Source organism: Rhinatrema bivittatum, chromosome 2 (genome assembly GCF_901001135.1).
Source record: "Rhinatrema bivittatum chromosome 2, aRhiBiv1.1, whole genome shotgun sequence".
Taxonomy (NCBI): Eukaryota; Metazoa; Chordata; class Amphibia; order Gymnophiona; family Rhinatrematidae; genus Rhinatrema; species Rhinatrema bivittatum.
The window spans coordinates 584,620,659-584,692,747 of record NC_042616.1 but is presented as its reverse complement, the minus strand read 5'-3'; the positions used below and the strand labels follow the sequence as shown (position 1 = coordinate 584,692,747).

The window sequence follows — 72,089 nt, the reverse complement described above, 5'->3', positions numbered from 1 at the left end:
GGGGGCAGGATAACCTGCATGGCTAGCACCAAGCCGAGATCACTCCAGCCAAACAAACCACTCTCCAGACTCAAGTTGTGCCCCAAAAAATAGTTTACTAAAGAATCTTCAGAGACAAACATGACAGCTCAAGTAGATGCAGAAATTAAATAGAATCACAGTTCCAGAAGATCTCTAACTCTTCTCTTTATAACCTATTTTCCTTAAGTAACGGTTCCTTCTTACAGCAACACAGGGTCTCTGGTTTCTTTTCTTTCTTCAGTCTTTTAAACAAGCCTAGCCTGGTCCTCTCTTTATTTTCCTCAGTTAGCCAAAAGTTTACTTACAAGAATGTCCTGTTCGGCTCAAGGAAAATTTCTTCTGGTGCAGCATCAGGATCCTCCGAGCCCAGAGCAAGTTCCCTCTGGCACGGTTTGGCTTCCTGGTCCAGATCAGTTCCTGCCCCAGTTTCGAGTTAGTGCGCACATTTTAAAGTTAGTGCGCACACTAATGGGAGTTAGTGCGCACTAACCCGAAAAACAAATTTTTCCGAAATTTCTGAAACATTGCGTTCGTTTTTCAGGTCCTCCGAACCAGGACGAATTAGACAATTTCATTGAAATTGTCTAATTCGTCCAAAACGAATGCACATCCCTACTAAACATCCTGTGCACTTCCAGCAGTTGTTACACAACTGTTTGAGGCTCTGCAGATCTCCATTAAGGGGGAAACCTCCATTTTATCATAAAATCTGTTAGCCCTGTTACCTTCTATACAGTCTTGTGGCATAGGGGCCATGGTTAAAAGAACTACAGGGTTATAAATATAAAGTAAACTGCAGTGCTGTCGTGTAGACCCACAAAACCTTTACAGAGGCTTCTTTCTGAGTTAGACTCCTTTGAGAGGCAAGAGAGAACATATTCTTTAACACATGGGTTACCCCTTACCTTCCCCAAACTAATTCATTTCGGTTTCTAACTTTGCTGGCCTAGCAGCTTTGCGCTGGCTGCTGCAGGCAAAGACTGAAAAACAGGCCCCTCCTCTCTGTGCCCAGGATACCTTTTCCCACTCTTCCTGGCTGGCTACACATGGCTCCGCAGATGGGGAAAGGAGCTGCCTCTGACCCTGCAAAGAGGAAACAGAGCCGGCCTCTGAAAAAAGAATAAGATGAAGAGGAGTAATGGACAGAGATAAAGGGTGGGTGCAATGGCATGGGGGGGGGGGGGTGTCAGATGGGATGAACAAGCAGGGGACATGCTAGAAGGAAATCCCAAGGGTTTTTAGGAACCCCTTGCTAAATTTTATCTAGTATTATCCTTTTTACTGAACAGTCATCAATAGTTTTAAAATCATCTAGGTTTTGATTCGATCTTAATTAATTACTTTTAGATTTTAGGTACTATTTTATGAAGGACTATTAGGATTATTTAAGATGTGTTTTAGTTTACTATGATGTATTTTAGGTGTAAGAATGTATTTTAAATGTATTTTAGGTTTATTAATGTTGTATGATGTATTTTAGATGTATGTTTTATTTCTGTTGTGAACCGTTACGATGGGTCCTTAGTGACGGTATATAAAAATTAATAAATCTAAATCATGTTACCAAAGCAAAGACGGTTTCACCAAACGAAACAAAGCTCACAGGAGCTCCTAGGAAAGCATGTGGTAGTGGAAGCTGGTAGAACCTTAACTGCAGATGAAGAAACAGACCCAAATGAGCGAGCAAGAGAGAAAAACAAGAGCAAGTCAGAGGGAGGAAAGCACTGCACATAGGAGCCTTGGCACTGAATGCCAATATTCTTATGTAAGGACGCTTCAGATGCTAAAGCACCAAAGCGTTTATTCTAATGAGAGAATTAAAATAAAACGTCCATTTAAGCTAGCGAGATGGATTGCTTCTTTGTTTTGTGGAGACTCGTGGAAGAGTGGCAGAGACGGTTTTAGTATTCCTCAGAAACCATAATGTTTTTACTTTTTCTGATCACGTGCACCTTGGCATAAAAGCCCCACTTAAGAAGGGTTGCCACTGCAATTCTCTATGCCTCATTTTCTTTACTACTGAGTCGTTATGTGCCAGGCTAAGTACCTTGTTAAACAGCACAATTATCAAAGGCAAGAGCTAAGAAAAACAGAAGGATCTACATACATGAAGGAACGTGAAATACAACATACCCCCTGAACTTGATTTCTCTACACAGCAACAAGAAGGCTAATATAACAAGCACAGTAAAATCACAAGTATCTGGGAAAGGACAACTCTTAACAATCAAGTTGTTTATTTTACCTGTAAGCACACACCTGACTGGGAGCACATTTTTGTAAGTATTTCAAGGTGCTTATTCAGCTCTGATATAGTTAGCCAGATAAATGTATCCAGCTAACTAGCACTGTACAGTCAGCAGCACAACTGCTTTTTGGCAGCTTTGTGGCCCAAACAGACGGAGTCGGATAAGTCAGTCAGCTAACTCTGAATACTGGAGTTAGATAGTTAACTTAGCTGGCTAACTCAACTCCTCCTAGTTATGCCTCTGGAACGCTCTTAACTTATCCAGCTAAATTCTAGCCACCTAACATTAGCCGGCTAGAATTTAGCTGGCTATCGTGCCCAAATATTCATTTAGCCAGCTAACTTCTCAGTTGGCCAACTAAATACTTCTGAATAGGGCCTTCTTAATTGTCTTGAACTATCATACTTACAATCTTCAATAAATAGCCATAGATTGCCCTATTACTGAATATGACAAACAGGATAGTCTTTAGGGGTCATCCTTCTCCTAGTCCCTATTTTAATGGAAGTGTGCCAAAGCCACTGGTCTTCTGTGTGAGGTGCCCAACGCAGCTATGGACTGAATTATTATAAGCAGAGCTATATGTGTGTATCAAAAATTCTTTATATAATCTGCTAGGGCACACTCATACATCTGGAGAAAATATACGTTACGCTAGGAAGCAGTTTAATTACAAAAGTTGCATTTCAAAATTCATTCATTTCATGACCCTGGATTCCTAATTCAGCTCTAGCTAAAACTCCCAAGTGACATGACCGCACAGCTCTCTGTGAGTCTGAGCCACGTGGCTGTCTCTGCTCTCTTGCCGATCTCGCGTGACTGAGACTATTAAACTTAGCACCAGAATACAGAAAGCGCAAACTCTCAGAAAACACAAAGCACTGGCCTCAGGTACTCCAGGGACAGAATAAGAAAGCCAGCAAGGAAGGGGCTGGGAGGGAGACAGGCAGACTTGTGGGAGGAATGGAGGCCAGCAGGTTAGCTGGTCTGCTGTTATGGTTATTGATGTTTGGGTGGATCCTTGGACACTGTGGCAGCTGACCACGCCCACAGGGGGCAGTCCCGTGAGGGACCAGAGTGTCAGGCTAGACTCTGGACACACAAACACAGATTTGAATCTTTTATTAAACAGTTTTGGAAACCACCAGAGGTGGCAGTAGTGAGTAGTGGATGTTGACCCCTGCTGGACAGGTCTCCCACAGAACGCTGGAACAGCGAGTCCTCTGCTAGGCCAAGCTGTAGTGGAAAGAGACTGAGAGTTATGAGTACACAATAAGAAGCATTCAGTCCCAGGTAGAATTAGGAGAAGCTCCGAGACAGGGAGAGCAGGTCCTCAAGGAGCGAGTACCTGATCCCTTAGAGCAGAGAGACTCAGTTGTATTGTACTTATGTAGCAGCAACAGAGATTCCACTAGATGAGAGGTCTGGCACCAGAACAGAGGGCAGGCCCTCGAGGAGCGAGTACCTGGTTCCAGTGAAGCAGTACTGTGGAATAGATGGTAGTTGTACTCACAGATGGAAACTGTTAGTGAAGTCTTCCAAGTAGAAAGGTTTGAAGATGCAGGCAGCAACTCAGGGAACATGGGCCCTCGAGGAGAGAGTACCGGTTTCCTGATAGCACCTGAAAGAAGAGAAGAGGCCCCCGAGGAGCAGATACCCCGTTAGCAACCACAAAGGGTGTAAGAGTTCCAGATAGCGCTGGAGTGGCAGAGCAGCTTCGGTACGAATCCCATCCGTAGAGTTACCGTTGCTAACTCGATGAGCTAGCAAATACTGTAGGCTTAAATATCCAGGCAGCGTGACGTCATATCAGGGGGACGCCCCTGAGGATCGCGCCAACGTGGAAATAAAGATGAGGGCAGCGTGCGCGCACGTGCCCTAAAGTACCTTGGAGGAGAATGGCGGGAGGCAGCACCGAAGCCGGTCCTTGGACGCTGGAGAGGACGGCAAACAGATGCTACTGCAGCCAGTAGTCCGAGGTGAGCGGGAGTAGCCGCAAGTAGTGAGAGGTAGGCGGGGCGAAGCCGTCGAAGACCGACGGTTGCAACACCTGCTGGGGGAGGCTCTGGCTGGGGGGGGGGGGGGACACAAGCTGGCTGGGGTGGAGGGAATGGCTGATTGAGCACCAGCTGTCTGGCTGGGCGGGAGGGGGGGGGAAGCAAAGGCTAGTTATGGCAGGAATAGGAGAAGGCTTTGAGAGAAGGCATTCAAAGTTGGTGGACAAGAGAGAAAGAGGTTAGAGGAGGGCGCAGCATGAGAGTGAGCAGGAGTTGGAACTCCTCCCTCCCTTTCCCACTCCAGATTTACCCTTGGTCCCACACGCTGCCCCCCCCCCCCCCAGATCTTGGGACTCCTTTTCCTCCTCTTCCCCATTCCCAGGTTCCTATGTCCTTCCCACTTCCCATCCAACCTCTTTCCTCTCCTTCTCCCCAATTCTCTCCCCCTCTCCTCTTGCAATCCATGCTCCTCTTACTTCTCTCCTCATCCCCTCATTATTCCCAGTCTTCTCACTCTCTCTTTCTCTCTCCCATTCCTGATCCTTGGATGGGGGGTGGGGAGAGAAAGGGAGCAGAGTAGCACAGGATGTGTTATGTTAGAGCCGCAGAGCCCCTGTCATTGCCTGATAGTGTGTGTAGGAATCTGTATCAGTCTTGTCTGTTGTACTTTCCCAATAGAAAGTGTATTAGAGCTGCCTTTTCAAAGGTAGAGCCGTTGCTGTTTGGTTCCTGGGAGGCAGTGCTGGTACTGGTATAGCAACTCGCTCCATATGTGCCGAGCTGTTGGTTTTTTTGGGGGTTTTTTTGTTGCAGGCTTTTGTATTATTTCACAATGTGGCTGGTAGCAAAAGGAGTCCATGGTTGTGGTACTGAGATAATACCAGAACTGAATATTTTCCCTGGCAGTAGGGTGAGTTGTATGGGGAAATGTCCTAGCTCTGCTCTGCACCCGTTGCTGGAGGCAGGTTCTGGGGATGCAGAGGATGTATTTGCAATGTTCTGCTGCAGGTTTCAGGACACTTCTGTTTAGTCCGCTTTCTTTGGATAATGAGTGGTTGAACTCAGTTTGATCCTTTTCTTTCTATATTTTTTTCCTAGGCTCTTCATTATTATCTAATTAGGTTATTTTAATTCTTACAATGGAGACCAGATTAGCCCAGATGCCAGTACAGTGCAGCATTTTGATCTCACCAGGTAGCCTGCTGATCAATTGTGGAATGCCTGCACTTCAAATAAAACTCCAAGCTATTGGGCTGGGATAGGAAAACACTTAAAAAGGAGAGCTTGTTTATGTCCTGAATAAATGAGTACCATATAGAATTAGTCACTCTAAATATTAAAGGTCCTCATGCTCCACAAACAAAATAAGTTTCCTCTATAAGGAGGTATTACATTTGAATTCAGACATCTTGTTCTCCAAGAAATATACTTAATGAAAAAGGATGAGTGGCAACTAAGACACAGGACATTTCAGGCACCATTGTTGGCTTCTAACATGGTGGCCCATATAAAGTGTGGTGTGGGCATTTTGTTTATTAAAATCTTGGATATAGCAGTTAACGATGGTTCAGAGAGACAAGGAGGGCAGGTACATATTTCTCAATGCTACCCTTAGCAGGAGCCCTATTACGCTTGCTGATACTATATATATATATGCTCCCAACGACGAGTGGGGTCCATTCTTTGAAGAAATTCTAATTAGCCTGTCCTTATTTGCCAAAGCTCCCATTATTTTAAGGAGAAACTTCAATACTGCTATGAAATCAGGTCTACATTCTTCAAGTTGCAGAGCTGACTGTCAAGATAAACATATGAGGATATTAAAATCCAAGAATTCACTACTTGTGAATAGATAACAGATTGATGTTTGGAGTTTTGCAATCAAACTAGGAAAGCAAAACATGGTCTAATTATGCTCTTCTGTGGGTGGACCTGGCAGGGTTTTCACAGGAAGATAAAGATGTAACGCACTTGGTAACGATAGACACTTAGCGCTGAGGCACGGTTGGTACAGCCTAGCAGGTGAACCCGGTAATCCCACACCAACAACTGCCAGATGTGCCCTGCAGTGGGACAGGCTGGAGCTTCACTTATACCAGCCACCTGCCCCGCAGCTTGAGCCCTTGGGTTCTGGTGGCCAGCAGGATTTAGGTGGGTCCCTAGGGTTAACCAGAGAATATGAGTCCAAGGCCAGGCAGCAGATAGTGGATACCAGATGACAAGTCAGAGGTCAGGGCATGCAGCAAACAAGGCAACGTCAAGTCCAAGGCAGAAGGTTAGATCCAGGTGGCAATTGAAGAGTGGTCAAGGTCCAGGGAAAGGTCAGATCCAGATGGAAATCACAGAGTGGTCAAGGTCCAGTCAAAGGTCAGAACCCAGAGAAGCAAGCCAAGGAAAGAGAAGACAAAGACCAAGATAATAACAAGACAAGACAATAACTAAGGCGAGGCAGGGCGAAGCGGGCAAGGATGGGGCTCAGAAACAAGACAGGAATACGGGAATACAGAAATAAAGGAGCAGAAGAATGGAGAAACAAAGGCAACACCCAATGTAAAGGGGCAAACGGGTACCAGCAGTGGCAGGATTCTCTAAGGCACCAGAGGAGCAAAGTTGCAGCAAGAGAGTGTCAAGAGCACAACAAGGCTTCAAAGAGGGCACCAATAATAGTGCATGAACTCCCCAAATCAGCACAAGAGGGGCAAAGTGGCACCAAGAGTGGCATGAACATCCTAAGGCACTCATGAGTCTGGTTATGGCAGCAAGGCTGAGTGGCAGAAAGACCCCTAGTGTGTAGCATGAGGGGTATAGCATCAAAGCAGAGTGGTCACAAGACCCCAAGTGGTAGTCTAGGGAATGGCAGCAAGCCCACCAACTGGTAAAGTCTGGGATATGGCAGCAAGGCTGAGTGGCAGAAAGACCCCCAGGTTTTAGCATCAGGGGCATGTCAGCAAGGCAGAGTAGCAGCAAGACCCCCAAGAGGTATATCAGGAGCAAGGTAGCTAAGCAAAGTAGCAACAAAACCCCAAGGTACTACATCGAGGGCATGGCAGTTTGACATAGTGGCAAGAAGATCCCCCAGGGTGGTACATCTGGGGCAAGGCAGAGTGGCAGCAAGACTCCAAGATGTAGAGTTCAGGGAACAACAAACAGCACAAAAGTATCAAAACATCCAAGGTGTACAGTGTGGGGAATCACAAACTGCACAAAGGCATCAAAACCCCCAAGGCGTACAGTGTAAGGAATTGAAAATGGTTCAAAGGTGTCTATACCCCCAAGGCTTACAGTGCAGGGAATTGTAAACCGCAAAGAGGTGTCAAAACAACCAAGGCGTAGAAAGCAGTAAATTGCAAACAGCATTACATGACTAAACCACCAATGCATGGAATGTGTTTCATCTCAAACAGCACAAAAGTGTCTAAACCACTAAAGTATAGAGTACGGTCCAACACAAATATCACAGAGGTTTCTAAACACTAAAAGCATAGAGTGCAGTCCATCGCAAACAGCACAGAAGTGTCTTCACCACTAAGGTATACAGTACAAGGAACCGCAAATTGCATATATGCCTAGAAAGGCCCTAACAGCAAATATGGTAAATCATAAAAGAGGTGGGGTACGAGGAACTTGTATTTTTTTCTCTTTTTTTCATAGTTTTTTTTTCTGGGAACAAAACACCTCAGTATAACCAAAAAACAAACAAGATAGGAAGAATTATGTTGGGATTGTAAAGGGGAGAACAAAATGAAGAACCATAAAAGAGATGGAAAGGCAGGAGAAACTTGTATTTTTTTTTCTTTTTTCACATTTTTTCTGGGGAAATAATACCCCAGTATTACAAACAAACAGGTGAGAGAACTAGGCAGATAACCAAACAGCAAACAACAAGGACATAGCAAAATTCCCATGCTGGTACATAATAGGCATATTAACAGCAGGAATCCATAAGGTGGAATATATCTGGGGCATGGCAGGTAGGCATAGCAGTTGCAGAAAGACCCCTAAGGTGGTATATCTGGGGTATAGCAGGTAGGTATGTGGCAGCACGACCCCTCATATGGTACATCAAAGCCATGGCAGGCAGGCACAATAGCAGCAAGACCTTTAAGGTCTGACTGGTAGGCAGAGTAGCAGCATAACCCCTAAGGTGGTATATCAGGTGCATTATAGAGAGGCAAATTGGTTGCAGCAAGACCCCTAAGGTGGTACATATGAGGCATGGCAGGAAACAACAGTGGCAACAAGACCTTCAAGGTTTTTTCAGTCATCTTGCCACTAGTTTGGAAATTCTGGAAATCCAAGCAAAGGCAGATTGATTTTCAAAAACCAACTTCTGCATCAACTCTGGTGCTATCCTTGAAAGCTCAGGACTCACTATGTTCCCTGCCATTGAGAAGACACATTCACTGGCACGCTGGGGGGTAGGTAGGAAAGATATTAATAAGCACCTTGTCTAAGTCTGTCTAGACTGCGGAATTGAGTGTTCAATATGCCAGCACATCTGTGTCATGTTCTCAATGGACTCTGCGGTCTCCTTTGCTGGGCTGAGAGTCTTCCTTGCCACCTCTTTTGCTATGGCCTGTTTCGGTACAGTGCAGTCCATCGCAAACAGCACAGAAGTGTCTGTATAGATGGTTGTTTGCGAGCAATGTGGGTTTGACCTATTGAGTTGAGGGAGAAGTGATAGCTGACAGGATGCTGCTCCTGCTTGCACTATTCTCTGAGGTGGCCACTCCTTCCTGTGCTACATGCCCACTGTGCCTCTGCTTCTCCTGTTCACACATCCTAGCTACCAGCATCTCCTTCATAAATGTGAGATGCTGGAACCGGAGGGTAAGAATCCTTTTCACTCATGGATCACAAAGTGTAGCAAGCGTATATGTATTGTTTTGCGTGAGAGGTTTCAAGGAGTCCAGAAAATGCAACATCTCTGCTTTCATTTCCTTTTGTTCAGAAAAGCCCTTTAACTTTTCCTCCAGAATATTTACTATAGGGCTGACCCCACTCAGGATGGTACTTCTAGAACTCAGATCTTTTGTGACATCCTTGAAGGGCTTCAGGATTTGTATTACTTGCCTCACCACTACCCAGAGGGTAATGCACACCTATCTCTGTTTTCAAAGACAGATCATGAAATGGTATCTGCTGCTCCACTATCCTCGCCAACATCATATAGGTGGAATTCCAGCAGGTGCTAACATCTTCAATCAGTTTCTAGTGGATAAGCCATGCTACTTTTCTTTGCAAAGTTTGACCCAAATGGACAATAAAATTGCTATTCCACATTCACAAGCAACGAGCTGACAAATAATGGCACCATTATGACTTGATATTTTTCAGTTATTCTGCCTGTACTACAGCACCCCAACTTCCACCCAACCCTATGCCTTTTACTTTTTTCTTATCAATTTTCCTCATTTTATAAGTCTCCCCTTTTGAAAGTTAAATATTAGAGCAGTAGATTTACATAATGTCCTTCTTCCAGTTATTAACTCAAATTTGATCGCATTATGATTTTGGTTGCCGAGTGGTCCCACTACCATTACCTCTTGCACCAAACCTGCATTCCACTAAGAAATAGATCTAAAATGGCACCCTTCTTGTTGTTTCCCAGTCCAGCTGCTCCATGAAGTAGTCATTTATTTCATCTAGAAACTTTATCTCCCTCACATGTTCTGATGTGACATTTTCTCCGACTTTTGTCAGTAGCATGCAGAAATTTCAAGATACATTTTTTATTTGTATATACAACTTTCTCAGCTGTTGACAAGGCGTGTACATACTATCTTGGAAGCCCAGACTAGATATATTCCATACATTAGAAAAGGTGGAAGGAAGGCCAAACAACTGCTGGCATGGTTAAAAGGTGAGGTAGAGAGGCTATTTTAGCCAAAATAAATTATTTCAAAAATTGGATAAAGAATCCAACTGAAGAAAATAGGTAAGAGCATAAGCATTGCTAAGTTAGATGTAAAACACTGATAAGGCAGGCAAAAAGAAAATTTGAAAAAAAGTTGGTTGTAGAGACAGAAACTCATAATAAAACGTTTTTAAAATATATCTGAAGCAGGAAGCATGTGAGTTAATTGGACTGTTAGATGATCGAGGGGGTTAAAGAGGCACTTAGGCTAAGACAAGGCCATAGTGGAAAGATTAAATTAGGTCTCTGCTTGGGTGTTTACTGAAGAGGATGTTGGGGAAATAAAGGTGCTGGAAACAGTATTTAATAGTGATAATTTGGAAATACTGAAATAAATCACAGTGAATCTGGATGATGTAATAGGGCAGACTGACAAACAACAGTAGCAAATTGCATAGACCAGTAGGGGTGTGCATCCGTTTTCCACGTATTTGTAATCCGCAACTTATTTTGTCTTATCTGTTAAATACTTGGGGAGGCGAAACGCATCGCGACTCCGCACGTATTTAACAGATTTCTGTTTTATTCAGCCTCCTAAATAAAAATTTAAACCCCCCACCCTCCTGACCCCCCCAAGACTTACCAAAACTCCCTGGTGGTCCAGCGGGGAGTCCAGAAGCCATCCCTGCACTCGTTTGCAGGTTTCATCAAGGCGCCGATATCCTGTGTGACAGGGGCTACCGGTGCCATTGTTCAGCCCCTGTCACATGGTCACCGGCACCATCTTGTGCTCCTACCATGTGACAGGGGCTGACCAATGGCACCAGTAGCCCCTGTGACATAGTATGGGCAAAGACTATCGGCGCCATTTTGAGTCCTGGCATCGGCCGGCCAGCGTGCAGGAGGTCACTCCGGGACCCCCGTTGGACCCACAGGGACTTTTGGCCAGCTTGGGGCCTCCTGACCCCCACAAGACTTGCCAAAAGTCCAGCGGGGGTCTGGGAGCGACCTCCTGCACGCCGGCCGTCCGATGCCAATACTCAAAATGGCGCCGATCGCCTTTGCCCTCACTATGTGTGACCCTGTCACATGGTAGGAGCACAAGATGGCGCCGGTGACCATGTGACAGGGGCTGACCAATGGCACCGGTAGCCCCTGTGACACAGGCTATCGGCGCCATGATGAAACCAGCAAACGAGTGCAGGGATGGCTTCTGGACTCCCCACTGGACCACCAGGGAGTTTTGGTAAGTCTTGGGGGGGTCAGGAGGGTGGGGGGTTGTAGTTAATTTTAATTTTAGCTGGGACACGAATTTGACTAGCCGTATTAATGCATCGGGGCGCCATACAGCCAAATGTAATGCATTTGCGTCCCGACGAATCCGAATCATGAATGCAACGAAAACTTTTTGGCTGCACATCCCTATAGACCAGATGGTTTACACCCGAGTTCTGAAAGAACTAAAAAAATGAAATTGCAGATCTATTACTAGTAATTTGAAACATATCATTAAAATCATCCCTTGTACCTGAAGAATGAATGGTGCCAATGTGATGCTGATCTTTAAAAAGGGCTCTTGGGATGATCCTGGAAACTACAGACCGGTGAGCCTGACGTCAGTACCACAAAAATTCATAGGAACTATTTGAAAGTATAAAATCACAAATCATATAGAAAGGCACGGTTTAATGGGACACAGAGAGCATGGATTTACATAGGGGAAGTCTTGCCTCACTAATCTGCTACATTTTTTTGAAGGAGTTAATAAATGTGGATAATGGTGATCCAGTGGATATAGCATATTTAGATTTTCAGAAGGTGTTTGACAAAGTCCTCCATGGGAGACTCCTGAGAAAAATAAAAATAATGGAATAGAAGGCAACGTCCTATTGTGGATTGCAAACTGGTAAAAAGATAGGAAACAGACAGTAGGATTAAGTGGTCAATTTTCTCAGGGGAGAAAGGTAAACAGTGGAGTGCCTCAGGGATCTGTAGTGGGGTCAGTGCTTTTTAATATATTTATAAATGATTTGGAAAAGGGAATGATGAGTGAGGTGATCAAATTTGCAGACAACACAAAAATATTTTGAGTACTAAAATCACAAGTGGATTGTGAGAAATTGCAGGAAGACCTTGCAAGGCCTGGAGATTGGGCAACCAAATGGCAGATGAAATTTACTGTGGACAAGTGCAAAGTGATGTACATAGGTGTTAGGATCCATACTAGGAATTACCACCCAGGAAAAGGATCTAGGCATCACAGTGGACAATACTTTGAAATTCTCAACTCAGAGTGCGGCAGCAGTAAAAATAAGCAAATAGAATGTTAGGAATTATTAGGAAAGGCGTGAAGAATAAAACAGAGAATGTCATTATACCTGTGTATCACTCCATGGTGAGACCACACCTAGAGTATCTGTGCATTTCTAGTCACCACATCTCAAGATATATAGAACTGATCTGGAAAAGGTACAGAGAAAGGTGTTCAAAATGATAAAGGATGTGGAACAGCTCCCCTATGAGGAAAGGCTAAAGAGGTTAGAGCTGTTCAGCTTGAAGAGACGGCTGAGGGGGGATATGATAGACCTCTATCATGTCCCTTCATGCCTTCTGTTAAGCTGCTGCTCCATGCAGATTACCCCCATGCAACTTTTTCTTCATTTTCAACATGTTACCAATGTGGATCTCTAGAGGCTAGATGGTGGAAAGGAAGAGAGGAATGCATGGAGGAAACCTTCACAGAGCAGCAGTTACTACCCTTAACAGAAGGCAAGGTGGTAACCTACACAGAACAACAGTTACTACCATGAGCAACTTGTTGGGCAGAGTGAATGGACCGTTTGATCTTTATTTCCCAGCATTTCTATGTTATGTATGTTACTATGATTAGAACGGGTAAATGTGAATAGGTTATTTACTCTTTCAAAATATACAAAAACTGAGGGACATTCCATAAAGTTAGTAAGCAGCTCATTTAAAACAAATAAGAGAAAACTCTTTTTCACTCAACACACAGTTAAGCTCTGGAATTGTTTGCCAGAGGATGTGGTAACGGTGGCTAGGATAGATGGGTTTAAAGATGGTTTGAATAAGTTCTTGGAAAAATCCATAAACTGTTAGTAACCAGATAGACTTGGGAAAAGCCACTACTTGTCCCTGGACATTAGCAGCGTGGGATGTAACTATTGTTTGGAATCCTGCCAGGTACTTGTAACCTGGATTAGCCACTGTTAGAAAATGGATACTGGGTTTGCTGGACTCTCAGCCTGAGCCAAATTGACAATTCTTATGTTTTCATGTTCTAACGTAATAATTTTTTTCATTAGCCATCATGTGTTAATAATAATTACTACTACTATTATTACTTGTCATTTCTATAGTGCTGCTCAAAGTACACAGTGTTCCACAAAAACATATAAGAAACAATCCCTTCTCATCAGAGCTTACAATCTAACCAAGACAAACATAAAGGGCAAAAGAGGCTTGGGGAAATTCTTTTATTAAGAAAATCGTTAAAAATTAATTAGGCTGTAAGTGGATAATAAGGGCTAAAATGTAAAAGCAGCCTCAAAGAGGTGAGCTGCTAGACTGGATTTAAATAAGGCAAGAAAGGGCGCATGAAGAACCAAATCAGGAGGCCTATGCCACACATACGGTGCAGCCCGGCGTGACACACAGAGTCAGGCATTGGCGGTAGAGACGGGCATAGATAGGAGTGACTTACCCAATGAGCAGAGTACATGAGGAGGGATAATAGGGAGCAAGAGGAGAGGCACAGCGAAGGCTCTTGTAGGTAAGAGGAGCTTGAACTGCATGCGGACACGGCTAGGAAGCCACTGTAGTCAACTAAGAAGAGGGATTGTAAGGGAGTAGTGACTTTGGCGAAAGATAAGTCGCGCAGCTGAATTTTGGACAGATTGAAGTGGAAAGAGATGGTTCACTAGGAGAACTGTGAGAGGCAAGTTACGTAGTCTAAGTGGGAGGTGATGACAGCGAGGATAAGGGTTCTGGTATAGTGTATTTAGAAAGGAAGGGACGGATTTGGGTGACGTTATAGAGAAAGAAATTACAAATTTTAGCAGCATTTTGGATGTGTGTAGAGAAGAAGAGATAGGAGTCAAAGATGAGGTTATGGGCTGAAGGGACTGGGAGGATCACAGTGCTGTCCACACAAATAGAGAAAAGAAGAAGAAGAGGGGAAGTGGGCTTGGGGGTCCATGTTGAGGTTAAGGAGATAGTGGTACATCCAGGCAGCAATGTCAGACAAGCAGGCTGAGATTTCTGAGATCTAAGACTGGATTCCTGTCGAAATTTCTGGTGTAGAGAGGTGAATCTGGGCATCAACAGCATAAAGATAGTATTGAAAGCCAGCAGAGGAGCTCAGAGCACCAAAAGAATTAGGACAGAAGAGAGGCTAGAAGAGAGCCCAGAACAGAACCCTCAGGCACTCCAATTGATACTGGGATGACAGAAAAGGAGGATGGGAAAGGTAAGAAGAGAACCAAGGCAGGATAAAATCCCAAAATCTAAGTGAGGACAAACTATCAAGTAGATGGCTATCAAAAGTGTCAGATAAATCAAGGAGGATAAGGAGTGAATAAAGCCGTATATTTCAGTCAGTACCAGATCACTAGAGACTTTGGCAAAGGCCGTTCCTGTGGAATGTAAAGGACAAAAACCAGACTGGAGTGAATCAAAATGGCTTGAAATGAAAGAAAGTCACAACAGCGGTGGTGAACAGCATGTTCAAGTAGTCTGGAAGCAAAGGGGAGGATAGAGATGGGACGATAGTTGGCAGGACAGGTAGGGTCCAGGGAGGGTTTTTTGAGGAGTGGTGTGATCACAGCACGTTTAAAGGCAGTAGGAACAATGAATTATATTGTAAGTGATATATGCAAAGAATATATGTAAAAATGTAAAGGAAGAAACTGGTGGTGGAAGCCTGGGTGACGAAGGTTGATTTATCTGTTTAGCACCCCCAATCCAAAAAGGCGTTCTGCTGCAAGAGGTGCAGCCACTCAGGATGCAAGAAGAGAGAGGAAAACAGGACTGGAGATCAGAGTGTGAGGCTAGAGGGGAAGAAAAGCAGGGATCAAGGTGCTAAAATGCCTAGTTATGATTCAGCCATTTCTAGAAATGTTTTAACAATTGTTGCCTTTGGGAAAGTAGCCGAAAAATATGTATACACTCCAAAAACCTGCAGAGTAGCCAATACTTTCAGATGTGTGAGCAGAGTGAAAATTCACATCAGCAAGAATATAATTAGGATAGGCTAGGTACCTGCATCAGTTTAAGGAAAACTCGAACCTTCCAACTGAGTTCATTTACACTACAGAAGACTGGCGGGTGACTTGGTCATAGTACTCACAGAGGAAAAATACAAGGATGGTGATTGGTTGTTCCCCATCTCCACTGGGAATAACACAAAAATTAATGACCTTAAATAGCAGTGGTTTAGCCTAGACATTAGTAAGAATTTTCCATCTGTTAGGGTATTAAAAGGCTAGAATCTCTGTCACTTATGATTTCTAAAAGGAGAAGAGAGAAGAGGAAATATCTACATTGGTGGATTCTTCCTGTAGACAAAGGTGATGGATTGCATGTCCTTGTGAGGAATCTCTAAGCACTAGGATTCAGCCTCTGGGCATTCAACCGTTAATGTCAAAGCTGTACAAATTTAATCCACTTCTGAGTAAAATATTTAAAGTCCAGCAGATTGTCACATTCAAGTTTTTCTGGCCAGTTTCAAAGACCATTTTCTTCTATCTAGTTATACAATATAATTTTGAAATGCGATGCAAAAAGTTTAAAAAAAAAATATGATTATGCGAATCCACATCAAGAACTGCAAACAACGGCTTAAACCAAATTCAGTACAAGTGCATATTTAGCCCATATTTTAAAAAATGTTTGCAAGTAGGAAACACTCATGAATCCTCAAATGACTTCTACTCTACTGGAATAAATTGTATTGAACACAGTCAAAAAATCTGGTTTTCCTCTGAACCAAAGTGTATTGACATGAAGTAGCGTGAGCCCGAACCATGACTCGAGGCTGCCCTGCAATGTAATGAATCTGGGTTTGGATCCCCTGCCAGGGATGGAGAGGCCTAAGGGTGCCATAGAGGAGATGTGCTCAGGCCTGGCGAGGAAGGGAAGTCTGCAGTTACTACTAGGGCAGCCCCTCCAACCCTTAGGCCATCCAAGCATGCCCATCAGTATGGCAGTGCAGGGACAAGACAGCTGAGGAAGTTGGAAAATGAAAAAATATAAGTGAACAATCACTTGGCCTCTAGTGGCAGATGTATCGTATAGACTTACATTAAATAAAGTGGAGATTCATATTCTGCCATTGAGTGGCTAGATAATTGAGCCAGATACACCTATCGTGCTAACTTAACCGGGACATTCAGTGGCGCCGTAGCTCAGCTGAATATACCTGGCTTTCTTAAAAGTTAGCATGATAGGTAGATCCAGCTAACTTTAGACCTGCCTGCAGCATGGCCAGAATTAGCCAGTTAAGTTTGCCAGCTAACTGCGCTCCTACCCAGAATGCATACTGCCTGCCCCAGGATTGCCCCCGACATATCCAGCTAAACTCTAGCCAGATAAGTCTAAGTCGCCAAATATCAAGGCTAAGCCATTTAAAAGGATAACTTTTCAGTTATCCGTCTAAATAGCTTTTGAATATCTACCCCAGTGGTATGCAATTTGTTCCCTGATTTTGATTGAATTTTACAAAGTTTATTGGTCTTCCTTTAAGAATGATCGGACAAAAGGGAAACAAAGTACAGAACAATAAAAACAAATGTGATAAATGCTTTGGAAAAAAATAAATAAAAGCTGCTTCCTGTGCATGTGAAGTACTTATGGAAGATGCAATATCTGGTGAACCTTGTATAAAACATCCACTGTTAAGTTTTAAAAATCAAAAGATACGGTACAGGACCAACTGAGTGGCAGAACTCAGTTGCCATGCAGAGGGCCTGGGGTGGATTTCCTTCTCAGCTCTACCACCCCCTGGGTTGGCCAGGGCTGGGGATGCTGAGTTCACAGCTTCAGGGAGGAAGTCTCAGCCACTGTTTAATGCTGACATCTAGTGACCAGATTTAAGGCCCACGACTACAGGTTTCCAGAGGGAGCCCTGGTGCATGCCCCACCCAGGCCTGAGGGCTATCACAACAAAGACTGGGCTAAATGAGTTGGGTGAAGGGTTTAAAACAAGGTGGAAATCTCTTGGGTGTTATGAATGAAGGGCTCATGGCTCTGCAGAACAATACAGAGGCCGGTTTTGATGAAGAGGGAAATCCAAAATGCACAGGAGAAAAACTGCCAGGCCAAAAAGAAAATAGCTACAATACAGCGGGAAGGGTCTAGAAAAAGTCCCGTTACCGCAGAATGAGGGATATTAATTAGATCATCAACACTGAGGGCCTGGCTCTCCACAGTTTATTGTCACATGCACAACAAGAGAAAACCCACAAGTACCCTAAAATCCAAACTGCTGAATATAAGTGATAATTTATATAAAAGTTCATTCATGAGCTATTTCTTCATGTTGCCTCCTAAAATACTTCTATGCTACAAAAGCTACAACATTTTTGTGAAAATTTACACATCAAAAAGCGATATCATTACAGATGCAATCTCTGCAAATTATTTACAAATGCATTCACTTATCACCTTCAATTTTAGATCTTCTAAATCAGTGGACCTTCCAACCAGTGGACCTTCAGATCTGTGGACCTTCAGACCTGACCAGGTGTGCCAGGGAAAAGTCATCACTGCCTGATGCTCAGATTCAGACCAGCACCTGGGCTCTGCTCTCAGCGCTTCACAGCAACAAGAGGCACCGGTGGTGACCCTTAAATATCCAACAGCTCCTTTCCAAGGACAAGTGCACTCAAGCACGCTTCTTCTTCCCAGCTACAGCATGAGCCTCAGGATTTGGTAATAATTAATGGGCAGCATGCAAGACACAGACAACTGGGCCCCGCATTATGCAGAACACAGCCCCTCCTTGTTCCTGAGCCTCGGTCCTTTGAGACCTTCCAAACTCTGTCCTGTCCCCCAGGCTAAATGAGATGGGAAAAGCAGACGGTGCCTGGCCGAAAAAGGGGGCCGCCCACGCTGGAGCTCTCCTTTTCAGCAGGCACCGCCCCCAGCTCTCCCCTAGGACTGCCCACCTTGCCTTCCACGCCCCATTGTGTCCTGCTCCCTAAAGGGGAGTCGCGGGCTCTTAATCCTGCACACAGAGGGAGCTGGGCCCATTTGTGTCTCTGCCTCACACCCCCCCTCCCCCCATATCTCCCACTTTTTTTGAAAATTTGGAAGAGAGACTGTGGGGCTTTCAGTCCTTCGCTAGCTCTTCTTTTGATCATATCAGTCCTCTCCATGTCCGCACTGCCTGCCCCACACAACATTTCTGTAAACGCAGGTGTACCTTGGACATAAAATCAGTGACCTGCTGGTGTTTTTCAGGAAACCTTTTTTTTTTTTTTTAGAAGAGGCATCGTTGGCTTTGTGGAAATGTGTCACTTTTTGCTGTTTTGCAATTGAAAACTAAAAAAGAAATTAATGGGATTTTGTTTGTGCAAAACGTGATGCTTGACTTGTGGAAAAATTATTAGCCAAAGATAATGATTTTTTTTCTGATATTATTCACAAAGGGAAAAAAAAAAGGACTTTTTATACATTTCTGGTCAACGTCTTGGCAGCAGGAACTCAAAAAAATAATATTTGCATAACAGTTTCTTTGGTTACTGAATTCTTATGGAATTCATCTGACAAATTAACCAATCTTATTAACATTCCCCCTTTTGGTTTCAGATTTCTATGTAAATCTTGAAAAGGTATTAATGTTAATGCACCTCTTAGTCACTCCCAATCGTTATGCACCTCACAGAATCAGGGAGCTGCTGTGCTGACCATCATCAGAACCTCACGCAGACTTTAAATGGATACATGCAAAGTACAAAAAGAGGACGAAGCGTGAGCTCCAGAAAGAAAAACTGTAAAATTTAGAGATCGTGGGTGTAATCGAAAGAAAGGTCCCTACCTCTTATACCAAAGCTATATAAAAATCTAATAAAAGCAGATTATATTTCAGTAAAAATGCAACTCAGGAATAAGACCAAGCAAGGAAGCAAGAGATCTAAGAAACAGTTTAAAACTAGCTGGTACTGTTGCTTTAAGGGGCATGCAGCACGAGATTCAACTTAGCATCAGCCTGACAAGAACAGGACACACTCAGCCCACACTAGCTGCTGCATTAGGATTCAGAGAAAAAGAAGTCCTTCCCTGCAATTACGGTGCAAAAGAGGTTTATTGGAGTCCAAAAGGGCTAACCACTTTCCAGTCAAATTCCCTTTCTCAAACATAGGGCTAGATCTACTAAATGTTTTTTTCCCCCATAAGCACAAAATGGGAAAAATCTGTTAGTACATCTGGCCCTTACCTGAAGGCCATAAAAAGGCCCCGCCCATTCACACACCCGGAAAACACAGACTAAAAGTTCAACTGTTGTTCCTGCTCCTTTTTGTGCTTATTCTTCTCACGGTAACAGATGACAGCAGATAAAGACCAAGCTGAGCCATCCAGCCTGCACAGTTCAGATTCAATCTCCACCCAGTACGGCCTCTCTTTATGCAGCTTTTAAGCTGTCTGGCAGGGTCTCCAGCTTTCTCTCTTTCCTTTCTCATTTCCATCCCACTGTCAGGGATCTCCAGGTGACTGAAAGAGGAGAAAGCAGCTTTCCCCAAGTAAAAGCTGCCCAAAGAGGTAATAGTGGCCTTCCACTAGGTGTCACTGTAAAAAGAGCAGCTAGCTCTCTTTTCCCAGGACTGTGTGCCACAACATCAATCACTCAGTCTGAAGAGTAGAAACTTGGAAGAGAATTCAAGTAGGCTTGAGCCTACTTGAGTGGGTCACATGCTTCTTAGGGGTTTTTTTTTAATTATTATTATTATTATTTCTTAAGCCTTGTCAGCAATTTCCAGAAACAGAGTCCATTCATTTTTGCAAAAAGCTAACAAAAGAGTATTTCCACACAACGTCACAGCACATGTATAGCAGATAACATGAAAAATGAACTGCTTTACACCCAAGAGTCACTTCTGATGAATAGACAGCTTTGATCCCGGTGATTTATAGCAGCAATTGAACCAGAACAGATAAATGAATATATAACCACGGTGGAATATCACCGTCAGATTCTACGGAACAGTTTAACTAATTTTTTAGCCACATTTAGGGTTTAAAATATGAATTATAAAACATTACAGCAATCAGATTGGTGGAGTAGCATAAGTGTATGGTATGCCTATATACGACGGTTTGCAATTATTCAAAATACAGAAAAGCTTGTCTAAGTTGTACAGAGAATTTACTAAATATCCACATGACTGGGCCTAGAAAAACCTTCAACCCTTTAGGACCTAGTCCCATTTCTAAACTTCCACAGAACTGTATCCAAAAATCTGAGCTGGGTAAACCAGTTCTCAGGCAATCTGGACTTGGTAAGTACTGTATTTTTCCTATTTAAAAAAAAAAAAAAGAAAAGATGCAGCTATTTCAAGAGTAAAATGCTCCATTTTAACATGCATACCGGAATCACCCCAGCATTATTTCCTTCACCTTTGGGGAAAGATCTCTAGCAGGCAGCACAAATCCCCCTGCTCACCATGAATGGAAAATGACCTCAAAGCAGCTTAGTACTCACCGATTTCAGCAGTGTCCCCAGACCAAAAGGAGTAGGTGATGTTTCCAAAGATGGATGGAGGCCATGGTTATAAGAATCAGCAGACCCAAATAAAAACCAAGAGGGGGGGAAAAAAAAAGTTAGAATTCATGTAATAGTTTGAGGTTATAAAGGAAATGTATATGCAACTGCAAATTTTGTAATGCTATCCATTCTGGGCTTGCTTTTATCTCGTCAATCAATTGACTGCTGGAAAACTCTCTGTACAGACTGGCCACCAGCCACAGAATCTGAATAGAATATGAAGGTGCATTACTGGAAAGAAATCTGAGATCAGATTTGTCTTTTTTTTTTTCTTTGCTTTTAATCTGTGACAATAAAAGGTTAATTAGAAAAAGAGCAAGGAGCCAGAAGAGAATTACTTCATATATAGAAATATATGTATGTATAATTAGTCAAGCAGTTATAATGTGCGTCTTTACCATAGGTAAATAAAGTGCACTAATTTATCTGTGCAGAGTGTAGTATTTCCAAGCAAATTTATGACGCTGTAAGGCTGTATACTTTGTACCTATGTCTCATATTCAGTATGGGCTCGCCATAGAATTTTAACAAGATAAAACAATATGGGGGAAACAATTTAAACAATGCGGTACAAACACCATAAGCTGAAGTTTGAGGGTTATGTACACTTCAGGTGGGGATTCTGAACGAGCGAGTTGGTACATTTTAGCCCATCAAGAGGGGAGTCTGTCGCACTCTTGAGACCCTGGAGTCCGCCGAGCGGGTTTAGCGGGGACTCCGCACTTTATCCCCCCAAACACAACGAGCCCTCCAGCCACGATCCTGCCCCTGCCCGCACTGCCGGTAAACTTTGAAACTGCCTCCCGTCTGCACAGGCTGCAGAGCCGTCAAGGGCAGGAGATCATAAAGCAGGAAACTGAATTACAGAGCCCAGCCTGTCAAATTCCTTTTACTGACAACACAAAAGAAAACAACGAAATCCCGTTCACAATTTCTACTTATTCCATCAGGGCACTAGTGTAAGTCAGCGTGGAAACCTCCAGTACAGGGAGCTCGGGGGCTGCTGCAGGCAAAACCGGCCTCGATTCTGCTGATCCAGTCTTTAACTTTGTACTCTGATCTCTCTATCTGTCATCAATGCGAATTAACCACATCCAGCAATTAAAACTACAGCTTTCAGCACAATTGCAAGCGTTATCTATGTACAATCCAAGGTCAAGCGCTTTTTTTTGTCCCCAGTCCTTCCCCCACCCTCTTCCAACCCCCTCCCCTTGATCTTCACGCTAACTCACAATAAATTACTTCAAACTGCATCGGCTGGAGGCATGGTCTCGTCTCGGCAACACACTTGGGCAATCAATGAGTGCATTAGCTAAGGATTCATGCCCGATTAATGCTGCCGAATGCTTAACCACGGGCAGCAGCAGGACCCTCGTTGTCACCAAACAGACCGAAGAACAAGACGAAAAAATGGGGGGAAAAAACCACGCAGGCAGCGATCTCTTCCAGACGATCCTGGGTTTCAAATCACTTATGTTCAAACGCCCCTTTCTGCTGTCAACCCTGGCCAGGGATGACATGCTTAAACACAGCACCGACAACCCCGTACTGAACGCAATTTAAGCTGTCAAAATGCATCATAGCTGCCCTTCCACAATCATAGGGATAGTTTGATTTTCCTACAACCTGCTTGTGAATGTCATAGTCCTTAAAAAAAGGGGCAAGTATCCAAAAAGTATGCAATAAAGATGCTAGAAGGTTTTTGGAGGGGGGTTTTTTGTTGTTGTTGCTGTTGTTATACAAATAACACGCTTCCAGTAATCATCCATGACTGGCATACACACAGCTCTCTAATCGAAGGTTTATGGAGACTAATCCACCCTCAAAATATCAATTTTCCATAGCGTGGAACAAAAAAGAAGATTATAGTAGCCTGGGGCTAAAATAAATATTTACGCTACTTACTTCTCGAGGTCCCGGGAGCAGGCAGAGTCAGGAGTTAAAAAGCCAAATGCTGCAGTAGCTGAAGAGGCAGGCAGAAAAGAAGCACATGGGAGGGAGGACCCGGCAGAGCTGCTCAGTTCACAGCAGCAGGCAGCACAGGCAGGGGCTGGAGCTGTGCTGCAGGAAGAGGAGCACTGGGGAGAGCAAGGCCAGCTGGAGGAGGAGGAGGAGAGGGGGTCCGGCAGTGAACAGAGAGCTCCCCCTGGAAGCAGAGAAGAAGAATTGCAGCACGCAGCAGAAGGCAGAAAACAGGAAGAAAAAAAAAAAGAGAGCCGTATAGCAGTGCTGCTGCTGCTGGAGCAAAGCACGAGGATCCACGTGCTGAAGCTACATGAATGAGGAGGAGTTAGTCCAAAGGGCATAAGAAGAGGCCGCGAAGAAGCCCGGGCGTGTAGTCACCCAAGCGCTGCGGAGAAGAGAGGCTGTGCTGAACCCAAGAGTCCCCAGGCAGGCAGCAGCAGCAGGAGGAGTTGACCAGAACCAGCCGAAAAGAGCAGCGAAGCTAAGAATCAACAGGCGCCGCTGGAGCAGAGAGGCTGTGGGAGGCTGCCTGATCCTGAGAAATGGTTTGGAGAGGACGAGCCCAGGAGAGGTGAGAGGCAGTGCCGGGTATGAGTTGTGCGATCATAGGCAGGGTTGGAGATGGAGATGTGGGTGGGAGACCCTAGAGATTTAAAAGTGTGTGTGTGTGTGTGTGTGTGTGTGTGTGTGTGTATATGTATGTGGGTGGGTTCTTGGTTCTTTTTCCACTTACCAACCCCCAAAGTCCCAGAGTGCCATAGGAGCACCACTAGTTTGAAGTGGTTTTCCGGAATTGGCTTCTCCCTGGTACAGTTGCACTCCTCTTTGGCCTGGTATTTGAGGCCTTCAAAATTTGGTGGCCTAAACAACTACCTATGTCTAAATCTGGGCCTGGTGAAGAAGTGGTGAGAGCGAACCTGCTGCCTGTGAGAGCTGCAGGGAACCAGGGTGAAGATAATCCAGCCAGGGTGCCCGAAGGAGAGAGTCCAGCCAAGAGAGGAAGACTGCCTATAGACAGAGTCCCTGGTTACCTACAGCAGGTTTTTCAAAATTCTGTGGCAAGAGTTAGAAATTTCTGTGACAGATTTTTCAAAATTTTGCAGCAACTATGTGGGAAAAATTTACATAATTTTCTATATATTTGCAATGTAAATAATATATTTTTTAGTTAATTAAAATAAAGTTGTTTTCTGACATTTCTCTATCCAATTATTTTATTGGGATCTTTATTACAGAAAAAAGGGTCTTACAGGCCAATTCAGTAAACTGCGCGGGAGAGCTGGCGCTCCGAGGCGAGTGCCCGCTCTCCCAATGCACGCCCAGGCCACTCCTGGGCGCGCGATTCAGTATGTAAATGAGGGCCCGTGCTAATTAGGAGGCGCTAGGGACACTAGTGCATCCCTAGTGCCTCCTTATTGGTGGAAGCAGCGGCTGTCAGTAGGTTTGACAGCCGACGCTTAATTTTACCGGCTAGGTTGTCGAACCCGCTGACGGCCATGGGTTTGGAACAAGGATGCCGGCAAATTTGAGCGTCTGTTTTCCAACCTGTGGGCCATGGGCAGATTTTTTATTTTTTTTAGGGCCTCCAACTTAATATCATGGGTGTACAGAAAAACAGTTTTTTCTGCTTTTCTGTACACTTTCCTGGTGCCGGCCGAAATTAACTCCTGCCTTTGGTGTCAAAAACGCGTGTCCAAACGGGGGCTAACAGTGCGCTCGGCCTGAGCACACCATACTGAATCAGCCTGTTAGTGATTAGGGCTAGGGAGGAAGGAGAGGACAGGATCTGGAATGTGAGAAAGGAGATCTCAGAAGAAGGAAAAGGGATCTTGTTAGGGAGCACTAGGAGAGGGGTCCCATTTCCAAGGGAATTGTGTGCCCTTGGGCCACGGCACGACCTCAGAGAACTCCAAGGCGGTACCGAGGCAGGCGAGACATGTCTGAGCCTGGGCGGAGACCAGGAAGCCAGGCCCCCGTCGACCTGCACAGCCTCAATGAGACCAACCACGCAAGGTTGGTCTCTGAGAGGTCCTCCGACCACTCCAAGCCCTTTTGGACCTGCCGCTGGGAACGGCAAAGGCGGCAGGCTGGACAGGAGGCAAATGCGGATGAAGACTCTGGAACATGGAAGACTCAGACAAGGAACTTGGAATGTGAAGACTCAAGACGAGGAACTTTGAAGGACTCTGAGCGCTAGGAAGACTCAGACGAAGACTTAGGATCAAGTACTAGGTTGAGGCTGTGACGCAACACACCCTACAAAGCCCACCCACGGGCCTGGTCACAGACCATGCTTGAACGCGAAGTAGACTCCAGGAGTAGAAGTGGAATTTGAGACTGGAACATGTCAAAGATTCAGTAGAGGCCTGCACCGGTGCGCGCCCTACACAGCCACACATGGCTGGTCACAGACTACGCTGGAGCGGAACAGGTTCTGGCAGAGTCTTGGTCATGGACGGAAGCAGACACAAGTGAATCTGAAGGCTGGAACGAGCCTCAGGGAACACGACCAAGTCAGGACTTGGCTACAAGGAAGGATGACCTTCCAGAGGCTTGTGCTGCAGATGAGAAGAAGGCCTTGTACCACGTAGCGCCCTACACAGCCCCCCATGGGCTGGTCATGGACCACAACCGTGGCACGCCAAGAAAAGTGGACGAGGAACCAGGGGTTCAGGACATCAGGGCTGGATGACGGAACATCAGGACTGGATCATGGAACACGGAACATCAAGACATCAGCAGAGACCAGGAACAGAACAACAAGGGATCCCACGAAGAACAAGGAATGCCAGCAGGAGTGAAGCCGAGAAGTCCTAGGGAGGGCTAACCCCTTCCGAAGGCAAGGACAGAATGACTGCAGGGCCCTTAAATAGGGCTGAAGATCAGAAGACGCCCAGGGAGGAGTCCAGGAGGGCTGGCCCTTTAAATCTGCAAGGAAGACGCGGCCCTGCCCCTTAGGGGAAGCGGGCAGGACCATGGACAGCAGCCATGCTGCCGCTGCGACCCTGGAGAGCAGGGCTGAAGCAGAAACTGGGCCCTGGAGCAGGCCCCGACGCTGGAGGCGGCTCCCTGCTGCAGAAAAGACACCAAGGACAGCTCCGGCCACTAGGAAAGACCAGGGATTGCGGCCTCTGGCCGCAAAGATGGAGAGGGCAGCGGCGGCAGCTCCAGCTGCATTAGAGCACAGCGGCCCGCCGTGCAGGAAAAGGGACACCAAAATCCGCGGCTCCTGCTGCGGTGAAGGAGAAGGGCTAGCTGCGGCTCCTGCCAGGAAGAACGTCAGCGGCTCCATGCCACAGAGGTAAGTGCCTGCTCACGGCTGGGACGGCGAGCAGGAGTGTAACAGATCTCAAAGGAGGGAAATGAAGAAGGAATCTTAGGCAGGAGGGGTAAAAGAATAATGGAGAAGAGAGGGGGAGAGGATGGAGGGAAAGGAAGATGATTTGGGAATGGGGAGGTGGGAAAAAAGGGAATATTGTGAAAGAGAAAAAGGGAAGATCAGGATGAAGAACTGGAGGTGGGGTGGAGAAGGAGGAAAGATTGGGTTGGGAAGAGGAAGGAAGAAATCCACAACCCCACAATCCCACCCCATCCCCTCTTTCCCTTCTCTCCAAAGCCCCTTTGATCCCCTCACACCCCAATAGGCCCTCCAATCCTCTCACATCCTACATCCCCTGCAATCGCCTCACTCCACTTGCACCCATATGATCCCCTCATTCCTTCCACACACCTACTCTGTTCTCCTCACTTTCTTCCCCATTCCCTCGCTCATTTTCACAATGGCACTCTCCCTCATCTCCCACAATCCTCTCACTTTCTTCTCTCGCTTGCTCTTTCCCCTCCATCCCTGTGATCCCTCAACTACCTTCCAGTCCTAAGATCCCCTCACTCGCCATTTCTCATCTACTTGCTCCTATCCCCCACATTTCCTTTCTTCCCTAATGCTCTCCCCTTCCACCATGTTCCCCTCATCCATCCAACCCACCCCTTCTCTCTCATTCACTGCCCCCATCCCCGTACTCTTCATCATTCACTTCCCTTCCCCATCTTGACGTTGTCGGTTCACTTCCTCCCATCTGATGCCCTCACCCTCCCTGATTTACATTCCTTCCCCCCAATCTTCTGATTCTCCTTTGTTCATCCCATCTCCCCCACAAGCCCTTCACTCACCCTTCTTCCCTCTCTCTCCAACTCATTCGCATTAATTCCCAACCCCTCACAATCCCGTCACTCACCCTCCTTCACTCCCACCCCCAACTCCCTCACCATCCCCACGATCCTCTCATCCTCCTTCCCTCTCTCCCCAACTCTATCCCATTGTGTCCTACCACAATCCCATTTCTCACCCTCCTTCTCTCTCCCTTACTCACCCTCATTCACTCCCTCTCCCACATCCCCCCTTCGCCCTCCATGGCTGAAAAAATGGGAGGACTGCGGCTTTTAAGTACCTTGGGCTGTGTCCTCTTCCTCTGCTGTTCGGGCCCCCATGTGGTTCAAAACACAACCTTCAGGCACTGGCAGCAGAGGAGGAGGAGGATGCAACCTAAGGTGCTGCAAGGCCATGGTCCTCCTTTTTCCAGCCATGGAGGGTAAGTGAGGGAAACAGGAAGGCGGTGGTGGGTGGGTAGCTGCCAGAAGCAATGTGCCGTCCCACTGCCACCAGTGATGCTTCTCTTCCTGGGGTGAGGAGGAGGCCAGAAGAAGAGGAACGTGCCATGTCATTTCCCACTGGCATGCTAGGTCTCTGCGGAGTACAACCCAGACCCCATTCTCCTGCAGCATTTAGGCCAGGACTGGCCAACTGCACAGGACGGGCCAAAAGTTTGCAGCCCTTACCTTAGCCGGACAATTGTGGGAAACTGTGGGCCCTACCTAGAGAGCTGTAGGGAAGCAGACGCGCAGCCAAGAATAAATGCCTGCTGAGAAAGTGCCCAGAGTAGAGCAGATGCTCATGAGAGTTTGTTGTGGGAAGAACAGATCCTGAAGAGATCAGAGGGTCAAGCCTGAATGAGGACTTGACGAGACTGTGGGAGCGCCACTGCTGAATGTCTGCTGTAGAGGGGCGGAAGGCTGGAACAGGGAGCTGGGGAGACAGAGACTGCCTGCTGATGCTGAACACAGAGACAGGAGCGCAGTCTGAAAAGCAAAGACAGGAAGAAGCCAGCCCAGCAAAGACAGGAAGAAGCCAGCCCAGCCAGAGTGCGCAGATTCAGATACCTTGAGCCTGCCAGCAGCACTGCAGCTGCTTCTGAGCAAGAAAACACCCTGCCTGTATATGTGTGCATTACCCTTTCCTTGTGTTTAAGTAAGGATCCTGAACACAGTTATTTTAATCTTGATAGCTAGATGCCCAGTATCTGAGACTGCACGGAGAGGCAGCGGGAGCCAGTTACTACTACCCCCATTAGAGTAGAGTAGAGAAGGTTTCTTTTGCTTTTATTTTATTAAATCAGCTTTGTAGGTACCCAGAGAGAGGCAAGGGACCCATGGAGGGTTACAGCGTGGGAGCAACATCACACGGCCGGTCCAGTGCTAGCCACAGCCCAGATGGGCTCTCTATGACCAGGGGAATCCTTGAGCTCACCCACTTACGCTGCACATTATTAGACACTGACACTTTAAAGAGCTCTTGAGTCAATTCTGAGAAGTTTCCAAATTGAAACTCCAGTTACTGAGTTATCATCTGGTATAATACTTTCCTTTCAGGAAAGTCTGCAAAATACAAATAGGTGAAAATTATTAAGAAACTTTTCGATCCTTTGAAACTTTTTTTTTTTTTTTTACTTTAAATCAAATACACAAGTAAAAATGAAATAAAATAAGCAAAAAAAAAAAAAAGCCTACCAAGAAAACAGCCACACAATCAAATGAAAGAAATCACAAATCTCCATCAATTAAGGAGGGGGTAATACAAAGAAAGGGAAATAGAAAACAAAATCCGTTGAAGCTTTTAATTAGCAGCCAGACACTTATCTGATGCTGAAGATTGTGGCTAAAACTGGTTAAGAAAAGGGAAATTTAGATTCATACCAGTACTGGTGACACAACGGTTCCTAAGTGGTGCGGTTGAATCGAGTGTGGCTGTTGTTGTGAAAGAATAGAAGTTCTTTACTGGTTAAGTGTATTCTTTGTTTAGAAAACTGTTACAGTATTTCTTATCCTGATTTTGTTTTGCACCTAATATCATTCTCCAGCTTTTTGGAAGGAGAAAAATAAATGTTTCAATGATTCTTTTGGGTCTAGTTCTTGCACATGTGCCAAAATTCATTTAACCTTTTCTTTTCCACCCTGGCCCTTTCTCCCTACCCCAGGAAGATGCCTTAACAGGGTGGGACTGTCCATCGTTCAAGTAACCCGACAGAGGGGTAGGATTGTGGGGAAAGTAGTACGACATTCCCTATCGGTTTGTGAATTGCAGGTGACATGGGGACAGCTTGGAACTATGACCCTTGGCACCTTGCAGCAGGAGTTCCCCCTATGTCCCTGGAGTGTTACATTATCATTTTTCTTTATCCAATCCAAGCAAGTTAAAGAAAGAGAGCCACAGAGCAGGGGGGGCCTCCCGTTTTCTGACTGGGAAGGTTGGTGCAGAGAGAAACGCACAAGTCCTGCTGTCCCTGCCCGACCCACTGCAGCGCCAGCAGGCAGAAACCAATGAACCGCGCTCCAGCACATAATAATTTTATAAAACCTCAAGCCCAGAAAAAGCCTGAAGCAAACGAAAAGAGATTCAGCTAAATCAATAAAGATCTGCCACCTAGGGGTGCGCAAGTCAAGGTGATTCTTGGCACAGGAGCCGCTGCTGCAATCTGCACCAAGGTGAAGGGTCGGTTGACTGGCAGGCAGGAGAGTGAGAGAGGTAGCGGCTGACTCTGGGCACTGATTAGCAGCAGTCCACCCGCTCCAGTGACGAGGTGTAGTTTAAATGCAACAAAACAGTCACACTTTTTCAGTGATGCTTAATTAGAGAAAACAAAAGTCCGAACATGACATAGGTTCCCTGACTTACAGACTGCAGAGAACAAACAAGGTAATCCAGAAAATGTGATTCCCTTACCGGGCAGACGAGGGGGAAAGATGCAGCACAGCTCGGCATAATCCTGCTCAGACCCTGTCCCCTAGATCAAAAGACCTTGTGCCAGCAGAGAACTCCCTGCTGGCTAGCACCAAGCAGATAGGGCGGATCTACCTGTTAGCCAATGTCTACCTGACTGGGCGAAACGCCGCCCACAGTACCTGGGGGAAAGTAACAGTGCTGGCAGCTTTCCCAGTGCTGCCGGGAGGGTCCAGTGGTGCAGGTAAGGCAGAGAGGGAGGCTTCAGTTCAACTAATTAGGGGCAGAGACAGAAGCCACCTAAGGTCCTCGCCTCCCAACTTCAGAAGGACAGGGCAGCCTGTCTTTCCCCCCCCCCCCCCCCCCCCCCGTCACCCTTAATATCCAGACTGGATATTAAGCAACCCACTGCCTCCCCACCCAGGGCATATCTTCTCAAGGATCCCACTGGGATGGGCTCTGGGATGCTGGGCAGGAAGCAAGCTGCCACCTGCAACTCGAAGCCTCGCACTCTCCCCAGTTGGCGGCTGGCTAACATCCCACCCATCCGTGCCGCGCTCTCTGACCCTCTCGGGTCCTGCAGGAGACCGAGGGTGTCGGAGAAGTCCTCTCCCGTCCCGGCCCTGCGAGCAGTGATGGGGCCTTTGCAGGCTCGTCCCTTCTCCAGAAATTAGGGACTTTCATTTTTGGTTTTCTTTTTTTTTTTTTCCCCCAGGAATTTGTAAGGGTTTAAAATCAGAGGGAAAAAATTACTTATTATTTTTCCAGATAAATATCAGAGTTTATTATAGTGAACAAAAGCAAGGATAGTAAAAAAAAAAAATAAAATTAAGTAGATTGTTTAATGAACAAAATTTACGATTCTTTGCTGTAGAACTATTTATGCGTATAGGTGGCCTTACGCGTGCCGGGCCTATTTTCAAAGGCTCGGCCACACACGTTTAAGTCCTGGGGCCTTGGGAAAGGGGTGGGGCAGTCTGGGGGGGGGGGGCAAGGTGGGGCTAGAGGCCCCCGGCACAGTGGCCATTTGCCGCTGTGCCGAGGGATCGCGTGCTGGCAGGCGCAAAAGGTAAAATAAAGAATTGGGGGGGGGGGGGGCTAGGTTAGGGCTAAGGGATGGGTAGGGAAGGGAGGTTATTGCTCCCAGTCCGCTCTGAAATTGGAGCGGACTGGGAGGGAACTGAGGAAGGCCGTGGGCGTCGGCGCACACAGGATGCACAAGTGTGCACCCCCTTGCACGTGCCGACCCCCAGTTTTATAACTTGCGTGCAGGTATAAAATCGGGTGCCCATGTGTGCGCGTGCACCTTTGAAAATCTACCCCTAAGCAATTATGTCACCATGCATTAACAAATCCTCATAACATAACATTTCTCACTCTCCTGCTTTTTCAATGTCTCCCTTCTTTCCAAATTTCTCTTTAACCTCCTCTCTCGCAAGAATCCCCCTCTCCCACCAAAACCTCTTCACCTCACCTAAGAATTCCTCTAGCTCCCCTCTTCCCCCCCCCAGCCCTGGAACAACGTTCAGCTTTACCAGTGGTGGTAGCTCCAGGCTCCTGCTAATGCTGTGGGCCCCCGAGCTCTGCAGTTCAGAGCCAGAGAGCCTTCTGGGAAGTGATTCCCGTGGGGAATGGGGGCCATTTCTAGTGCTGCATTACAGTGGCGGCACTGGATAGGGTGGGGCGGGACATAGAGGTATTTGATTTTGGCTGCTTGAGAGGACAGGACTAAAACGCATCCATGGCACTGAAGGGCAAGTGCTTTTGTCAGTGGGTTGGCAAGAATTGAAGTGCAGCACACTCGTCTGCCTGCATTGACTTCCGGTGGTGACAGAAAGTCTTAAACCCTGCCTGCACAGCTCTTCCATTGGCATAAAATCAGGGTGAAAATCGGTGAAACAGATTTTCGCCTTTGGAAAAATCTGTGAATTCATGGATGAAAATTTATTTATACCAAAAATGAAGGACTCTAGCCCTGCAGCAATGCTCAGGCTGTCCTCGCTGAGCAAGCTTCTAGGAAAGTGAGAACAATGTTTTTACTCTGCTTCCCTCAGCCTCTCTGTTGTCATTTGTATTATTACAGCTGACTACTGTTTCCTCTGTGGGTTAAAGAAAAGATGATCTCAGAGCCATCAAATTAAAGTTGTTACAATTAATCAAATTAATTTGTATAAAAAGAGAATTCAGAAATCAACTCTTCTTCCACCCCAAAAAAACCAAAAAGAAAAACACAAAACAACTAGGTGTCATCAATATTTGATAATAATCCTTTGGTTGGTTTAACTTAAACTGGATAAGAGTGAATTTTGCTACTTATCCGGTTAACTTAACTGGATAAGTAGCACCACCCTGATCTGTCCACTGCCCACCAACTTTGTATGCAGCTAAAAGATAGCTGGATAAGTGTCTTATCCGGCTATCTAGCTGCCACCAAATATACCTGGATATACAATGGCCTGCTAGATAACCGGATAAATCCTACTTTGCAAATGCTGCCCTAAACTATTCTTTTTTTTGTTTTGTTTTGTTTTTGTTTTTTTAATAAATGTTTTTTATTGGTATTTCTCAACAAAGATGTACAACACTGAAGATGGTGGGTTCTTGAATCATCCTCAGACCAATGACACCATAACAGGATTCAAAAACACAACCCCAATCCCCCCTGTATCTCTGCTTTCCCTCCCGCCCTCCCCTCGCCCCCCACTGCACCCCCCACCCCTTTCTTCTCCCCATCCCAGGTGAGCAGTCGACCCCGCCACGATCCACAGTCTCCCCTGAGGTTACCCCTCTGGTAAATCAAGTGGCGACTCAGTCATTTACTATCAAGCTTCGTGCACGATGCGGGAGTGCCTGGAGATATGTGTTCCAAATAGAGAGAAAGGTCTGCCTCCAGCGCGGGGAGCTCCGGGAAGCCTTGTTGTCCATATTCATCATGGAGTGAAAGTGATTCCTCCAGGTGCAGAAAGATGGTTCTTCATTGGTCCTCCATACGAGAAGAATCACCTTTTTTCCCACTAGACAGGCTGCCTGTATGAGCAGGCGAGAGCCAGGATCTCTAACCCTGATGGGAGAAATACACCCAAACAGTAGCCATAAGGAAGTCACGGGAATGACCACATCCAGTAAGTCTGCCATATATTCTGCCACCCTGCGCCAAAAGCATTGGACAGAGGCGCACGTCCAAAAGGCATGAGATAAAGTGCCAGTAGCCTTGTTACACCGCAGACATAAAGCAGAATTGGTAATAGTCAATTGGTGAGCGACTTGGGCGGATACATAGGCCTGACTCAAAAATTTATACTGTAACTCCCTATAGTACATGCTAGTCGAGATCCTGGCTATTTGCCGAAAGCCCACCCACAAAATATATTGTGTAACAGTGAAATCCCCACCCCGGTTCTAACGGTCCACCAAAACCAGACAGATATTAACCCGCACTTGTTGTCGCATATATTTATAATAAACAGACATTGATGGGACTTTTTGCTCGAAGTGAAACACCCGATCCAGTGCCTGAAAAACCGAAGGGTGTTTGGATAACGCAGGTAGCGTGGCAATGTAATGCCTAAGCTGCAGGTAAGGGAAAGTGTGAGCCACCCCCAAGTTATACAGATCTCGGAACTCAGGGAGCGGTACAGTCTTTCCCTCCTTCATTATCAGTTGACCCAGAAAAGGTATCCCTCTGGATTCCCAGAGTTTAAAACTAGCAGATTGCATCCCCGGGGAGAGCTCAGCATTACCTATAATTGGCAAAAAGTGGGAGCATAACTTAGACACTTGCAATATATTAGTTAACCGCAACCACGCCTGTCGGATAGGCTTAACAAGAACAGTCTGCGCTAAGGAAGAAGGAAGACTAGTTGACGCTGATTTCCCACCTCACCAAATAAAGCGCCGGAGAGCACCTTCCAGTAATTGGATATCTCTGCGCTTTAGCAGGATTGGCAAATTTTGCAGGGTATATAGCCATTTCGGGAGAATGGTCATTTTAAATAAGTTTACCCGCCCCCCCCAAGGAGAGCGGAAGAAGGCGCCAGGTAGCCAGTGTGTCTTGAGTAGAGCGGAGGAGCCTTCGGATGTTCGCCTCATATACCTTTTCCGGATCCTGTGGGATTAACACTCCTAATTAATGAAGACTCTCACCAGCCCAGCTCAAGGGAAAGGAATCAGGCCAACTATCCTTAGTATCTGGATATGCCAAGGCAGAGGACTTAGATTCATTTAACCACATCCCAGAAAATACTCCAGTTCCATATTAAATGAAATAACGGGGGTAATGAAGTCTGTGGGTCAGTAAGGAAGACCAGGAGGTCATCCACAAAAGGGCGCACATTTGAAAAAACTAGGGCCAAAACAGATGCCCCTGATCTCCCAATTTTGCTGAATAGTGAGCAGGAGTGGTTCAAGCTGCAGGATAAAAAGTAAAGGGGATAACGGACACCCCTGCCTTGTGCCTCTCATCACCGAGAAGGGTTCTGACTGTGCTTGGTTAGCTATGATCACTGCTTGTGGAGCATGATATGACAGCCGAATGGCATGGAAAAATAACCCTCAAATCCCATTTTAGTTAAAATATGGAATAAATACCTCCACTCCACACTGTCAAAAGCCTTTTCGGTGTCAAAACTGATAGCCATGTAGGGACTTAAATTCTGCAGGCACATGACCATGGTAGTCAATACTCGGCGTATGTTAGAAAGGGCATATCACTTGCGTACAAACCCCACCTGGTGATCCCCAGCAAGAGAGGGGAGAATGATCGCCAGCCGGTCCGCTAAGATTTTAGCCAATAACTTTTGATCATAATTAAGTAAGGATATGGGGTGATCTGATTCCAGCAGGAGCGGGTCTTTACCTACCTTGGATATGAGGAATATGTGCACAAGATTAACATTTACCGGGAAGAAGCCCTGGTCTATCTTGGATATGAGGGATATGTGCGCAAGATTAATATTTACCGGGAAGGAGCCCTGGTCTATAAGCTCTGAAAACATTAAAGCCAGGGGGCGGGAGATCTGCCCAGAAAGGTGTTTGAAATACTCAGCTGAATACCCATCCGGCCCCAGGGCCTTGAAAGGTTTGGACTGTTTGATAGCAAGTTGGATTTCCTCCCCCATAATGGGTCTATTTAGGTCCTCCCGTTAATCTCTCGTTAAGTGAGGAAGAAACAACTGGAAGCAAAATCTCTCGCAGGCCTCTTCGCTCCATCCTTCTGTCTCATACAGGGTGGCATAGAATTATTTAAAGAGGTTCAAAATGGAAGGAGTATCTTTCACCAGCGTACCAGAAGATGTCCGTAACGCCGGAATAAAACGGTTTGCTCGCATAGACCGAATCAGATTAGACATCATCTTCCCCGTCTTATTGCTATATTGGTGAAGCCAGAACTGGTAATACATGACACCTTTTTTAGCTATTTGATGTAGAAGGGAATTCAAGTCATGTTGCTGGGAGAGGTAGGCTTCATGGGCCTGTCTTGTCTCTGAGGAAACTAGCCATGCTCGAGCCTTACACAACTGAGCACTTAGTGTCAGAATACGCTGGTTTAAGACCTTCCTACGGTAAGAAACATAGGAAATTATATCTCCCCACAGAACTGCCTTAGCGGTATACCAAAATAGCATGGGCTGGGTAGCATGAGCATGATCAAGGGCCGCATTTTCCGACCACTTATCTGACAAAAATTTCTTAAAAGGGGCGTCCTCTGCTAAGAAATACGGAAACTTCCAAACTCTGGTGGAGGCCTGGGGAGTTGCAAACTGGAGAGTCACCCACACCGGAGAGTGGTGTGAAACAATGATGTCATCAATTCCGGCATCACGGAGATGAGAAAATACACTGCTATTTATGAGAAAATAATCTAGTCTAGAGAATGTCGCATGCGCCCGGGAGACGTGTGAAATCTTTCTTCACCAGGTGGAGGATTTGCCAGGCATCTAACAAATGCAGGGTATTTTCCAACATTGCTGGACCCTTACCCATCCTGGGTTCCTGTCTATGACATTGAGATGAGCCTATCTGTGGGTCCCGGATGGTGTTAAAGTCTCCACCCATTATTATTGCTGCAGAAATAAAGGGAAGCAGATGGGAATAGAGCCCTCTGAAAAAACTGGGGTTATAGGTGTTTGGCACATAAATGTTACATAACACCACCACCTGATTATGAAATTCCGTAATCAAAATAAGAAACTGACCTTTAGGGTCTTTAATTTCTTGGGTAATTTTGATAGGTAAATGCTTGCTAATAAGTATAGCGACTCCTGCCGACTTTGAAGAAACCAAGGCATAGTGGACAGCTCCCACCCAGGTTCGCCGGAACTTGACATGCTCATTATCAGTAAGATGAGTTTCTTGCAAAAAGGCTACTCTGACAGATTTTTTCTTCAGGGCCGAGAGTATCTGAGAACGTTTTATCGGCGAGTTAATCCCACAAACATTCTAAGAAACAATTTGAGTTGAATTACTCAGGGAGACACTGAGAAGGAAAAAATATTAACCAGATAATCAACCAGATTTATGGCAGCGGCCCTCCCAGCTGAGGCCCCCGCCATGTTAACATGTCGCCTGCTCCTCCGTAAAACTGCATGTAAAAAAAGAAAATGAGATATAGAGACTCCCCGCTCACCTGTAATGAACCCTCTCCCCCCTACCCAACTTCCACTGTGGATCAGCCTCCCAGTGGAAGTGATGGAGACTAAACTATCTGAATTCAAGAAAGCATAGGATAAATACAGGGTATCTCTAACGAAGTGATGGGAATTATGCTAAATGAATTGGACTGATGGTCAGACTAAATGTGCCATATGGTCTTTTTCTGCCATTATGTTCCTATATTTTATAACTGGGGTTAGTCCAATTAAACATTTAGGAAAGATAGAGGCCAAAGGAGTTTGAGATATGACATTTGTGGTGGAGCTAGTCATTACCTGAAGCTACAGTGCTCCATCTCTGGGCCCTGTGGCATTTCCCTGTAGATTTTGGGACTTGATGTACTACCTTTCATAGGTCCTCTGGGGCTACACAGGAAGAGACAAAATGTTTAATATTGAGAGGCCAATGCCCTTATTAAATCCTTTTGTGCTGATTTGAAAGTGCTTCCCAGCCAGCTTCCCAGCCACCAGATACCCAGCTTCAAAGCAGGGGGAGCTCAACCTTGAGTTCCTTCTATTATTGCAGCTTCAATAATTGAAAGCACCTGAATTTTGGTGGTGTGGAGTCCTCCCCCCATCCTCTGCATAGGATTTCCTCCCTGGGATTCCTTTACAACATCACATACTTTCAAAGCGCTCCATCTGTTTACATGATTTCCTTTCCCTAGGGCTACATTAGTTATCTTAATTATTAGCTCCATGTATCCCTCAACTTCAAGGAAAAGATTGTTCTGCAGCCTTTGATTGACAGTTCCTGCCATTCAAGATTCTGTCACAATATGATATCAGAGAAACCTCTCTTTCCGCACAGTTACTCAAAACCACAAACACTAGTAATAAGTTACATATAAAGCCCAATAAGTTTCACTTTCAGTCATACTATTCTACCAAAGCTTATGGATGCTTCCAAGTTTTGAAATCCAACCCTCAAGGAATTGAAAACTGATGATAAAATGTAAAACAAAAGCATGTAAAACTGGTCAGACTGACCACTAGCCACAGAATCTGAATTAATTACGAAGGTGCATTCCTGGAAATCAGAGATTAGCTTTGTCCTTTTTTTTTTCTTTGCTTTTAATTTGTCACAACAAAAATGTATTAGAAAAAGAGCAAGGAGTTAGAAGACTATTATTTCATATATTTATTATCAAGCAGTTATAATGTGTGTCTTTACCATAGGTAAATAAAGTGCACTAATTTATCTGTGCAGAGTGTAGTATTTCCAAGCAAATTTATGACGCTGTAAGGCTGTATACTTAGTACCTATTTCTCATATTCAGTATGGGTTCTCCCTAGAATTTTAACAAGACAAAATAATATGGGGGAAACAATTTCAACAATGCGGTACAAACACCATAAGCTGAAATTTGAGGGTTATTTACACTTCAGGTGGGGATGCTGTTAGGATTCTGAACACAAAGCAGAAAGCGAGTTGGTACATTTTAGCCCATCAGGGGATTTTGATGCACACTTCAGACCCTGGCATCCGCGGGGACTCCACACTTTATCCCCCAAACACAACAAGCCCTCCAGCCACGATGCTGCCCCTGACTGCACTGCTGGTAAACTTTGAAACAGCCTCCCGTTAGCAAAGGCTGCAGAGCTGTCAAGGGCAGGAGGAGATCATAAACCAGAAAACTGAATTACAGAGCCCAGCCTGTCAAATTCCTTTTACTGACAACACAAACGAAAACAACAAAATCCCATTCAAAATTTCTACCTATTCCATCAGGGCACTGTAAGTTAGCATGGAAACCTCCAGTACAGGGAGCTCGGGGGCTGCTGCAGGCAAAACCGGCCTTGATTCTGCTGATCCAGTCTTTAACTTTGTACTCTGATCTCTCTATCAGTCATCAATGCAAATTAATCACATCCAGCAATTAAAACTACAGCTTTCAGCACAATTGCGATATCTTTGTACAATCCAAGGTCAAGTGTTGCTTTTGGCCTCAGTTCCCCCCCCCCCCCCCCCCTTTGATCTTCACACTAACTCACAATAAATTACCTCAAACTGCATTGGCTGGAGGCATGGTCTCGTCTGAACAACACACTTGGGCAATAAATGAATGTATTAGCTAAGGATTCATGCCCGATTAATGCTGCCAAATTCTTAACCCTGGGCAGCACCAGGACCCTTGTTCTCACCCAACAGACCAAAGAACAAGACGAAAAAAAGGGGGGAAAACTGCAGGCAGTGATCTCTTCCAGATGATCCTGGATTTCAAATCACTAACATGGGCAGGCAGGATACAAGGCATTCTCTCCCATTCCCCAACCCCATTCCCCAACCTCAAGAACAACACAAGACAAGATTGGGAAATAAGATGGCTACAGTTTATTGACAAAACATACACAAGCCTTCACATATGCAAAATAACTTCACCACCACCCCCAATCCATATGCCACCACTTCCCAGTGACATACTGCTCCATGCCCCCCCCCCACCCACTGAATTCTGCAAACCAGTGGCACCCCCACCAACTACCAGTCCTCCCCACCATATTTCAGCAGGGAGCACCATCAGCTATGCAGTGACGCACTGCAAAAGCAGCCATGTGTAGCAGCTCCCCACCCCCCCCCCCAGCTAACGCGTGAACCCCCCCCCCCCCCCAAGACACCCCAAGTGCAACATTTAATCAGGTAACAAAAACCAACGTAGAGGAGATCACGTGATGTGGTGAGCGGGGAGGACGTGCCTGCCTTGGGCTTGGGTGCCTTCCCCTTGTATATCCCTTAACATCGGGATATTGAAGCCCTTCTCTCCTGTTTTGGCACCCTCCACATACCTCTTGTCTTGTGTGTGAAGTTTGAGTGCGGGTTGTCAATGTGGTTCTCCCAAAAAGAAAAATAGAACCAGTGTGCCCCTGAAGATAAAATGACCACCGCTCAGGATTCGACCCCCAGTAGCGCTTTGAACGACTCAATGGTGGCGAATCTCACCACAGCAGTTGTTGCAGCATTAAACTCGCATTTTGTTGAAGTCTCCACTCAGATGGCAGAGGTTAAAGCTTCACTGGCTGATTACACCTCATGTATGGATACTGTAGAAGGCCGGGTAAGCATGGTGGAAGATGATACCACAGCTCTCCAGATTAAAATTGCCTCACTAGAAAAATTGGTAGCTGCAGAGGATGCAAAATTAGATGATCTGGAAAATCGATCTCGGAGGTCTAACCTCCAGTTTGCAGAACAGATCTCGGACATCAAGCTGCAGGACATACTTGAGAACTGGCTGCCTTTAGAACTAGGCCTGACTGCGTTGGTAAGTTGCCTTAAAGTGGAGCGTGAGCACCGCGTAAGTGTACCGACGTCAGGCCTTAAAACACCAAAGGTAATACTGGCGAAACTCCTTAACTATGCCCACAAAGTGCGCCTCCTGCAAGCATATCACTGGAAACGAGACCTGAGTTAAGAGGGGCAACGCTTGTTGATTTTCCAAAATTTTGCCTCTAAAATGTCTTCGCTGAGGTGCGCTTATATGCCGATCTGCTCAGATCTGGTGAACTGGCAACTCAGGTTTTCATTATTATACCCGGCTCGTCTAAAGCTTTGGGCTAAAGATGGTATCTAGTTTTTTGACTCACCCAAAGCAGTGGAAGATTTCCTCAGCGAGCTTCCTTAACTGCAGATCTGATTGGTGCTGATGTACCACTGCGTCATTTCACCTTAATCGACTGCAGGAGTGTCAAGTGCTTAGTACTTTCAACAGCGCTGTTTATTACTATGGTTCCTTTTTTTCACCTGGATAGATAGGGTGTTTTTTGTGGTTTTTATAGCCTGGACTTTGACTTAACTAGGAACCTTCCTTGATCGATGGGCTGTTCGTAGTGACCTCATTCACTTGCACCTATGGTCACCTATTGGACGTTTATCACATTTTAGTCCTGGTTAATAATTATGCAAACCTTTGGAGATGTGCTCTTGGTTTCTCTGAAATTACAAATTTTGTGTGGTTCCACAGACATTTATTTTACTTTGTGGCAGCTATATCTTTTTTGAGAGCTGCCTGGGTGCATTTCTTGCCTACTTTCTAGTTTCCAGTGTTCTTCTGCTAGAGGGGTGGAGATGGAGTAGGGGGAAGGCACCTGTTCGCATCAGTGGTGTTTTCAACTCTCTGATGGAAGAGAGAATGTTTTCTCATACTGATGGGGGATTAGGAAGGGTTTGGGGGCATTGGGAGTGAGGGGGGGAGGGATGTGGAGATTGGGTTCCAGTGACTGTGTGTATAGGGTTCCAGGAGTCACAGTTATTTTTGTATGATATTTGGGATGAAGGAGGTAGTTTTGACCTGCAGACTTATGTTATGATTATACTAAAGTTATACACTTTTGAGAAGCAGTGTGTGTTTCGATCCTTTGGATATCATTTGAGATTGGGGATCCATTATTATATTTTGAATAATGGGGGAGTGCATTTAAGTTACTTACGTAGAATGTAGTGGGACTGGGCACTAGGGATGTGAATCGTTTTAGGACGATTAAAATTATCGTCCGATAATTTTAATATCGTCTTAAACCGTTATGGAACACAATACAATAGAGATTCTAACGATTTATCGTTATAAATCGTTAGAATCGTGAGCCGGCACACTAAAACCCCCTAAAACCCACCCCCGACCCTTTAAATTAAATCCCCCACCCTCCCGAACCCCCCCCAAATGACTTAAATAACCTGCGGGTCCAGCGGCGGTCCGGAACGGCAGCGGTCCGGAACGGGCTCCTGCTCCTGAATCTTGTTGTCTTCAGCCGGCGCCATTTTCCAAAATGGCGCCGAAAAATGGCGGCGGCCATAGACGAACACGATTGGACGGCAGGAGGTCCTTCCGGACCCCCGCTGGACTTTTGGCAAGTCTCGTGGGGGTCAGGAGGCCCCCCACAAGCTGGCCAAAAGTTCCTGGAGGTCCAGCGGGGTCATGGAGCGATTTCCCGCCGCGAATCGTTTTCGTACGGAAAATGGCGCCGGCAGGAGATCGACTGCAGGAGGTTGTTCAGCGAGGCGCCGGAACCCTCGCTGAACGACCTCCTGCAGTCGATCTCCTGCCGGCGCCATTTTCCGTACGAAAACGATTCGCGGCGGGAAATCGCTCCCTGACCCCCGCTGGACCTCCAGGAACTTTTGGCCAGCTTGTGGGGGGCCTCCTGACCCCCACGAGACTTGCCAAAAGTCCAGCGGGGGTCCGGAAGGACCTCCTGCCGTCCAATCGTGTTCGTCTATGGCCGCCGCCATTTTTCGGCGCCATTTTGGAAAATGGCGCCGGCTGAAGACAACAAGATTCAGGAGCAGGAGCCCGTTCCGGACCGCTGCCGTTCCGGACCGCCGCTGGACCCGCAGGTTATTTAAGTCATTTGGGGGGGGTTCGGGAGGGTGGGGGATTTAATTTAAAGGGTCGGGGGTGGGTTTTAGGGGGTTTTAATGTGCCGGTTTTGCGATTTTTAGATTTTTAGATTTTTCACGATTTTTCACGATATTTTACCCCCCCAAACGGCAACAATACGATTCCCTCCCCCTCCCAGCCGAAATCGATCGTTAAGACGATCGAGGACACGATTCACATCCCTACTGGGCACCCCTGTGAAGAGGGAAAAAGAATCTGTTGTATTTTTGCAGGAGAATCATATGACTGCTAAGGCCCAACTTAAATTAAAAAAGAAGGGGTTCAATCAAATATTTGTAGCACCAGGTTCCTCTCATAGTTGAGAGGTTGCCATTCTGATTCATAAGTCTTTTTCTTTTCAATGGCAGCAGTCCATAGTGGATCCTATTGTGGGAGGGCTCCTTTTTGGTAAGCGTACCACTCATGATATCAGTTTAGGGGCCGAATCAGTATGACCATGGTTTTTTTTTCGCTGATTTGGTGTCTCAGGTAGTCGCTATAAACAGAGCACCTGTTATACTTGGGGGTGACCTTAACTGTCTAGCTGACCCTGCTCTGGACCGTCAATCGCTGACCATTCAGTAACATTAAAGGACTGTCATTTTTGTGTAACTCCCTACAAGTCCTTGATGCTTGGAGAGTATTAAATCCCAGTACTAGAGATTTTTCCACACTGTGCATGTTCTGCTGATTCTAAGTCCAGACTTGATCACCTGTTAATCTCTGATTTTCTTTTTTCTCAATTACAGAGCTCAGCTATCAAACCTGTGGTAGTGTTTGATCACTGCCCGGTGATTTGTGTTTTACGGAAACCAGGTTCTGACCGTGACTTTTCTAACTGGTAAATGCCTGTTTGGCTGATACAGTATAAAGCTTTCAAGGATTTTTTTGTTGTCTAAATGAATATGAGTTAAATAATCAGCAACATCACTCAGACCCCATTCTTTTTGGGGAAACAGCCAAGGTAGTGCTTCACGGGGATATCATTGGGTATTCTATCCAGTGTAAACGAAATTTGATAGGGAAATTTTAGAACTCATTAATTAGTTGAACCACTGTAAAAGAGATCTTAATTTAAATCCGTCCCCTGAACTCCAATGCCAATTTTTTTATTGCGGGAAACCTTGAATGAGAATTTACATAAGAGATCGATATCTTCTTTGTTTTCACTGAAACACAAACTCTTTCTTCATGGCAATAAATCTGGTAAGCTGTTGGCTAATTTAATGAAGGGAGAATGGAAACTCACATTTGTTTCTAATCTCCGAGGGAGCGATGGGAAAGTTGTCACCTCCGCTGAAGGTATTGGTGCTATTTTTCAATCCTATTATCGTCAATTATATACTGCAGAGGTGGAAGATTTGTCTGTTAGGGATAGGTTTATGGAACGGATCTCTCTATCAATTTTGACCCCTGAACAGGTAGATAGGCTGAATGAACCATTTCAAGTAGGGGAAATTGCGGCAGTGATTAAGGACCTTAGGAATTTCAAGTCACCAGGCCCTGATGGGCTATTGTCTTTTTTTTTTTTATAAAGTATTGAACCTAGCTGCACTGCATATCACGCAGTCCTTGTTTGCTACTATGGTGGCCACACGTGAAATGCCTGAAACACTTTGATGGCCAATATAATTGTGCTTCCTAAACCTGGTAGGGATTCTGCCGAGCCTCTGCCTATAGACCGATTTCCCTGTTAAATGTAGACATTAAGATTTATGCTAAACCTTTGAGTAATCACTTGGCCAGTATTCTTCCCTCTTTGGTCTCCCTGGGGCAAGTGGGGTTTGTGAAGGGGAGATGCTCTAGTGTCAATATTAGACGTATTTCCCTTCAGTTAGATCTCTGCAAAGGTTGCCATTTTGCTGATCCTGTCTTGGTGGAATTTGATGCCGAGAAAGCCTTTGACTGGGTTTCGTGGTCTTTTTTGAAATTTCTCTTGGACAAATGTGTGTTTTCAGGTTTCTTTTTTCAGGCTATTCAGGTATTATATGCTAACCCCAGGGCCCAGATTTTGGTTAATAGCAAACTTTTAGTTCCTTTCTCTTTGTCTAGGGGCACTCACCAGAGCTGTCCCTTGTCTCCCTTGTTATTTATTTTGTTGCTTGAGCCCTTGGTGCATGCTCTTCAAGATTTTCTTCAGGAGCATGTAGCGCTTAATAAATTTGCTCCCATGAGTACATTTCTATTCAGTGACGACATTCTTCTTTTTTATCCCTCAAGCGCGATGCCTTCTTGCATATTTTGGATATTTTTCAGGTGTTTGGCTCCTTCTCGGGCCTAAAATTAAACCTGAATAAGTCTGAAGTTTTAGACATTCTGGGGCATTTACATGACTCCTGACTGAACATCTCCTTGCATTGGGTAGGGGATTTGATTAAATATCTGGGTATTCATATTCACAGAGATACTACACAGTGGTATCAAGTCAATATCTCACCAGTACTGGGAGACATTCATAAGCACACTTTAGGGTGGATGAAACTGCCTTTAACACTCATGGGTAGAAAAGTCCTGTTTAAAATGTTGCTTCTCCTTAAACTACTTTAGGTGTTGCAAATGCTGCCTCTCAGACTTACATCTTTGGATCTTAAAAGTCTATATCGAGTTTGCTCTAGGTTTGTGTGGGGGGAGCGTAAAGCGAGGGTGTCCCTTAGTAAGCTAATGATCCCTGTTGCAAGAGGGGGCTGGGGTTTCCCTAATCTGCATTATTATAATTTAGACTGTATGTTGCAGGCCTTGGGTGATTGGCTCCTGGGTAGTCATTGTTTTGCAGATGTACAGGCAGAATAATGGATGGCTTCTCCTTAGGATTTACAGTTTCTGCTCCATGCAAGTTCTAAAGACCTTCCGCTTCATTTGTCTCTGAATATTTTGGTGAAATACATGCAGTTTGGGTGGACGGCCATAAGATGGAAGATGTTGCTCTCATGGAAGATTTCTCCTTGATTATCCTTGTGTGATAATCCTTGGTTTTTGCCTGGGCAAGAAAGCAAATTTTTTACATGGTTCGCCTATGCGGGTCCTCCGACATTTCATGACTTTCTGGACTATCAATGTCAGCAAGTTTATCCATTTTCAAAATGCCAAGAGCTCTTCGGTTTTGACCCAGTCAAGTCTTTTATTATTTCCAAATTGCAAGCTTTATCTCTAAATATTTTGGGCCTCATCAGGCCCCTTATTCATCGGGTCCCTTTCAAAGGCTTCTATCTTTATTTTGGGAACAGAAGCAGTCATTGGCCAGCTTGAATAATTTTTACACTCCATTTCCTCTCATAAAGTATTTAGGGTACTGGCTGAGCTATGAAACCTGGACTTGGGATTGGAGTTTGAGGATGAAGATTTATTGAATGGACTTGCTGATTTTTATGAAGCTGTCCCTTCAGTTGGGTTGTGGGAACAGTATTGAAGAATACTACACAGGATAATAATCTCTCCTAATAGTGCTTATCAAATGAAATATTTCTTCCCCACAATGTCTTAAGTGTCCTGAAGCCCATGCCTCTTTAAGTCATAGGTTTTGGGAAAGTCTTCCAATTTATAGCTTTTGGGAATCTTTACTGAAGTATTGTCCACATTGATGGGGTGTCTGGTCTCTGTGTGTGCCTCTGTTGGGCTCTTGGGAATTATTACAGATGAAGTAAGTTGCAGTACCCTGGCTTGCCACCTTCTGATCAAGAGGGTGTGCATTGCTTGGAAATGTATCTTATATAAATGGATTCAGAGTGATGCACCAATATTTGACTTTTGGTTTACAGAAATGTTGGATCTTTTGCATTTAGATTATCAGACATGGACAATAACGAAGAGGAGTAGGCAATCAGCCTTTCCTATGATTTGGGATCCATTTATTAAACAACTCCCAACTGTATGGCAGGAAAGATACACACATAATTGGCCAGTGGATACCTCCATGTCAACTACTTATTGAATAATTGTTGTTCTGTACTCTCAAGAATGCAACTTTTGTGTTAATTTCTGAGGCTTCTGGATGTATGTGAAGATGGGTGGGATTTATTAGGGTGGGCGTGGGAAGTTAAGGTTGTTACTGGCTATTATAATCCATCATTGTATAATTTGTCCTTTTATTCTTTTAAAATTTAATAAACACATTTATACAAAAAAAACAACAACAGTGTAGGCTCAGGTTTATCACCCAGCTGTGACAAAACCCCCAAACTGATAAACAGTCCACTAAAAGGGAGGGAGGGTGAGAGAAAAATTTGCACCCAGTTGCCACCACAACCGCCGAGAATCTAGTGAGCCAACGGTTTCTGAGTCAGGGCGGGGGAAAAAAAATGTAAACAAAATCACCCCCATTCCCCGCTTGAAAGCAACTTCCTGTTGCACAATTCCACCAATCAGGAACACCCACAATTAAAAAAAAAAAAAGAAAACAAACAAGCAGGAAGGGTCCTAATGCCAACCCGCCCCCGTGTTAATGACAGCAGGGTAGACATGGCCCCCCAGCCTGGGACATGTTCAAATGTTCTTTTTTGCTGTCAACGCTGACCATTGATGACATGCTTAAACACAGCACTGACAACCCCATGGAACAAAAAAAAAATAATAATTTTTCTTTCCCCAATCCAAACAAGTTAAATGGATAGAGCTAGAAAGCAGGGGTCTCCTGTTTTCTAACTGAAAGATTGGTACAAGGAGTAGTCAGAAATATACGAACCCACTGTTCCTGCAAATCTCAATTCAGCACCAGTAGGCAGAAAGCAATGAATCCCACATCCAGTTCTAGCAAATAGTAAAAAAAAAAAAAAAACTCTGAAGGCCCAAAAAAGCTTGAAGTAAATGAAGAGAAAAGTGCTACGATTGAGATTCAACCAAACATATAAAGAGCAGACAGCTAGGGTGCACAAATCAAGGCGATGCTCAGCACAGGAGCCGCTAGCACAATCTGCACCAAGGTGAGGGGTGGGCTGACCAGTGGGAGGACCAGCGAAGCAGCAGCTGACTGTGGGCACTGACCAGAAGTGGCAGGGTCCTTCTGTCCCTCTGTCCACCAGGCAGGCAGCAAGAGTGATGCCAGGAGGGTCCTGCAGTGCAGGCCAGGCATGGAGGGAGGCTGAACCAGAAGCCACAGAAAGTCTGAGTCTCTGATTTCAGAAGAAGGGCAAGGCAGCCTGGCTCCTCCCCCCCCCAATATCCATTCCTGCTGTGGACTGACCAGAGCAACCTGCTGCCGCCCCACTCTGGGCAGATCTTGCTTGGTGCTGGGATCCTTTGCACAGACCCTGCCAGGCTGAGATCTGGGACGCTGGGTAGAAAGCAAGCTGCCACCTGCAGCTCGGGGTATCCTGCTCTCCCTGTTCAGCGGCCAGCTAATGTTCCTTCCCCATTGCTCATTCACTGCAGTGTGCAACCAGGTGGGTCCTGCTGGGTATTCAGAGTGTCAATGAAGTCTTTTCCCCCACCCAGCTCTGTTAGCAGTGATGAGGGCTTTGCGAGCAAAATGCAATAAATATGGTCATTTTTTTAAATGAACCAACATTTTAAAAAAGAACAGGCTTCTAGCAGGACAGGCCAAAGCCAGGTCCTGTCAATGAGGCCAAAGCCTAGGCCTAGACCTAGGCTTGGAGGCCCAGGACCACACCTGATATCTTCTTTGTTCTTCCAAAAACTAAAAATGACGTCTGCTCAAAGGATGGACTGAGGTGAAGGCACTGTGGCTCCCTTCCTCCTAAGTGAATGGTGCTATTATGATGGTTATATGGGTGCAGGCCATACCAGGTCCTGGCATCAGGCTTAGGCCTTAACTCAGGCTCAGGCCTTATTAGTGGGACCTGGCTTAGTAGGGTTGCCAACTGGCTCCAGATTTTCAGGACAGGTTGATCCCATCCTGGTTTTACTCCCCTGCATGCAATTATTTATATTCTTGATTTTCTTAAGGAATGCAATAGGGAAATCAGAATAAGTCCCAGCTTGCAATGGGGTAAAACCAAGACTGGATCAACCTGTTCTGAAAATCTGGAGCCAGTTGGCAACCCTATGACCTAAGGCCGGGCTCTGGCAGTGGGCCTAAGCCCTGATCCAGCCGTCAGTGAGGGGACCTAAAACGTGGCCCAGGCCAGAAACTCTGCAATGGAACCCAGCCTAGGGCCATTTTTCTTTCACTTTGAAGTCAAAGGGGGGCCTATGTTTTGCTTCCTCTATTGCCTTCAGTGTAAATGAAAAAACAAATGTCACAAAAAAAAAAGGGTTTTGTTGTTTGAGACAAACCTGACAAATGCTTTTGATGTACAAAACGAATGAATGAATTGAAACAACCTTTTTGACTGCATATCTCTATTCTATCAAAGCTTATGGATGCTACAAAGTTTTGAAATCCAACCCTCTTGAAATTGAAAAATGCAGATAAAATGTAAAACATAACCATGTAAAACAGAAAGGTCTTTTATTAGTGTGGCAAAGGAGGAGGAAACTGGAGAAGTCCAGCCTGTTACCTGTCTAGTCTAGCATCTGATTTGAATGCCCTCTGCTTTTCTCTAAATTGTTTCCTTCCTGAAATGATGATATCTTTCTGATTATTAAGGGAAAATAAGTTAATATGAAGGATCAATAAAACTCAATAAACAATACACAGAATGGGCAATTTTGAAAGGGTATTCCCAAGTAACTTAGGAGTTAACTGGGTAAATCCTCATGACTGATAATTGCTATTTCCTTAATGGGTAAAAAGCATATATGCTGTGAACAGTGCATGCACTTTTAGACGCAGGTAAAAAGAGTGGGCCAGGAGGCAGCGTTAGCGCAGTGAAGGAAAAGTATGTGTAAGGATTTCATTTTGAAATCCCATGCATAACAGAGAAGACATGCAGTAGATATCCTGCTCGGCACCACACAACAGGCCTGGATTTGTTTTAAATGTGCTACTTGCTAACTTCATGGAATGCCCCCTGGTCCTTGTATTATCTTAAAGAGTAAATAACTGTTTCATATTTACCCGTTCAAGTCCTTTCATGATTTTGTAGACCACTATCATATCCCTCCTCAGCTGTCTCTTTAGCCTTTCCTTATAGGGGAGCTGTTCCATTCCTTTTATCATTAGGGTCACCCTTCTCTGTACTTTCTCCAGTGTAACCAGGGCTGGTGCATCCTATTAGGCGAACCAGGCGGTCACCTAGAGCGCAAACCATTAGGGGCGGCACAGAGCAGCCATGTGGTGCCGCGAGCAAAGCCAATGCCGCTTGTTGCCAACAGGAGTAGAGACTCAGCAGGCCGTGAGCAACGCCTATCAAACTTGCGGCCCAGAGAAGCACAGAATCAGCTGGCTGCGAGTAGTGCCCATCCTGCTTGCGGCTGAGAAAAGCAGACACTTGGCGGACCACAAGCGACATCTCATTGAATGAGGTCGGGAATGGGGGGATGGATGCAAGGCAGAAGGTTCGCCTAACACTCCTGCACTGGCCCTGAGAGCAACTATGTTATTTCTGAGATGTGACGACCAGAATTGCGCACAGTATTCATGGTGCAGTTTCACCATGGAGCAATACAGAGCCATCTGACATCCATAATTTTGTTCACCATTCCCTTCCTAATAATTCCTAACACTCTGCTTTTTTGACTGCCGCAGCACACTAAGTTGATGATTGCAATGTATTATCCACTATGATGCCTAGATCTTTTTCCTGGGTGATAGCTCCTAATAGGGATCCTGACATCGTGTAACTACAGGATGGGTTATTTTTCCCTATATGCAACACCTTGCACTTGTTCACATTATATTTCATCTGCCATATGGATGCCCAATCTGTCAGTCTCGCAAGGTCCTCCTGCATTTTATCACAATCCGCTTGTGTTTTAACTTTTTGTCATCTGCAAATTTGATCACCGTACTCATCGTACCCCTTTCTAGATAATTCTTCTGTTATTTATTTACTTAATAAAATTTGTTGCCCACCAATCCAACAAATGAGCTCCCAGCTGAGTACAATAAAAATTATGAGAATGCAATACGTTTAGCACATAACAGACTAAAACTACAAAGCACATTTTCTGTTTGTCTGTGGGAATTATGAAAGAGCCACCTAGCGACCTTAAACACTTCCCGGCCATCTCAGGCTTCTTGTGTTCAGTGTTTCCCTTTACGGGCTCCTTCCTTACCCTTTTTATTTCTCTGAATGAGAGGCAATAAAGAAATTTATAGCAGAATAAAGGAATGCACTTGTTGGTGTTGTCCACTGGAAGCTTATCATCTGTGTTTGGCCTACCACTGAAAGAGTTTGCTTGATTCAAAGAAATTGGAAATAAACTATAAATAATTTCTGTGTCCTTATCAAAGTAAATGACTTTGTCTGGGAACCACACTTATTCTGTTCTGTGTGGTGATTTAAAAAATACCAGACAAAAGTAAAGGATTAGCATATTCATCGGAAAGTGTATCAGCTTTATTTTGTTTCTCATGAGAAAGAATCCAGCATGCTGTATGTTTTTGTGTGACCCAGATTACTGGGTGGTTACATACACAGATTATTTTACCTCTGCTCATTGCCTGCACAAAAAGTAGTTGCAGAGACGCCAGAGGGATCCTAGGCTGCATAGAGAGATTTAGCCAGCAGGAAAAAAAGAAATTTATACTGCTCCTGTACACATCATTGGCGTGGCCTTATCTGGAGTACTGGGTTCAGTTCTGGAGGCCTGCATCTCAAAAAGGGTAGAAATAGGGTAGAAGTGATCTAGAAAAAGACAACCAAAATGGTGTGGAGTGTGCACTATAAGACACATGAGATGGGACTTGAAGATCTAAATATGTATATCCTAAAGGAGAAGTGAGATGGGGGATATGATATAGACTTTTAAATACTTGAAAAAGATATTACAAATGCACAAGAAACAAACTTTATTTCCAGTGGAAAGGAAGCTGTAGAGGTCATGAGACTCAGGAACAATGTCAGGAAATATATATATATTTTTTTTTTTACAGAAAGGGTGGTGGATTCATGGAATGGCCTCCTAGGAGGAGGTAGTGAAGACCAAAATGGTAATGGAGTTCAAAAATACTACCCTTAACAGCACACATGAGGGTAACTTGCACAGAGTGGCAGTTACTGACATACACAAATTGCTGGACAGACTGGACAGACCATCTGGTCTTTATCTGCAGTCATTACTATGTTACTACGTAAAAGGACATGGAATAAACACAGAAGATCTATAATGGCAAGAGGATGAAAATGAAGAGCGAGGATAACCTGACATAACTTATCTGCATGGTGGCAACCTGCATGGTGTAGCAAGTTACAACTGTATTTATTTATTAAAGAACATTTTTTGCCCACCAATCCATCAAATGAGCTCATAGCAGAGTACAAGAAAAATTATAAGAATACAATATATTTAGCACATAACAGACTAAAAATACAAAGCATATAACAAACTGAAAATGGACAGATACCAGACCACAAAACCAAATAATATTTAAATAAAACAATAAGTCCTCAGAAAGAACTAAGATAAAAAGATGGATATAAGCTCGTACCCTTCATCCCAGACTAATATCTCAAATTAAATCCCTTCAAAATCCTGTTTAAAAAGGAAAGCCTTAACCTTCTAGTGAAAGCTTAATACATCCTCTTCTTAATGTAACTCTAAAGGAAAATTGTTCCTTAAACAGTTCCCATGCAAGGGAAAAAAAACACTTACAACATGTACCTGATAAATGAATCTCCCTCAGAGATGGCACACAGTCTTGCTGTTCCAAATGATCTTATGACCTGAAATGGCTTGTAAGGCACAATAGCAGACTGTAGATAAACTGCAGAATCCATCTAAGGGCCTTAAATGTTAGCATAATCACTCTAAATCTGCTACACCAAGCAACCGGCAACCAGTATATATTCATGAAAGCTGGGGAAATACCCAGTGCCAGACATTTTATGGGCTGAGTGTTTTGAAAAATCTGTATAACTCAAATCCAAGTATTAGAAAGGCCAAGATACAATGAGTAACATGGCGAAAGCGAGACTCATGCATCATTTACTGTTCCCCTTTTCACACACAAAACAACAATAAACACTGTTATGGCTTTACAAAAGGCCACATTTTATTATGCAATAAAATATAATCTGAGCCCGAACAACAAGTCAACATAAATTAAATCCTCATCAGTACCCCTCCCCCCCCAAGCCACATGCCACCACGCCCCAGTGGCATGTGGTTGGGGGTGTGTGCTGATGAGTTAGATAATCCTCCATTACTCTTCACCCCTCCACATCCCAGTGAGGATAAGTCTACAGCCTGAGCAGCAACCCCTACTACTCACCAGCCATCTTGTGTCATAGCCCTCCCAACTACACAAATCCCTCTCCCCCCACCTCCATTTGCCATCCCTTAAATGCACAATCATTAACAATTGATAATTTGAGCTTGAGTTTCCGCCACAAAACAAGGACAGCCTTGGTTGCCCTTGTTCCCCCACACTGTGGCCCAACTAACTCCCAATAATCAGTTTCTCCAATTTCTTGTTAAACAAGTCCAGCCCCACCTCTGACAAGTGAACAACATCTGCCCAATATAACCCCTCACGAACATCCCATGCCCACTCATGTCTTACCCAAAAAAATATCTTGCCTCACAACCCATCTCCCAATTTGCCTGTTCTCTTTCTTACCGCCATGCTTCCAAGAAGACTCATTCTTCGATCTAAATCTAACAATCATATCGGACCAACCCATCCTTGTATTGGGCACTCCATTTATTATGCTTCCAAAATCTTTCCTTGCCATTACAATGAGCTCTTTGCAAGAATTAGCCCTTATGTTAATACCCCTGAGATGTACCAAAATGATTTCTGGACCCACCCCTCCATTCTGAAATCAGCCCCCACAATACTGACAACAATTGTCCCCACTTCATTCCCCGATTACCAAATCAGCGAATGCTCCACGTCTTTGTTTCCAAACTCAGGTGTTCCCCATATGTCCTCTGCAATACCCTGTGCTGAGCCCAGTGAACAAAAGAATGGCTCACAATCCAGGCATACCCCTGTTCAATGTGAACCCCCCACAGATCTGAAAGAAACAACACATGAAAATATTAACAAAATTACTTCCCAACACACCCCTCAACCTTCCAGAACCCCTCACTCCTGGCATCACATACGTATGTATGACACAAAGGCCCCAGAATGCCACCGCCCTATGAACCAAATCATATTCTCCAATAGTCCTCTTCAGCTGCCATAGCTGCTCCTATATGGAAGGAATGCATACTATAGACATCAACATTCCACCCTAAGCTCAAAATACCAATTACAACACTGGCAAATTGGAATTTGGTTAAGGGAGACCCATCAACAAGCACCAAAAATGACCCCCCCCCCCCCACCAATGACTTCTCCCTCGCAGGTATGGGGGTGTGTGGTGGTGGGGGAGGGGCGGGGGGCGGAATTAAAAAAAAAATCTTTATTAGTTTCAATTATTGAGTGTTTGATATGTCTCTTGTTTTGAAATATTTGATTGATTTTGGGGAAATGTTTAAAATTTAAACATTTTTTTAAATCTTTATTCTTCTTAATTATTAGGTGCTCTGTTTGTCATCTGTTTTGAAATATGCTTTTTATTACTATGGTTTCCTCACTGTTATGAGTGATTTATATTTGTTGACTTTGTTTTATGAGGAATGATGATATTTCTGGTTTTGATTTATTGCACTGCGTATGAGTCTGGCTTTAAGTGGCTTCCAGTCCAGTTTTTTGTCTGCATCTTACTATTTATACTTTATGGCCTGCATTTGTCACTGCGCTGAGGTAGTCTGCTAACTAGGGAAACACCTTGTACCTGCTGGGTTGAAGGTTTTTCTGATTTTGGTAGAGGTTGGGATCCATGATTGAAGGGGCTCTTTTGGGTGATAAAAATGATGCCTGCAAGTGGAGGAGATTTGATTGCTGTATCAAGGACCCACCCCGCCCCGCCCAATCCCATCCTGCCCTACGGCGCTCATGGTGCTCGATAACTTGTAATGTGGCCCCAGCACAAAAAAGTTTGCCCACCCCTGGTTTAGAGTGACTTCAGCTTAATATGTCTGAGTGCATACAGCTCAGCCTTTCTGCTGTCCTTAATGTTGTGCTTGTTTGTTTCTCCCAAACTGTGTCCCAGCCAATAACTTTAAACTTAAAGAAAAGCAAACATTCATCTCCTTGTTTCATCTTTTTTCCTTTTAGAGCTGTCACTCCCTGGCTTTCTCAGGAATTGTGCTATATCAGAGCCAGTGTGCCACAGTGCCTTTTATTACACGGATACAAAGTCTAACCATCTGCTGCTTCCTGAACATGTTCTCCACATCCCCAAGAAAATAACCACAGCTTTCCTGCAGTTTTCTGGGCAAGAAACAGGGGCAGTAACTTTGAAACAGCCACGTGGGCGCATATGTACACGCATTTGCCAGCTCGCATCCAGAGATGCATCCTGGGGCGAATTCCGGGTAAAGATCGGCCCGGGGATTTTCCGCCCAGGCCGGCCCAGGAGATTCCCCGTGGTCTGCTGAGCTCGGTAGACCATGTGACCAGAGTGACCAGCCCACCAGGGGATGGCCGATCCCGCGATAGGCCAATCCGCCCCTGGACACGTCCATTTTATAACAAAAAGGCATATACGAGCACATGGTATAAAATAGGCTGAACGCACGCACATGTGCATGCAGTTTTAGGTGGGTGCTTGCATGTGAATGCAATTGGCACTTCTACTGCATAAGTGGGGGGATTTAGTAGAAATGTGCGCCAACACAATTACCAATTTTCCCAGTTCGCCCAGGCAAGGGATAAAGCTTCCAAACACCCAGGTTTAATAGCTTCCCTTTCCCCGTTAGCCCCAACCCATAAAACCCCGCTGAGTAACCTAGAATTTTTAATTTTATTACTTACATGTTATCCATAGCAGTTACAAGGCAGGGGACCCCGGCTCGCACCTGTGCACGTAAATAATTACACGGACATCTCTTGGCCTTCCCCAAAACACCAAAGCTCCACCCCTTTTTCAAAACTTTTGACTTGTGCGCATAGTGGGAGATATGTACATACCCGAGTGGCTTACTAAATCTGTTCGGCACGCGTCGGTCCAACTTGTGCGCGTATGTCCTGGCTTTGGTACGTGCAGGGCTTTTAAAATTCTCCTGTTAGCTTAGAAATGGGAATGACCATCTGTTTCTGTCTCCTCCTCATCAGCACTGCCATCCATTGCTAGCCAGATGCCCTTTTCTGTCTCTCTCCAATTGCTGTTCCTTTTATGGGAACTAGCAGCCTATTGGTGAGCTGAGGGAGCTTCCATCTTACTCAACCCCTTTTTTGCACCATCTTTCTTAAACTAGGTGACTGGAATCCTGAGATCTGTAGTCCTGCTAGAGTGGCTCCCCTTAACCCCAGCTTCAAAATGTTCCTGCCTTTTAGTTAAAGGTTGCCTTTTCGCACAGAGACCAATACTAATATCACTATATCATCTCACATTTTCTCCAAAGCATATTATCAGATTACACTCTAGGACTCACACATCTAAAATGCCATTTAGTGGTCTTTTAACAAGACTGCAGTATAAAACAGCATGATAACAGCAGGGTCTCCCCCACCCAAATTATCTTGTGCACTATAACCCCCAAAATGAGGTAAATATTGGGTGTGTGGGTGGGGGGGGGGGGGTCTCCACACTTAAAATTAACTGAGCAGAATTTAATCCTCATGCTAACCTGCTGTCACAGGGCCTACAGAAATATTAAAAGCTCTTTTAGATCCATACAAAATGTTCAACAATAATGTTCTTCCAGAACTAAAGGAGCCTACTTTCCAGGACAGGCAGATACTTGCTTCTGCAATCCATGCAAATGGTGTGAATAAAAATTTATTATAATTAGTCCACAGAACAATTTTCTTGAAGGCATCACAATTTTGAATTTACTCAATACAAAAATTAACAAAACACTTTTTTTTAAAGTTTTTTTTTTTTTAAGTAAGGGAAAACAATGTGCTCATACATAGGCCAACAACCATATGTTCTTCAATGGTGCCGGCCTACATTTTTAATCCTAGCACACTGAAAAAAACCCTACAATTTTCTGTGAGTACAAAATTGCAGTGCAAAAATCAACCTTTTAAAGAACAATTTAGAAAAAAAATTCAAAGATAAGTGCCTCTAAAAAATATTTTCTATGAATTCAACAGTTTAAAAAAAATGTTACTTAGCTTTCAAAGATGAGTTAAGATGAAATCACTTTCATTCTTTGAGAGCTGTGAATGGAATTCTCTTCATTCCTTTAATCAACACACGGTTTTTTTGTGTCCTTTATGGGTCTCTCCTTCCTCAGATAGTAGTGCTTTCATTCCTACAAGTGGTAACAACATTTATCTTATATCTTCAATCAATGTCTCCCTCCTACATGGACCATTTTTTGCTATCATTGGCATCCTCAGGGAAGTATAACCCAACCAGCTGATGTTTCATTAACTAAATTAAATTATAACTCCAGCTGTCATCAGATGAATTCTTTTTCATTAGGAACCCATTCTGCATCTAAGAAAATGCCAACATCAATATAGAATCCAGTAATTCAAGGAAGGGTTTTCTCAAATGCTTCTCAAAAAGTGTTACAAAAACATTTTAACAATAAAATATATTATCACCATAAATATGACATAAAGCCATAAATATTTCAGTTCACAAACAAGCATGGCTACATATTATTCACATCTTCAGATATAAGGAACATATAGTTGTTGGCCCATGTATGAGCACATTGTCTTTCTTTACTTAAAAAAACTATACAAAATGTAGCTTTTAAAAAATGTTTTTAGCGTTAAGTAAATTGAGAATAGTGATGCATACAAGAAAATATTCTCAGGATTATTTATTTATTTAAATCTTTTTCTATACCGTCGTTAAGGTGGGTACCGTCACAACGGTTTACAATAAGGCACAGGTGCCATAATGTTCGGTAACATAGTTTTAATCAAAAATAGTTAAATGGGTGTGAACACTATGATGTCCTGGTCGATTCTATAATAGCTTATCCTTTACTGATGAATTCTATTAAAACAAAAAACATACACCCTTAATGATTTCTGTTTGCGTGGGTGTTTTGTCCCTTGCACTTACCTGGTTGAACCTTGCATTTCCCTGGATTCTATTCTATTCTCCCTTCTCTTTTTGAAAGGCTTGGTTGAATAGCCAAGTTTTAAGATTTTTTTCTGAAAGTTTTGTTTTCTCTTTGCAGTCTTAATTCCAATGGCATGGAGTTCCATAATATGGGTCCTGCCAATGATAGTGCCCTCTCTCTTACCTGTGTTAGTCTTGCTGTCTTGACTGATGGAATAGTCAGAAGAGCTTTGTTGGCTGATCTTAGATTTCTAATGGGGATGTGTACTCTAAGGGCTGTGTTCAGCCAGTCTGCGTTTTCATTGTGTATTAATTTGTGTATGGTGCACAGTGTCTTGTACTGAATTCTTTGTCGGTATATAAAAATTAAAAATAAATAAATAAATAAAATGGGAAGCCAGTTCAGTTCAGCTAGTGTTTCGGTAATGTGATCTCACTTCCCTTTTCCAGTTAATACTCTTGCAGCCGTGTTCTGTAATATTTGTAGTGGTCTTATGGCGGTGTATGGCAAGCCTAGTAGAAGGGTATTGCAATAATCAGTGCTTGCAAATATTACCGCTTGTAGTACTGTTCTAAAGTTGGCGGGCGTTAGAAGTGGTTTGAGTTTTCTGAGAACCATGAGTTTGGCGTATCCTTCTTTTACTTTTATGGATATATGTTGTTTTAAGCTTAGTTCTGTGTCTATTATTACTCCTAGATTCCGGACTTTCTCTGCAAGTATTATTTGTTTGTTGTTATTGAGTGTGATTGGGTTGTGTGAGATCTCCATGTTTTTCTTTCTTTCTAAGTGAAGGAATTCTGTCTTCTCTATATTGATTACCAGTTCCATTTGATTTAATAGTTGTTTGATGATGTCTAGATACATGTTCGCTATGTTTAATGTTTTCTCCATTGTATCGTCAATGGGTAATATAAATTGAATATCGTCTGCATATATGTAGTGGGTGATTCCCAACCCGGCTAGTAGGTGGCATAGTGGCAGTAGGTATATGTTGAAGAGTGTGGCAGACAGAGCGGATCCCTGTGGTACTCCTGTCTGAAGGTCTATTTTATCTGACATTGAATCTCTGATTTGAACTTGAAAATATCTGTTGCTTAGATATGATCTGAACCAGCTGATTGTTTTGTTGTCTAATCCTATTTCTTTTAGTCTATTTATGAGTATGTTGTGGTTTACGGTATCAAAAGCTGCTGAGAGGTCTAGCATCACTAGAATGCAATGTTTACCGTTATCGAATCCTCTCATGATGTTGTCTGTCAGTGCTAGTAGTAGTGTCTCTGTGCTATAATGTTTTCTAAAACCATGTTGTGAGGGATATAGTATGTTATTGTTGTCTAGGTGTTCCGCTAGTTGTGTTACGCTTGGGCTCCGGTCAGGAGGCGTGAACACCACCCAGCAGGGTGGCTCCAGGTGGAGAGAGACAGGAAGCTTAGAAACAGAGTCTGGTTCCAGGCTGGGTCAGGGCAGGCAGCAATAAGCAGTGTCTAGTTCAGGCTGGGTCAGGGCAGGCGGCAATAAGCAGTGTCTGGGTCCAGGCTGGGTCAGGGCACAGTAAGCAGGGCAAGGCAGGTCAGAAGGCCCGTAGGCCACACACACACAGAAGGCCCGTAGGCCACACACCATAAGTGGGGCAAGGCAGGTCAGAAGGCCCGTAGGCCACACACACACAGAAGGCCCGTAGGCCACACACCATAAGCGGGGCAAGGCAGGTCAGAAGGCCCGTAGGCCACACACATACAGAAGGCCCGTAGGCCACACACCATAAGCGGGGCAAGGCAGGTCAGAAGGCCCGTAGGCCACACACACACAGACAGAAGGCCCGTAGGCCACACACCATAAGTAGAGCAGGCAGGTCAGAAGGCCCATAGGCCACACATACACAGAAGGCCCGTAGGCCACACACCGTAGTCAGGGCAAGCAGGTCAGAAGGCCCATAGGCCACACATACACAGAAGGCCCGTAGGCCACACACCGTAAGCAGAGCAGGCAGGTCAGAAGGCCCGTAGGCCAGGTGAGAACAGCGAGGAAGGAGGCCCGAAGGCCGCGCAAGGCAAGGCAAGGAAAGGCCCGAAGGCCGCGCAGGGCAAGGCAAGGAAAGGCCCGAAGGCCGCGCAAGGCTAGAGCAGGGAGCCCAGGTGAGCTCGATGCCGAAGCACCGAGGCAACTGTCAGGCAGGGTTATAAGGGCACACCCAGAACATAGAGTGGACAGAGGAGATGGACTGGACCTGTCCGGAAAGCCAGCACTAGAGGGACCCCTGGTGGTGAGGCGGTTGCACTGCAGCCAAAACTGTAACAAGTTGCTTTTGTATTGTTTTTTCTATTAATTTTGCAATTAAGGGTAGGTTTGATACAGGTCTGTAGTTGCTCAGGTTAAGTGGGTCGCTGTTTTTTTTCTTTAAAATGGGTTTTATGATTGCTCTTTTCAGGGCATCTGGCATGGATCCTTCCTCTAAAGATAGATTGACGATCTTTGCTAGTGTTGGTGATACAGTGTTGGCTACTTTTTTTATATCTATGGTTGTTATTGTATCGCATGCATGTGGGGCGTGGTTTAGTTTTTTTTAGCAAAATTTTGATTTCCAATTCTGATACTTCATAGAATGTTGACCATTGTTTGATTTCTCTTTTTTTCATTTTAATTTCTTGTTTCGTAGTATTTGGTATTTTAGTTTTTAGGTTCTTAATTTTGTCATTAAAAAAAGTTGCAATTTCGTTGCATCTATTTTCTGGAAGGGTTTGTGGAGATTCGGATTTGTCATTAGTGAGGTTTTTTACTATCGTGAATAATGTTCTTGGGTTATTTTCATATTTTTCTATTTTAGAGCTATAGAACTGTTTTTTTGTATCTAGAATGACTTGTTTATAGAATGCTAGGTGTTTTCTGTATTTTGTTACGTTTTCATTGTTTTTATTTTTTCTCCATTCTTTTTCTTTTTTTCTTAGCTTTCTTTTGATTTCCTTTATTTTTTCATTATACCATGGGTTCGTTTGTTTAGTATCCTTAATGTTAATATGTTTGATTGGGTTTATCTCTTCAGCTATTTCTCTTGTTGTTTGCAGCCATGCTGTGGTTGCAGAGCAGCAGTTCGTGTAATCTAATTTTGTTAGTTTTTCTTCTAACTTTTCTTTTAAGGTTTCTAGGTCATACGGTGGGCGATATTTCACTTTGATTGGTTCTTTTTTCCCTTCTTGTGTATGGGGTTCACTGTATTTAGTTGAGGAGTGTATGAGGAAGTGATCGGACCATGGGATGGGTGTGTAATTGGTTTTAATGTGTTCTAAGTGGTTGTGGCTGATGAATGTTATATCGAGAGAGTGTCCTTTCTCTATGCGTGGGTTTATCAGTAATTAGAGTGAATCCTAGTGCGGTCATAAAGTCCAATAGGGTTTGGCAGGTGTTAGATAGGGGTTTTGTGTCTATGTGCAGGTTGAAATCTCCTAGTATGATGGTAGGTTTGTCAGTATTTAAGTGTGTTGTTAAGAACTCAATTAGTGGGGAGCTATTTAATTCTAGTAGGCTCGGTGGGCAGTATATTTGGCAGATTTGCAAGCTTATTGTTTCAAACAGGGCAATTTCATGGTTTCGTGGTGGTATTGTGGGTATTAGTTTACATTTAAAATTATTTTCAATTATTAGCATTAATTATAGTATATTAATTAATATGTGTCCATTGAACTCATATATGTTAGTTGTATGCAAAAGGCTTTTCTGCCCTGGCCCATATATATTGATAAGATTGTGCTATGAATAAAAAAAATCCTGTCAGAGTTCTCATGTCCCCCCTGATGTCCTAAAAAACTGGTGTGGAAGGGATGCCAAACAAAAAGATTATGAAGGACACTCATATATAGATTTCATCTCATAAACTTTTTCTTCAGAAAACAGGCTAATAAAAAGAGAACACAATCTAAAATATAAAAAAATAAATATGCCTATTGTGTTGTTTAGGCTGGAAAGAAAAGCTTAACACCAGCAACTGAAAGAGAAAAATCTTTAATCAAAGAAAACAGGATATCCTAGAAGTGTGCAATCAGTAAACAATGAGGACTCAGAAATTGTTACAGATACTTAGGTTAAATAGGTCACCACCTCTAATTTACATACCAATACATTAGTTTGTTTGCATAATTTTCCTAATTGATTGGCATTACAATTTTATTTCATATATGCTAGCAAGATAGGATTCTTATAAGTGATAAGATTTTTTGTAAATTGAGCCCAGAAAGCAGAAATGAAATTCAATGCTGACTCTTAACACATTTTTTTTACCTTTTACATACTTTTTAGCATTTTGGCAGTTCTGGCTATTCATACAAGTCTAATCTGTGTAATATGTAAATACTGTCAGCATGTAAGATGAGCATAGAGCTAAGATGGAATGCAGGCACTAACTTTTGGTATATTTCAGCATTTCCAAGAACTTTTCCAGAACATTCTTTTCTCATATGGCCTTTGACTTGCAAATAATACATTAAATACTAAGCAAAAATGTGATAAATAACATGAGAGTAATAACTTATACTGTGGCTTGCCTTTATCTTGCCTCTCTGCCTCTTTACCATTCTGAAATATACTTTTTACAACTGCATTTTTCATAAGAACTTTGCGGAACACCCTCACTATGTCTTTCTTAACTGGAGCTCTGACTCTAAAAGTATCAGTTACCCCTATAAAATACCCATTGTTGTAATGGTCTCAATGATTTTTTTTTTCCCAAAGATACTCTGGTTCCTGGCCTGCCAGTCCAGCTCACTATCAGCCTCTGTTCCTGCTCTACAACCTGCCAGATTCCAAGTCCTAGGCCTGACCTGAGTGCCCATGCCTGGGGTTAAACCCCACACTGAGACTGTAAGTATTTGAAGGCCTGACAAGTAGTTTAAAGGACTACAAATATGGCCAACCTGCTATATGTTGTTACCAAGGCAGGCAGCTGATGGTGTCATCAACAAGTACCAACCACAGCTTCAGCACACATGGTCATTGACTTGTGTATTCTTCCCTGTGGCCATTTAATCTCACAGCTACTCATGCCCATGCCATCCAATATGACCCCTAATTTGGCCCTTGTTTACACATACATGCCAAAGAGGCCCTGAAGCCAGTTCTTCCATAGCCTGATGCAATCTCTGCACTGGATACTTGTCAATGTGGCCTTGACCAGTGCATTCCTGTGGTACTTCTCCCCACCACCAACATTGCTGCCCAACTTGTTGGCATGGCTCACTCCGGCAGCTTCACGTCCTGCTGCGGCCTGTGCTGCTCACTCGTGGTTTGTCTCAGCTCCCCAGTGCCACCTGAATCTCATCGATGGCTGCAACAGTTAGTGCCTCCCAAAACAGCCCACTACCAGCATTGTACCTGTCTCACTGCTCAGGCAGTGACCTGAGTGCCCAGGCATGGGCACTCGGGTCAGGCCTAGGACTTGGAATCTGGCAGGTTGCAGAGCAGGAACAGAAGCTGATAGTGAGCTGGAGTTGGCAGGCCAGGAACCAGAGTATCTTTGGAAAAAAAAAAAACCTCATTGAGACCATTACAACAATGGATATTTTATAGGGGTAACTGATACTTTTAGAGGACACTGCTCTGGCACATCAGCTGGAACTGTCTGGCTCCACTGCCAAGGTGGGCCACATGACTCTAATCATTAAAAGAGCCACATGCTTCCTCTCAGAAAGTAAGTAAAATCACTACCTATAAAATAGCAAGTTGCTGTTGTTTGCATTATGTTTGTTTGGTCCCGCAGACAGTTTGCACATAGCACACAGCACTATGTGCTGTTCGCTCCTGTACCATTTAGCTGCCCGGAAGGAGCAGAGGAGTGGGCTTGCGGCATGGGGACAGCATGAGTGAGTGGTGTGGTTGGTGAGGAGTACAAACCCCACTGATTGAAGCACAGACCATATAACCTGCCACAAGAACAGCATGGTGGAGCAGGAAAGACAACAATGCTATGGGGACACGTGCCTGAGAGGGCCATCAGACCAAATAAGCAGCAGCAGCAGCAGCGGCAGGGGCTGGAGAGGGCAGTTGTGGAGGCCGACTCAGCATGCATCATTGACAGACCTTTTGAGCTAGTAAGATAATAAATCTAATCTTAAGACTCACTGGCTAACAATTATGAAAACACTGCTAAAGGGCAGAGTAGTGCAATTCTATTCTGTTCTGTTTTCATGCTCCTGTATGCCACTTTTTTTTCCCAGACAGGGGACCCAAAGCAGTTTACATTAAAACACTGTTTACGTCATACTTTTAAACTGGAGGGTTACAGGATTCTAGATAATATAAAGACCAAAAACTTAATTGATTTCTTTGATGAGGTCACCATAGTAGTAGAAGATAATGGGGTAAAGTAGGTGTGTACTATCTGGATTTTATGCTATTCCACATATAAGACTGAAGATGCAGGACCAGATCTACCACTTAGATGCCCCTAGGTGTCCTATTCAATGCCTTTATAAGTGACATTGTGGAAGAGCTAAAGGGAAAAGTGTGTCTGTTTACAAATGATATGAAAAGAATAGAAACACTAGTGGAAAAGATATAAGACATAAAACTTGCCTTACTGGGTCAGAACAAAGGTCCATCAAGCCCAATATCCAACAGTGGCAAATCCAGGACACAAGACCCTGGCAAGATCTCAGGGAATAGATACAGTAGATTCCACGCTGCTTATCCCAGGGATAAACTGTGGATTTCCCCAAGTCCACCTTAATAATTGTTTGTTTACAGACTTTTTCTCCAGGAGCTTGTCCATAGATAAGATGAAAAAGGGCTTTACAAAAATTGATAGCATGGTTTGATAACCATATCTTTATCGAAAAATATTATAAATCATGAATTGAGGGTACAGAACTAGCATTCACCAACAGAACAAAAAAAGCCCGGGAGCTGTCTGTGGTGACCTCAAGGTAGTCAGTCAGTGTAACATGCAGTTGGGAAAGCTAATAGGTGGGCATAAAGAGGTATAAGTAGTAGAAAGAGGGAGACCCCTGCCTTGAATACTTGAGGTCACATATTCATATGGATATTGATAAGGTGGAAATAATTCAAAGGAGGATCACCAGAATAGTCTATGACCTGCATTGTAGCTTCTATTACAAAAGAAAAAAGATATGTCACTTCTAATAAATTACAAACATTTCTATGTAACTTATACATCAATTTATCAAAACATGTCCCCAAAATCATATGTAACAATACATCTAAATATTTCCCTAAAACTTTTCAAAACTCAAATGCTTAACATTATAATTTCTATTGCCATACAATTTATAGACTGAAGGAGCTAAATATGTGGTCTTTATAAGGAAAAGGGAGATGTAATACACATATTGAGAGCTGATTCACTATGCGTTTGTCCTACAGATACAGAATGGGTGAAAAGCTTTAGTGAATCAGGCCCTCAAATACCTAGCAAGTTTCAACTGCATACCAGAGGGCAGCATTTTCCGTAGAATAAAAGGCTTTGTGACACAGGATCATATATAAAGCTGAAGGAATGCGGGAAAAAACATTTTCATTAGAGGATATCTGGAACAGACTTCCAGCAGAGCTTAGAGGAGCCAAAGGAGTGGCAGAATTGAAGCATGCATGAGACAGACAAAGAAGGATCTTAGCGGTAGGGGAAAGGTGAAGACCACAGATTAAGACCTATGACAGCACAGTAGACAGGCCCAAATCAGACAACTGGGAGGACCAAGTGGACCTTATCATCTGACATCTTCCATGTATTACTGTGCTGTTATCTTTATGACATTGGTCCTTTTATTAATATTTGTTTGTAATTCATTATTATATAGTAACAAAGTAGATGATGGCAGACAATGAGACAGACTGGCCCATCCAGTCTATCTAGTTGTTACTGTGCTTGCTGCAAGGATATATTCCAGCTGCCAGCCATAGAAGTTTGTCTGTTTGTAAGATACCACTTCTTATCCAAGTTTGATTTTGTTTAACTCATTGGTTCTCTACTATCTAAGGTAGATGAGCTTTAAAGATCCCATATTTAATCCAATATCCTGGCCCCCTATAGCTTACTATTAAACCTTATAATAATATCAATGGCTACCAATGCTAGTGAGGCTGTCGCCTAAGCTTTCAGCCTACAGGGTCTCTGTACTAGAGACAGTACATGGTCACCTCCAACTTACTGGCACCATCTTGGTTGGTTTCTATGGATTTGTAGCCTTCTGGTACCAATCTGACTACCTCATGGCTTGTAATATCACTAGGTTGAAATTCTTATTTTGATTTTTGTTTTTTCTTTAACACGTCTTCCCTTCCGTCTTTGCTTGAGGGAATATTATAACTTCCCAACCTTTTTCCAGTCACTATGATAGAATATTATTATTATTTTATTTATATTCTGCCTTTCTAACTTATCCAGCTAAATAGTGCTGAATATTGCCCTCATGCTTTTTACATTTCTGTTGCTGGTTTGTCTCTTGACTGGGAGTCCATTGCATGCATCCACAACTCTTAGTAAGAAGAAATATCTTCTGATGTTGCTTCTGAGTCTATCTTCCTGGAGCTTCATACCATGGCCTCTTATTCTAGAGCCTTCTTTTCTCAGAAAATGGTGTTTTTTTGTGCCTGATTTATTATACCTTTGAGGTATTTTAATGTTTCTAACATATCCTCCATGTCTCTCATTTCCTATGTGGTATACATATTTAAGTCCTTACGTTTCACCTCATATGGCTTTTGGTGTAGACCCTGCATCAATTTGCTAGCCTCTTTCTGGGCCATCTCCAGCCTGTCTATATCCTTTCAGAGATACCCCCATCAGCATTGGACACAATATTCCAGGTGACATCTCATCAATATCCTGCACAGAACATTATCACTTCCTTTTTACCGCTGGTTATGCCTTTCCTTATGCACCCTAGCATCCCTCAGGCTCTGGCTCTGGCTTTATCACACTGTTTTGTTACCTTGAGATCATCAGACACTATCACCTTGAGGGCTCACTCCTGTTTTTCATGCAGTTCAGTTTCTCATCCCCCATTATGTGCTATTTTCTACAATTTATAAACCTCAAATGCATGACTCTATACTTTTCTGCATTGAATCTTAACTACCAAGTGTAGGGCTGCTAGGTCTTGCTATAAATACAACTAGCAAGGGGCTCAGTGTCAGTCTGAGTTCAGCGGTGTCCATTCTCTAAAGGATGGATCAGAGTCAAAAGGATTTAAAAGAAGGTCCCCTAGAGTTCTAAGTGGAGATTAGTTAGTTGATGAAGTTGCTGAGGAGAGATGGCAGTAGTTTGTGTCCCTCTGAGTTTCAGGACAGGAGAGGGCAGGTGCCTTGTTTTCTGTTCAGTGAGAGAGCACATTTTGCTTTCTCATTTAATTGGAGAAAAACTCAAGGGGAGAGTAGCAAAAAGACTCTGGAGGATTTCTTTTTCCTAAGCACTACAGGAAAAGAAGATTTGTGTGGAAGATTAAGTGTACAACCGAGTATGATTTTATGAATCCTCTTTCCACTTCAAATTTCTGAGTCTCTAAGGAAGAGACAATTTAGGAGGCAAGGGATGTCCAAAGTCTCTTGCAACGAATCTACTCAAGGTGCATGAGGAGGTGCATTTTGTGACTGGGAAATTGCTTATGTAGCCCCCTTTCCAGTGAGCTCTTTGGCACAGGGGCACATGGGAAGGACCATGAAACAAGCAAGGCCTCATGATCTCTTGGGGTTCTGTAACATTTGGCTGGCCATAGGACAGCCCTGCAACTGGCTGCACTTACCTCCTAATGCCGCAGCACTCTCAGTGGCAGGGACACCACCATGCTGCTCCTCCCATGGCTCCCCGTAGGTGCATGAGCATGGCATGCACTGACTCTTAGAGGCCGCACAGCAGGAATCCTGCGGCATCGCTCAATGATGACATCGGCACTGCCTGGCTATTTAAACCCAAACTGTGCTCCCAGTCAGTGCCTCAGCAACAGGTTGTCCTGCAGTCTTGCTCTGTGTGGTGCTTCCTTGGTGTCTCTGTGCCCTGCCTTGTCTCCTTGTTGCCTTGTCTCCTCATTGCCTTGTCCTGCCTTGCCATCGTTGCCTTAACTTACTTTGCCTTGCCTACCCCAGCCATGTTTTGGCCCCATTTGTGTCTTGCCTTGGTCTTGTCTGTCTCTGCCTGACTCATAGTTTGACCTCGGCTCGGACTTCGACTACTCTTCTGGATCTCCACCTGGCCCATCCTCTGCCTGGACCTTGATACTGCTTACTCACTGCCCGACCTGATCTAGGCCTGCTCCTCGACTGCATGACTGCTCCTTACAGGACCCTCGCCTAAGCCTTGCTGGCCTCTGGAACCCAAGGGCTCAACCCTTGGATAACGTAGCTGGAATAGGTGAAGCCTTAGTCCTAGTCCTTATGAGCGAGTCCACCTGCTGTCGGCATGGTCCTAGTGGGTTCGCCTGCTAAGCTGCATCAACCATGCCACAACCAAAGGGCTCACATCCATGACAAGTTCCCACACAGAGAGGGAAAGAGTCTTTTTAAGGCCCTTAAGGTTTTATCTCTTTGAGTGGGGCTCTTCTGCTCACCAGTCTGCCACACCAAAAATCACACTTCACTTCAAAGACTGTTGCTCAGAATCAAAAGTCTTTACTGCAAACTGGTGGCAAATAAGCAAATCAAAGTCCATCACACAGTACAGCAGTGGTAGTGCAATCCAGTAACATAAGTCTAAAAATACAGAAAGAAAACTTAGGGGTAGATTTTACAAATCTACGCACGCGTGTACTTTTGTACGCGCACCAGGTGCGAATAAAAGTATGCGGGATTTTATAAGATACGCGCGTAGTCGCGCGTATCTTATAAAATCTGGGGTCGGTGCGCGCAAGGGGGTGCACATTTGTGCACCTTGCGCACGCCGAGCCCCCGTTCCCTCTGAGTCCGCTCCGAAATCGGAGCAGCCACAGAGGGAACTTTCCATTCACCCCCCCACACCTTCCCCTCCCTTCCCCTACCTAACCCACCCCCCCGGCTCTATCTAAACCCCCTCCCTACCTTTATCTTAAAAGTTACTACTGCCGCCGGGCAGTAGTAACTTAAGTGCGCCAGCGCGGCAGGCCCCGACACAGGCCACTGTGTTGGGGCACTCAGCCACGCTCGCGGACCACCCACACGCCCCCGAACACACCCCTGATCCTAAACCACGCCCTCTGGCCATGCCCCTGACTGCCCCTTTTTGCAAGCCCCAGGACTTACGCGCGTCCTGGGGCTTGTGCGCGCCGCCGAGCCTATGCAAAATAGGCTCGGCGCATGCAGGGGGGATTTAAAAGGGTTACGCGCGTACCTTATGCACGTAACCCTTTTAAAATCCGGCCCTTAGTCTTTTCTCACACTGCACACTTCTTCCCAAACAGGTCAACTTTTGGGGCAGGTACCCTTGCATCCTGGGCCCTCCCAGTATCTTTTGGGTGATGGAATCTTCCTCTCTGTGTCTCTATCTCTCTCTTGCCTCTTAGTGGAGCTTCTGACTGCTGGATTTAGTCAGTCAGCCCTCCTGGAATCTTTTCTGGGGTAGTGCTACTCTCTAGAACCTTCCAAGACAATTCTTGCCACTGAATTCTGTCTCTGAAGAGATCCCTTCTTTCTGGCGGTCCTCAGATAATGTTTCTTCATACAACACTTCTCTTCTGAATTCTCTGAAAAGACCCAGGACTTCACCCCTCCTGGGATTTGGAACTTCTCTCTCTTTTCAGGCACCCCCTTGACCCAAGGGGTATCAATGTCACTGTGGACAGACATACCCACCAAATGGGTCATGCCTGAAGGCTGGAGGGTGGCCAATGTAACCCTGATCTTTAAAAAGGGCTCCAGGGGTGAGTCAGGAAACTATAAACTGGCGAGTCTGACTTCAGTGCCAGAAAAAAGTGTGGAAACTTAGGTTCTTATGGCCTGGATTGGCCACTGTTGGAAATAGGATGCTGGGCTTGATGGACCCTTGGTCTGATCCAGTATGGCATGTCTTATATTTTTACCTTCTTAACTATTCTAAGGAACAAAATCACAGAACATATAGAAAGACATAGTTTAATGGGACACAGCCAGCATGGATTTAAACAAGATACATTTTGCCTCATCAGTCTGAAGAGGTTAGTGAACATGTGAGCTGATGGATGTAGTGTATTTGGATTTTCAGCAGGTGTTTGACAACGTTCCCCATGAGAGGCTTCTAAGAAAATTAAAAACTAATGAGACAGAAGACAATGTCCTGGAAAAAAGACAGGAAACAGGGAGTAGGATTAAATGGTCAGTTTTCTCATGGAGAAAGTAAACAGTGGAGTGCCTCAGGGTTCTGTACTGTGACTGGTGCTTTTTAATATATTTGTATATGATCTGGAAAGGGGAACAATGAGTGAGGTCATCAAATTTGCAAACAAAAAAAAATTATTCAGAGTTTTTTAATCACAAGCAGATTGTGAAAAATTGCAGGAGGATCTTGTGAGACTGGAAGACTGAACATTTAAATGGCAGATGAAATTTAATGTAAACCGGAGAGAAGGCAGACTGCTATTCTTCGGTATATAAAAGACTTTAAATAAATAAATAAATAAAATAAATAAATAAATGTGGACAAATGCAAAGAAATACACATGGGGAAAAGTAACTCTAAGATAGCTCCTGTTCTTCCAAAGATATGAAATATTAAAAATTATATTTGTTCTAAATAAAATTCTGAGTCATATCTTTGTTTGAAAAAGTGCTGACAAGCGCCTTCTTAAATCAGCATTAGATGTATATGTTTTTTTTTAAATTTCCAAAGATATGAAATATTAAAAATTATATTTGTTCTAAATAAAATTCTGAGTCTTATCTTTGTTTGAAAAAGTACTGACAAGCGCCTTCTTAAAGTACAGAATATTATGTACATAACCCACACTGCAGTTACATGATGTTAGGTTCAACATTAGGATGCACAGGAAAATAACCTTTGAAATTTTTGGTTCAATATGTGGTGGTGATCAAAAAAGCAAACAGAATGTTAGGAATTATTAGGAAAAGAAAAGAGAAGAAAACAGCAAATGTCATAATGCCTCTGTTTCACTCCATGGTGAGGCCACATCTGGTTGCTGTATCTAAAAAAAGATATAATTGCTTTGGAAAAGGTACAAAGAAGGACAACCAAAATGATAAAGGGGATGGAACAGTTTTTCTATGAGGAAAGGTGAAAGAGCTTGAAGAAGAGATGACTGAGGGGGGGATATGATAGAGGTCTATAAAACCATGAGTTGAATAAAATGGGTAAATGTAAATCTGTTATTTACTCTTTCAAAAAGTGCAAAGACTAGAGGGCACTCCAAAAGGTTTGCAAATAGCATATTCAAAACAAACCAGAGAAAGTTCTAATTCACTCAATGTATTATTAAGCTCTAGAATTCATTATAAAAGGATATGGTTAAGGCAGTTAGCATAGCTGGGTTTAAAAAAGGTTTGGGCAGACGGCAAGATGGCCGCCCGATAGGTTGCACAGGAAGCAAGCTCCTGCAGCAGCGTTTTTCCTCCTTCTAAATTCTTATAGAAAATGCCTCATACGAAACATAAGGGGAAAATCCGGGGAGCCTCGACTAGCTCCCCGGTAGCTGACCCTTACCAGCCGCTCATCGAGGGATTCCTGGCTGGAGCAACTGCAACGCCTGAAAGGCAGGTCGCTGGAGGAATTTTGGGAGAATGAACACATTCCCCCCTGACCCCGAACGTCACCTTGAGCCCAGGCGAGCCGACGAGACCAGAGCGTCCAACGCAGGGAGAGGAGTCTCCGCTCGAGTTTGAACGAGGCGGTGAACAACAGGAGCCTGTCGAGCCAGCGCGGGAGAGTGCTGGGTCGACTCGAGGGGAGACGGAAGCCACACGAGTTGTGGAGCCCCCTAGACAGCTGAGGACGGGTCCGGGACAAGAACTAAGGACCTTTACTGCAGATACCATCGCAGGTAATATTCATATTCTGGAACCACAACGGGACTTGGGTGGAACCCGAGAGGAATCTTCTACAGTTAAAGTAAATCTAGGACTGCCTGAAGATATAACTTTGGGGAAAGTCTGGTACGCTCTTAAAGCCATTGATTCAGCTTTAAAATCTATTGCTCAGTCTATTACTGAAGTTAAGTTGCAAACTAAGGAAAATGATAACATGATTGTCACAAATAAAGGGAAAATTCAGCAACATGAGGAAAGAATATTAAAGATGGAGTCTTTACAGCATAACTTTGCTAAATCAGAAACTATGGCAAAAAGAAGAATTGAAAGATTGGAGAATAATTTAAGAATGCTGAACCTGCGTGTGATAAACTTTCCAGTCATAAGGATGATTTCCCCAGTTGAACTTTTTAAAACATATTTGAAAGAAGTTTTGAAAATTCCAGAAACTGCTCTGCCTGTTTCCACTAGAGCTTATTACCTCTCACAAGCTGTTTCTGAGGCTGGAGGAGAAGACAGACTTTCTGTGGATATCTCTGAGTTATTAGAGTTATCGCTGGAAGCAGAGGTCAAAGAAAGGAAAGTAATGTTAATATCTTTCGCATTTATTTCTGATCGTAATTACGTATTCAAAATGTTTATGAGAAACAGATTGGCTCTATTTTATGGAGCCAAGATCTGGATCTACCCTGATGTAATAAAGGAAACGCAGCAGCGCAGGAAAGATTTCTTAGTTATGAAATAAAGGGTTATCGATTTGGGTGCCCGTTATGTATTAAAATTTCCCTGTAAATGCTGCGTCAGGTATCAAGAGAATAATTATGTTTTCTTTGATCCTAAACAACTGCAGGATTTCCTTGTAGGCCATTCCCAAGATGTTCCCGGAGTGTGATCGACTAAAGTAATAGTTGCGTACCTATCTTTATGAAGTTTAAATTCAATAATATGCTTATTTCGTTCTGATTTCACTTGCCCCACAATTTCCTATATTTAAGTGCATAATCTGGAAATATCTAATTTCTAAGTTGGAATTATATGTTATGGTCATCTTTGATGGCCGATAAGAAAAATATGTATGCCAGAATGATGTACTGTATTTCACATATTTGTTTTATGTAAGAAAAA

The 72,089-nt window shown here is 44.2% G+C and overlaps 1 long non-coding RNA gene across 1 annotated transcript; it reads left to right on the top strand.

The window, feature by feature from the left end:
* Positions 1 to 23,181: 23,181 nt before the first annotated feature.
* On the top strand, positions 23,182 to 45,923 carry LOC115085249. Its single transcript, XR_003854767.1, has 3 exons — positions 23,182 to 23,443; positions 42,701 to 42,792; positions 45,731 to 45,923. It is a non-coding gene; the product is annotated as an uncharacterized LOC115085249 (long non-coding RNA).
* The last annotated feature ends 26,166 nt before the right edge of the window (positions 45,924 to 72,089 follow it).